The following is a 72,089-nucleotide window of genomic DNA, read 5'->3' as shown; positions in this document are numbered from 1 at the left end:
CGGCGGGTTGCCTTATGGGCCCTAACTACGCTACGTTATGCACCGCTTAGTGCCTAACTAAAACACGCGCCCTAAGCTTTCTTCACACTTCTTTCTTCATCCAAGAAGTCTTCTCATTTCTTTCTTCTTTCTTGACATCCATGATCTTCTTTTCTTGGAGTCACCTGTGGAGAAAAGGGATTAGTTCACATATACATAATACACTCCCCACCAAAACCGCGTAAAAACCCACGGCGGGTTGCCTTATGGGCCCTAACTACGCTACGTTATGCACCGCTTAGTGCCTAACTAAAACACGCGCCCTAAGCTTTCTTCACACTTCTTTCTTCATCCAAGAAGTCTTCTCTTTTCTTTCTTCTTTCTTGACATCCATGATCTTCTTTTCTTGAAGTCACCTGTGGAGAAAAGGGATTAGTACACATATACATAATACACTCCCCACCAAAACCGCGTAAAACCCACGGCGGGTTGCCTTATGGGCCCTAACTACGCTACGTTATGCACCGCTTAGTGCCTAACTAAAACACGCGCCCTAAGCTTTCTTCACACCTCATTCTTCATCCAAGAAGTCTTCTCTTTTCTTTCTTCTTTCTTGACATCCATGATCTTCTTTTCTTGAAGTCACCTGTGGAGAAAAGGGATTAGTTCACATATACATAATACACTCCCCACCAAAACCGCGTAAAAACCCACGGCGGGTTGCCTTATGGGCCCTAACTACGCTACGTTATGCACCGCTTAGTGCCTAACTAAAACACGCGCCCTAAGCTTTCTTCACACCTCATTCTTCATCCAAGAAGTCTTCTCATTTCTTTCTTCTTTCTTGACATCCATGATCTTCTTTTCTTGAAGTCACCTGTGGAGAAAAGGGATTAGTTCACATATACATAATACACTCCCCACCAAAACCGCGTAAAAACCCACGGCGGGTTACCTTATGGGCCCTAACTACGCTACGTTATGCACCGCTTAGTGCCTAACTAAAACACGCGCCCTAAGCTTTCTTCACACTTCTTTCTTCATCCAAGAAGTCTTCTCATTTCTTTCTTCTTTCTTGACATCCATGATCTTCTTTTCTTGAAGTCACCTGTGGTGAAAAGGGATTAGTTCACATATACATAATACACTCCCCACCAAAACCGCGTAAAAACCCACGGCGGGTTGCCTTATGGGCCCTAACTACGCTACGTTATGCACCGCTTAGTGCCTAACTAAAACACGCGCCCTAAGCTTTCTTCACACTTCTTTCTTCATCCAAGAAGTCTTCTCTTTTCTTTCTTCTTTCTTGACATCCATGATCTTCTTTTCTTGAAGTCACCTGTGGAGAAAAGGGATTAGTTCACATATACATAATACACTCCCCACCAAAACCGCGTAAAAACCCACGGCGGGTTGCCTTATGGGCCCTAACTACGCTACGTTATGCACCGCTTAGTGCCTAACTAAAACACGCGCCGTAAGCTTTCTTCACACTTCTTTCTTCATCCAAGAAGTCTTCTCTTTTCTTTCTTCTTTCTTGACATCCATGATCTTCTTTTCTTGAAGTCACCTGTGGAGAAAGGGGATTAGTACACATATACATAATACACTCCCCACCAAAACCGCGTAAAAACCCACGGCGGGTTGCCTTATGGGCCCTAACTACGCAATTATTTCCACCGCTTAGTGCCTAACTAAAACACGCGCCCTAAGCTTTCTTCACACTTCTTTCTTCATCCAAGAAGTCTTCTCTTTTCTTTCTTCTTTCTTGACATCCATGATCTTCTTTTCTTGAAGTCACCTGTGGAGAAAGGGCATTAGTATACATATACATATAACAGTCCCCACCAAAACCGCGTAAAAACCCACGGCGGGTTGCATTATGGGCCCTAACTACGCTACGTTATGCACCGCTTAGTGCCTAACTAAAACACGCGCCCTAAGCTTTCTTCACACTTCTTTCTTCATCCAAGAAGTCTTCTCTTTTCTTTCTTCTGTCTTGACATCCATGATCTTCTTTTCTTGAAGTCACCTGTGGAGAAAGGGCATTAGTACACATATACATATAACAGTCCCCACCAAAACCGCGTAAAAACCCACGGCGGGTTGCCTTATGGGCCCTAACTACGCAATGTTTTCCACCGCTTAGTGCCTAACTAAAACACGCGCCTTAAGTTTCCTTCACACTTCTTTCTTCATCCAAGAAGTCTTCTCTTTTCTTTGTTCTTTCTTGACATCCATGATCTTCTTTTCTTGAAGTCACCTGTGGAGAAAGGGCATTAGTACACATATACATATAACAGTCCCCACCAAAACCGCGTAAAAACCCACGGCGGGTTGCCTTATGGGCCCTAACTACGCTACGTTATGCACCGCTTAGTGCCTAACTAAAACACGCGCCCTAAGCTTTCTTCACACTTCTTTCTTCATCCAAGAAGTCTTCTCTTTTCTTTCTTCTTTCTTGACATCCATGATCTTCTTTTCTTGAAGTCACCTGTGGAGAAAGGGGATTAGTACACATATACATAACACACTCCCCACCAAAACCGCGTAAAAACCCACGGCGGGTTGCCTTATGGGCCCTAACTACGCAATTATTTCCACCGCTTAGTACCTAACTAAAACACGCGCCCTAAGCTTTCTTCACACTTCTTTCTTCATCCAACAAGTCTTCTCTTTTCTTTCTTCTTTCTTGACATCCATGATCTTCTTTTCTTGAAGTCACCTGTGGAGAAAGGGCATTAGTATACATATACATATAACAGTCCCCACCAAAACCGCGTAAAAACCCACGGCGGGTTGCATTATGGGCCCTAACTACGCTACGTTATGCACCGCTTAGTGCCTAACTAAAACACGCGCCCTAAGCTTTCTTCACACTTCTTTCTTCATCCAAGAAGTCTTCTCTTTTCTTTCTTCTGTCTTGACATCCATGATCTTCTTTTCTTGAAGTCACCTGTGGAGAAAGGGCATTAGTACACATATACATATAACAGTCCCCACCAAAACCGCGTAAAAACCCACGGCGGGTTGCCTTATGGGCCCTAACTACGCTACGTTATGCACCGCTTAGTGCCTAACTAAAACACGCGCCCTAAGCTTTCTTCACACTTCTTTCTTCATCCAAGAAGTCTTTTCTTTTCTTTCTTCTGTCTTGACATCCATGATCTTCTTTTCTTGAAGTCACCTGTGGAGAAAGGGCATCAGTACACATATACATATAACAGTCCCAACCAAAACCGCGTAAAAACCCACGGTGGGTTGCCTTATGGGCCCTAACTACGCTACGTTATGCACCGCTTAGTGCCTAACTAAAACACGCGCCCTAAGCTTTCTTCACACTTCTTTCTTCATCCAAGAAGTCTTCTCTTTTCTTTCTTCTTTCTTGAGATCCATGATCTTCTTTTCTTGAAGTCACCTGTGGAGAAAGGGGATTAGTACACATATACATAATACACTCCCCACCAAAACCGCGTAAAAACCCACGGCGGGTTGCCTTATGGGCCCTAACTACGCAATTATTTCCACCGCTTAGTGCCTAACTAAAACACGCGCCCTAAGCTTTCTTCACACTTCTTTCTTCATCCAAGAAGTCTTCTCTTTTCTTTCTTCTTTCTTGACATCCATGATCTTCTTTTCTTGAAGTCACCTGTGGAGAAAGGGCATTAGTATACATAAACATATAACAGTCCCCACCAAAACCGCGTAAAAACCCACGGCGGGTTGCATTATGGGCCCTAACTACGCTACGTTATGCACCGCTTAGTGCCTAACTAAAACACGCGCCCTAAGCTTTCTTCACACTTCTTTCTTCATCCAAGAAGTCTTCTCTTTTCTTTCTTCTGTCTTGACATCCATGATCTTCTTTTCTTGAAGTCACCTGTGGAGAAAAGGGATTAGTTCACATATACATAATACACTCCCCACCAAAACCGCGTAAAAACCCACGGCGGGTTGCCTTATGGGCCCTAACTACGCTACGTTATGCACCGCTTAGTGCCTAACTAAAACACGCGCCCTAAGCTTTCTTCACACCTCATTCTTCATCCAAGAAGTCTTCTCATTTCTTTCTTCTTTCTTGACATCCATGATCTTCTTTTCTTGAAGTCACCTGTGGAGAAAAGGGATTAGTTCACATATACATAATACACTCCCCACCAAAACCGCGTAAAAACCCACGGCGGGTTGCCTTATGGGCCCTAACTACGCTACGTTATGCACCGCTTAGTGCCTAACTAAAACACGCGCCCTAAGCTTTCTTCACACTTCTTTCTTCATCCAAGAAGTCTTCTCATTTCTTTCTTCTTTCTTGACATCCATGATCTTCTTTTCTTGGAGTCACCTGTGGAGAAAAGGGATTAGTTCACATATACATAATACACTCCCCACCAAAACCGCGTAAAAACCCACGGCGGGTTGCCTTATGGGCCCTAACTACGCTACGTTATGCACCGCTTAGTGCCTAACTAAAACACGCGCCCTAAGCTTTCTTCACACTTCTTTCTTCATCCAAGAAGTCTTCTCTTTTCTTTCTTCTTTCTTGACATCCATGATCTTCTTTTCTTGAAGTCACCTGTGGAGAAAAGGGATTAGTACACATATACATAATACACTCCCCACCAAAACCGCGTAAAACCCACGGCGGGTTGCCTTATGGGCCCTAACTACGCTACGTTATGCACCGCTTAGTGCCTAACTAAAACACGCGCCCTAAGCTTTCTTCACACCTCATTCTTCATCCAAGAAGTCTTCTCTTTTCTTTCTTCTTTCTTGACATCCATGATCTTCTTTTCTTGAAGTCACCTGTGGAGAAAAGGGATTAGTTCACATATACATAATACACTCCCCACCAAAACCGCGTAAAAACCCACGGCGGGTTGCCTTATGGGCCCTAACTACGCTACGTTATGCACCGCTTAGTGCCTAACTAAAACACGCGCCCTAAGCTTTCTTCACACCTCATTCTTCATCCAAGAAGTCTTCTCATTTCTTTCTTCTTTCTTGACATCCATGATCTTCTTTTCTTGAAGTCACCTGTGGAGAAAAGGGATTAGTTCACATATACATAATACACTCCCCACCAAAACCGCGTAAAAACCCACGGCGGGTTACCTTATGGGCCCTAACTACGCTACGTTATGCACCGCTTAGTGCCTAACTAAAACACGCGCCCTAAGCTTTCTTCACACTTCTTTCTTCATCCAAGAAGTCTTCTCATTTCTTTCTTCTTTCTTGACATCCATGATCTTCTTTTCTTGAAGTCACCTGTGGTGAAAAGGGATTAGTTCACATATACATAATACACTCCCCACCAAAACCGCGTAAAAACCCACGGCGGGTTGCCTTATGGGCCCTAACTACGCTACGTTATGCACCGCTTAGTGCCTAACTAAAACACGCGCCCTAAGCTTTCTTCACACTTCTTTCTTCATCCAAGAAGTCTTCTCTTTTCTTTCTTCTTTCTTGACATCCATGATCTTCTTTTCTTGAAGTCACCTGTGGAGAAAAGGGATTAGTACACATATACATAATACACTCCCCACCAAAACCGCGTAAAAACCCACGGCGGGTTGCCTTATGGGCCCTAACTACGCTACGGTATGCACCGCTTAGTGCCTAACTAAAACACGCGCCCTAAGCTTTCTTCACACTTCTTTCTTCATCCAAGAAGTCTTTTCTTTTCTTTCTTCTGTCTTGACATCCATGATCTTCTTTTCTTGAAGTCACCTGTGGAGAAAGGGCATCAGTACACATATACATATAACAGTCCCAACCAAAACCGCGTAAAAACCCACGGTGGGTTGCCTTATGGGCCCTAACTACGCTACGTTATGCACCGCTTAGTGCCTAACTAAAACACGCGCCCTAAGCTTTCTTCACACTTCTTTCTTCATCCAAGAAGTCTTCTCTTTTCTTTCTTCTTTCTTGAGATCCATGATCTTCTTTTCTTGAAGTCACCTGTGGAGAAAGGGGATTAGTACACATATACATAATACACTCCCCACCAAAACCGCGTAAAAACCCACGGCGGGTTGCCTTATGGGCCCTAACTACGCAATTATTTCCACCGCTTAGTGCCTAACTAAAACACGCGCCCTAAGCTTTCTTCACACTTCTTTCTTCATCCAAGAAGTCTTCTCTTTTCTTTCTTCTTTCTTGACATCCATGATCTTCTTTTCTTGAAGTCACCTGTGGAGAAAGGGCATTAGTATACATAAACATATAACAGTCCCCACCAAAACCGCGTAAAAACCCACGGCGGGTTGCATTATGGGCCCTAACTACGCTACGTTATGCACCGCTTAGTGCCTAACTAAAACACGCGCCCTAAGCTTTCTTCACACTTCTTTCTTCATCCAAGAAGTCTTCTCTTTTCTTTCTTCTGTCTTGACATCCATGATCTTCTTTTCTTGAAGTCACCTGTGGAGAAAAGGGATTAGTTCACATATACATAATACACTCCCCACCAAAACCGCGTAAAAACCCACGGCGGGTTGCCTTATGGGCCCTAACTACGCTACGTTATGCACCGCTTAGTGCCTAACTAAAACACGCGCCCTAAGCTTTCTTCACACCTCATTCTTCATCCAAGAAGTCTTCTCATTTCTTTCTTCTTTCTTGACATCCATGATCTTCTTTTCTTGAAGTCACCTGTGGAGAAAAGGGATTAGTTCACATATACATAATACACTCCCCACCAAAACCGCGTAAAAACCCACGGCGGGTTGCCTTATGGGCCCTAACTACGCTACGTTATGCACCGCTTAGTGCCTAACTAAAACACGCGCCCTAAGCTTTCTTCACACTTCTTTCTTCATCCAAGAAGTCTTCTCATTTCTTTCTTCTTTCTTGACATCCATGATCTTCTTTTCTTGGAGTCACCTGTGGAGAAAAGGGATTAGTTCACATATACATAATACACTCCCCACCAAAACCGCGTAAAAACCCACGGCGGGTTGCCTTATGGGCCCTAACTACGCTACGTTATGCACCGCTTAGTGCCTAACTAAAACACGCGCCCTAAGCTTTCTTCACACTTCTTTCTTCATCCAAGAAGTCTTCTCTTTTCTTTCTTCTTTCTTGACATCCATGATCTTCTTTTCTTGAAGTCACCTGTGGAGAAAAGGGATTAGTACACATATACATAATACACTCCCCACCAAAACCGCGTAAAACCCACGGCGGGTTGCCTTATGGGCCCTAACTACGCTACGTTATGCACCGCTTAGTGCCTAACTAAAACACGCGCCCTAAGCTTTCTTCACACCTCATTCTTCATCCAAGAAGTCTTCTCTTTTCTTTCTTCTTTCTTGACATCCATGATCTTCTTTTCTTGAAGTCACCTGTGGAGAAAAGGGATTAGTTCACATATACATAATACACTCCCCACCAAAACCGCGTAAAAACCCACGGCGGGTTGCCTTATGGGCCCTAACTACGCTACGTTATGCACCGCTTAGTGCCTAACTAAAACACGCGCCCTAAGCTTTCTTCACACCTCATTCTTCATCCAAGAAGTCTTCTCATTTCTTTCTTCTTTCTTGACATCCATGATCTTCTTTTCTTGAAGTCACCTGTGGAGAAAAGGGATTAGTTCACATATACATAATACACTCCCCACCAAAACCGCGTAAAAACCCACGGCGGGTTACCTTATGGGCCCTAACTACGCTACGTTATGCACCGCTTAGTGCCTAACTAAAACACGCGCCCTAAGCTTTCTTCACACTTCTTTCTTCATCCAAGAAGTCTTCTCATTTCTTTCTTCTTTCTTGACATCCATGATCTTCTTTTCTTGAAGTCACCTGTGGTGAAAAGGGATTAGTTCACATATACATAATACACTCCCCACCAAAACCGCGTAAAAACCCACGGCGGGTTGCCTTATGGGCCCTAACTACGCTACGTTATGCACCGCTTAGTGCCTAACTAAAACACGCGCCCTAAGCTTTCTTCACACTTCTTTCTTCATCCAAGAAGTCTTCTCTTTTCTTTCTTCTTTCTTGACATCCATGATCTTCTTTTCTTGAAGTCACCTGTGGAGAAAAGGGATTAGTTCACATATACATAATACACTCCCCACCAAAACCGCGTAAAAACCCACGGCGGGTTGCCTTATGGGCCCTAACTACGCTACGTTATGCACCGCTTAGTGCCTAACTAAAACACGCGCCGTAAGCTTTCTTCACACTTCTTTCTTCATCCAAGAAGTCTTCTCTTTTCTTTCTTCTTTCTTGACATCCATGATCTTCTTTTCTTGAAGTCACCTGTGGAGAAAGGGGATTAGTACACATATACATAATACACTCCCCACCAAAACCGCGTAAAAACCCACGGCGGGTTGCCTTATGGGCCCTAACTACGCAATTATTTCCACCGCTTAGTGCCTAACTAAAACACGCGCCCTAAGCTTTCTTCACACTTCTTTCTTCATCCAAGAAGTCTTCTCTTTTCTTTCTTCTTTCTTGACATCCATGATCTTCTTTTCTTGAAGTCACCTGTGGAGAAAGGGCATTAGTATACATATACATATAACAGTCCCCACCAAAACCGCGTAAAAACCCACGGCGGGTTGCATTATGGGCCCTAACTACGCTACGTTATGCACCGCTTAGTGCCTAACTAAAACACGCGCCCTAAGCTTTCTTCACACTTCTTTCTTCATCCAAGAAGTCTTCTCTTTTCTTTCTTCTGTCTTGACATCCATGATCTTCTTTTCTTGAAGTCACCTGTGGAGAAAAGGGATTAGTTCACATATACATAATACACTCCCCACCAAAACCGCGTAAAAACCCACGGCGGGTTGCCTTATGGGCCCTAACTACGCAATGTTTTCCACCGCTTAGTGCCTAACTAAAACACGCGCCTTAAGTTTCCTTCACACTTCTTTCTTCATCCAAGAAGTCTTCTCTTTTCTTTGTTCTTTCTTGACATCCATGATCTTCTTTTCTTGAAGTCACCTGTGGAGAAAGGGCATTAGTACACATATACATATAACAGTCCCCACCAAAACCGCGTAAAAACCCACGGCGGGTTGCCTTATGGGCCCTAACTACGCTACGTTATGCACCGCTTAGTGCCTAACTAAAACACGCGCCCTAAGCTTTCTTCACACTTCTTTCTTCATCCAAGAAGTCTTCTCTTTTCTTTCTTCTTTCTTGACATCCATGATCTTCTTTTCTTGAAGTCACCTGTGGAGAAAAGGGATTAGTACACATATACATAATACACTCCCCACCAAAACCGCGTAAAAACCCACGGCGGGTTGCCTTATGGGCCCTAACTACGCTACGGTATGCACCGCTTAGTGCCTAACTAAAACACGCGCCCTAAGCTTTCTTCACACCTCATTCTTCATCCAAGAAGTCTTCTCTTTTCTTTCTTCTTTCTTGACATCCATGATCTTCTTTTCTTGAAGTCACCTGTGGAGAAAAGGGATTAGTTCACATATACATAATACACTCCCCACCAAAACCGCGTAAAAACCCACGGCGGGTTGCCTTATGGGCCCTAACTACGCTACGTTATGCACCGCTTAGTGCCTAACTAAAACACGCGCCCTAAGCTTTCTTCACACTTCTTTCTTCATCCAAGAAGTCTTCTCTTTTCTTTCTTCTTTCTTGACATCCATGATCTTCTTTTCTTGAAGTCACCTGTGGAGAAAGGGGATTAGTACACATATACATAATACACTCCCCACCAAAACCGCGTAAAAACCCACGGCGGGTTGCCTTATGGGCCCTAACTACGCAATTATTTCCACCGCTTAGTGCCTAACTAAAACACGCGCCCTAAGCTTTCTTCACACTTCTTTCTTCATCCAAGAAGTCTTCTCTTTTCTTTCTTCTTTCTTGACATCCATGATCTTCTTTTCTTGAAGTCACCTGTGGAGAAAGGGCATTAGTATACATATACATATAACAGTCCCCACCAAAACCGCGTAAAAACCCACGGCGGGTTGCATTATGGGCCCTAACTACGCTACGTTATGCACCGCTTAGTGCCTAACTAAAACACGCGCCCTAAGCTTTCTTCACACTTCTTTCTTCATCCAAGAAGTCTTCTCTTTTCTTTCTTCTGTCTTGACATCCATGATCTTCTTTTCTTGAAGTCACCTGTGGAGAAAGGGCATTAGTACACATATACATATAACAGTCCCCACCAAAACCGCGTAAAAACCCACGGCGGGTTGCCTTATGGGCCCTAACTACGCAATGTTTTCCACCGCTTAGTGCCTAACTAAAACACGCGCCCTAAGTTTCCTTCACACTTCTTTCTTCATCCAAGAAGTCTTCTCTTTTCTTTGTTCTTTCTTGACATCCATGATCTTCTTTTCTTGAAGTCACCTGTGGAGAAAGGGCATTAGTACACATATACATATAACAGTCCCCACCAAAACCGCGTAAAAACCCATGGCGGGTTGCCTTATGGGCCCAAACTACGCTACGTTATGCACCGCTTAGTGCCTAACTAAAACACGCGCCCTAAGCTTTCTTCACACTTCTTTCTTCATCCAAGAAGTCTTCTCTTTTCTTTCTTCTTTCTTGACATCCATGATCTTCTTTTCTTGAAGTCACCTGTGGAGAAAGGGCATTAGTACACATATACATATAACAGTCCCCACCAAAACCGCGTAAAAACCCACGGCGGGTTGCCTTATGGGCCCTAACTACGCTACGTTATGCACCGCTTAGTGCCTAACTAAAACACGCGCCCTAAGCTTTCTTCACACCTCATTCTTCATCCAAGAAGTCTTCTCTTTTCTTTCTTCTTTCTTGACATCCATGATCTTCTTTTCTTGAAGTCACCTGTGGAGAAAAGGGATTAGTTCACATATACATAATACACTCCCCACCAAAACCGCGTAAAAACCCACGGCGGGTTGCCTTTTGGGCCCTAACTACGCTACGTTATGCACCGCTTAGTGCCTAACTAAAACACGCGCCCTAAGCTTTCTTCACACCTCATTCTTCATCCAAGAAGTCTTCTCTTTTCTTTCTTCTTTCTTGACATCCATGATCTTCTTTTCTTGAAGTCACCTGTGGAGAAAGGGGATTAGTACACATATACATAACACACTCCCCACCAAAACCGCGTAAAAACCCACGGCGGGTTGCCTTATGGGCCCTAACTACGCTACGTTATGCACCGCTTAGTGCCTAACTAAAACACGCGCCCTAAGCTTTCTTCACACTTCTTTCTTCATCCAAGAAGTCTTCTCATTTTTTCTTCTTTCTTGACATCCATGATCTTCTTTTCTTGAAGTCACCTGTGGTGAAAAGGGATTAGTTCACATATACATAATACACTCCCCACCAAAACCGCGTAAAAACCCACGGCGGGTTGCCTTATGGGCCCTAACTACGCTACGTTATGCACCGCTTAGTGCCTAACTAAAACACGCGCCCTAAGCTTTCTTCACACTTCTTTCTTCATCCAAGAAGTCTTCTCTTTTCTTTCTTCTTTCTTGACATCCATGATCTTCTTTTCTTGAAGTCACCTGTGGAGAAAAGGGATTAGTACACATATACATAATACACTCCCCACCAAAACCGCGTAAAAACCCACGGCGGGTTGCCTTATGGGCCCTAACTACGCTACGGTATGCACCGCTTAGTGCCTAACAAAACACGCGCCCTAAGCCTTCTTCACACTTCTTTCTTCATCCAAGAAGTCTTCTCTTTTCTTTCTTCTTTCTTGACATCCATGATCTTCTTTTCTTGAAGTCACCTGTGGAGAAAAGGGATTAGTTCACATATACATAATACACTCCCCACCAAAACCGCGTAAAAACCCACGGCGGGTTGCCTTATGGGCCCTAACTACGCTACGTTATGCACCGCTTAGTGCCTAACTAAAACACGCGCCCTAAGCTTTCTTCACACTTCTTTCTTCATCCAAGAAGTCTTCTCATTTCTTTCTTCTTTCTTGACATCCATGATCTTCTTTTCTTGGAGTCACCTGTGGAGAAAAGGGATTAGTTCACATATACATAATACACTCCCCACCAAAACCGCGTAAAAACCCACGGCGGGTTGCCTTATGGGCCCTAACTACGCTACGTTATGCACCGCTTAGTGCCTAACTAAAACACGCGCCCTAAGCTTTCTTCACACTTCTTTCTTCATCCAAGAAGTCTTCTCTTTTCTTTCTTCTTTCTTGACATCCATGATCTTCTTTTCTTGAAGTCACCTGTGGAGAAAAGGGATTAGTACACATATACATAATACACTCCCCACCAAAACCGCGTAAAAACCCACGGCGGGTTGCCTTATGGGCCCTAACTACGCTACGTTATGCACCGCTTAGTGCCTAACTAAAACACGCGCCCTAAGCTTTCTTCACACCTCATTCTTCATCCAAGAAGTCTTCTCTTTTCTTTCTTCTTTCTTGACATCCATGATCTTCTTTTCTTGAAGTCACCTGTGGAGAAAAGGGATTAGTTCACATATACATAATACACTCCCCACCAAAACCGCGTAAAAACCCACGGCGGGTTGCCTTATGGGCCCTAACTACGCTACGTTATGCACCGCTTAGTGCCTAACTAAAACACGCGCCCTAAGCTTTCTTCACACCTCATTCTTCATCCAAGAAGTCTTCTCATTTCTTTCTTCTTTCTTGACATCCATGATCTTCTTTTCTTGAAGTCACCTGTGGAGAAAAGGGATTAGTTCACATATACATAATACACTCCCCACCAAAACCGCGTAAAAACCCACGGCGGGTTACCTTATGGGCCCTAACTACGCTACGTTATGCACCGCTTAGTGCCTAACTAAAACACGCGCCCTAAGCTTTCTTCACACTTCTTTCTTCATCCAAGAAGTCTTCTCATTTCTTTCTTCTTTCTTGACATCCATGATCTTCTTTTCTTGAAGTCACCTGTGGTGAAAAGGGATTAGTTCACATATACATAATACACTCCCCACCAAAACCGCGTAAAAACCCACGGCGGGTTGCCTTATGGGCCCTAACTACGCTACGTTATGCACCGCTTAGTGCCTAACTAAAACACGCGCCCTAAGCTTTCTTCACACTTCTTTCTTCATCCAAGAAGTCTTCTCTTTTCTTTCTTCTTTCTTGACATCCATGATCTTCTTTTCTTGAAGTCACCTGTGGAGAAAAGGGATTAGTACACATATACATAATACACTCCCCACCAAAACCGCGTAAAAACCCACGGCGGGTTGCCTTATGGGCCCTAACTACGCTACGGTATGCACCGCTTAGTGCCTAACTAAAACACGCGCCCTAAGCTTTCTTCACACCTCATTCTTCATCCAAGAAGTCTTCTCTTTTCTTTCTTCTTTCTTGACATCCATGATCTTCTTTTCTTGAAGTCACCTGTGGAGAAAAGGGATTAGTTCACATATACATAATACACTCCCCACCAAAACCGCGTAAAAACCCACGGCGGGTTGCCTTATGGGCCCTAACTACGCTACGTTATGCACCGCTTAGTGCCTAACTAAAACACGCGCCGTAAGCTTTCTTCACACTTCTTTCTTCATCCAAGAAGTCTTCTCTTTTCTTTCTTCTTTCTTGACATCCATGATCTTCTTTTCTTGAAGTCACCTGTGGAGAAAGGGGATTAGTACACATATACATAATACACTCCCCACCAAAACCGCGTAAAAACCCACGGCGGGTTGCCTTATGGGCCCTAACTACGCAATTATTTCCACCGCTTAGTGCCTAACTAAAACACGCGCCCTAAGCTTTCTTCACACTTCTTTCTTCATCCAAGAAGTCTTCTCTTTTCTTTCTTCTTTCTTGACATCCATGATCTTCTTTTCTTGAAGTCACCTGTGGAGAAAGGGCATTAGTATACATATACATATAACAGTCCCCACCAAAACCGCGTAAAAACCCACGGCGGGTTGCATTATGGGCCCTAACTACGCTACGTTATGCACCGCTTAGTGCCTAACTAAAACACGCGCCCTAAGCTTTCTTCACACTTCTTTCTTCATCCAAGAAGTCTTCTCTTTTCTTTCTTCTGTCTTGACATCCATGATCTTCTTTTCTTGAAGTCACCTGTGGAGAAAGGGCATTAGTACACATATACATATAACAGTCCCCACCAAAACCGCGTAAAAACCCACGGCGGGGTGCCTTATGGGCCCTAACTACGCAATGTTTTCCACCGCTTAGTGCCTAACTAAAACACGCGCCCTAAGTTTCCTTCACACTTCTTTCTTCATCCAAGAAGTCTTCTCTTTTCTTTGTTCTTTCTTGACATCCATGATCTTCTTTTCTTGAAGTCACCTGTGGAGAAAGGGCATTAGTACACATATACATATAACAGTCCCCACCAAAACCGCGTAAAAACCCATGGCGGGTTGCCTTATGGGCCCAAACTACGCTACGTTATGCACCGCTTAGTGCCTAACTAAAACACGCGCCCTAAGCTTTCTTCACACTTCTTTCTTCATCCAAGAAGTCTTCTCTTTTCTTTCTTCTTTCTTGACATCCATGATCTTCTTTTCTTGAAGTCACCTGTGGAGAAAGGGCATTAGTACACATATACATATAACAGTCCCCACCAAAACCGCGTAAAAACCCACGGCGGGTTGCCTTATGGGCCCTAACTACGCTACGTTATGCACCGCTTAGTGCCTAACTAAAACACGCGCCCTAAGCTTTCTTCACACCTCATTCTTCATCCAAGAAGTCTTCTCTTTTCTTTCTTCTTTCTTGACATCCATGATCTTCTTTTCTTGAAGTCACCTGTGGAGAAAAGGGATTAGTTCACATATACATAATACACTCCCCACCAAAACCGCGTAAAAACCCACGGCGGGTTGCCTTATGGGCCCTAACTACGCTACGTTATGCACCGCTTAGTGCCTAACTAAAACACGCGCCCTAAGCTTTCTTCACACCTCATTCTTCATCCAAGAAGTCTTCTCATTTCTTTCTTCTTTCTTGACATCCATGATCTCCTTTTCTTGAAGTCAACTGTGGAGAAAAGGGATTAGTTCACATATACATAATACACTCCCCACCAAAACCGCGTAAAAACCCACGGCGGGTTGCCTTATGGGCCCTAACTACGCTACGTTATGCACCGCTTAGTGCCTAACTAAAACACGCGCCCTAAGCTTTCTTCACACTTCTTTCTTCATCCAAGAAGTCTTCTCATTTCTTTCTTCTTTCTTGACATCCATGATCTTCTTTTCTTGAAGTCACCTGTGGAGAAAGGGCATTAGTACACATATACATATAACAGTCCCCACCAAAACCGCGTAAAAACCCACGGCGGGTTGCCTTATGGGCCCTAACTACGCTATGTTATGCACCGCTTAGTGCCTAACTAAAACACGCGCCCTAAGCTTTCTTCACACTTCTTTCTTCATTCGAGGAATCTTCGCTTTTCTTTCTTCATTCTTGATATCCATAATCTTGTAATCGTTTCATCATGGCGTGAGTGAAAGTGATGAAAATTTCCGTTCTTCAGGTTTATTCCGGTAAGTTCTTCATTATTTCTGCTTTATCCGCAAATTTTCTGTAAAGAAAGTGGAATTCATCTATTTATTATATTTATTATTATTACTTTAATTAAGCAGTATAACATGAGTAACAGAGATAATACTTTTTGAATTACTCTTTTTTCTGATGAATAAACAAACTGCTAAAATGAACGACGGAAAATTTATTTAAAAATGAATCCTACTCTTACAAATTCCTTGCTCGAACTCCCTTCTCCATCGGTGGCAGGTTTCTTTGTTCATTCTTCCCGCTCATAATCTTGTCATATATTCATATTGTAAGAAGTTGAAGTGATGATAAAATCCATCTTTTAGGTTTATCCCTGGTACCGTTATCATTCATTCGGGATCCATTAATTATCTGTGAAAAGAATGGATTTTACAATGACTAACCTATTTTTACTATAAAATTATAGTTATCCTCTTTACTATTTTACACTGGTCACAGCAATTTATGCTCTTTTCATTTTTACTGCTTTTTACCATCATTTAACACATGAAGAACAGATAATATCTTGAATACTGGTTATGGAACTATTTGCTCAAAAAAGTGATTTCAAAAAATAAAACTTGATTGCATATGTGCTCGATGAATCATGGTTATTGTTATCACAAAATTACGTAGCATTCGTCCTTATCAGAAAGTCGTTTTAAGGGTAGAAAAAAAACTTTAAAGCTCTATATAAATAGAATTCGAGTGACAAGGCGACTACCAGAAATTTATCTGCTCAAACTATTATCCCACTGGGTGAATAACTAAAATTTGCGCCCCAATCATTACTTTGATTTCGTTCTCCATCGGACGAAGTCTTTCTCTTCCTTCTTGACGTATGTGATCTTCACATTTTGTCTAGAAGGGAGTGAAACTGATGTTAAATTACATCCTTAATGTTTTCTCCGGCAAGGGCTGTATTATGCTTTCCGTCTCCAGAACGTATCTGCAATGAAAGTAGATTTTACAATTAATTAATTTATTTATTATATTTATGATTATTATTCTGATTATGTAGATTTTTATTGGTAAAAGATGATTACGCTCATTCCTCTATTTTGTCTCATAACTAATAGAAATTACCAGATTGAACAACGGAAAATGTCCTTAAAAGTGAATCATCCACATTTCTATTGAAAAAAATGCCAAATAGCTAAATATGTAAAATATAAAACGTAACTTGGCTGTTACTTTTGTTAAAAGTTATCTTTTCTGATTTACTGTATGCCCATTTTCAAGAGGGGCACACAAAGGTGTTGTAGCCAAACGATCTACTGAGACAGTACATTTAAGCAACGTAGAGAAAAAGGCTAGAAATGCAAACCGAAATCTCTTAACTTGCCTTCTATCGGAGGAAGTGTTTTCCTCTCTCTTCTTTCTTCATTCTTCACATCCATGATCTTCTTTTCTTGAAGTCACCTGTGGAGAAAGGGGATTAGTACACATATACATATAACACTCCCCACCAAAACCGCGTAAAAACCCACGGCGGGTTGCCTTATGGGCCCTAACTACGCAATGTTTTGCACCGCTTAGTGCCTAACTAAAACACGCACCCTAAGCTTTCTTCACACTTCTTTCTTCATTCGAGGAATCTTCGCTTTTCTTTCTTCATTCTTGATATCCATAATCTTGTAATCGTTTCATCATGGCGTGAGTGAAAGTGATGAAAATTTCCGTTCTTCAGGTTTATTCCGGTAAGTTCTTCATTATTTCTGCTTTATCCGCAAATTTTCTGTAAAGAAAGTGGAATTCATCTATTTATTATATTTATTATTATTACTTTAATTAAGCAGTATAACATGAGTAACAGAGATAATACTTTTTGAATTACTCTTTTTTCTGATGAATAAACAAACTGCTAAAATGAACGACGGAAAATTTATTTAAAAATGAATCCTACTCTTACAAATTCCTTGCTCGAACTCCCTTCTCCATCGGTGGCAGGTTTCTTTGTTCATTCTTCCCGCTCATAATCTTGTCATATATTCATATTGTAAGAAGTTGAAGTGATGATAAAATCCATCTTTTAGGTTTATCCCTGGTACCGTTATCATTCATTCGGGATCCATTAATTATCTGTGAAAAGAATGGATTTTACAATGACTAACCTATTTTTACTATAAAATTATAGTTATCCTCTTTACTATTTTACACTGGTCACAGCAATTTATGCTCTTTTCATTTTTACTGCTTTTTACCATCATTTAACACATGAAGAACAGATAATATCTTGAATACTGGTTATGGAACTATTTGCTCAAAAAAGTGATTTCAAAAAATAAAACTTGATTGCATATGTGCTCGATGAATCATGGTTATTGTTATCACAAAATTACGTAGCATTCGTCCTTATCAGAAAGTCGTTTTAAGGGTAGAAAAAAAACTTTAAAGCTCTATATAAATAGAATTCGAGTGACAAGGCGACTACCAGAAATTTATCTGCTCAAACTATTATCCCACTGGGTGAATAACTAAAATTTGCGCCCCAATCATTACTTTGATTTCGTTCTCCATCGGACGAAGTCTTTCTCTTCCTTCTTGACGTATGTGATCTTCACATTTTGTCTAGAAGGGAGTGAAACTGATGTTAAATTACATCCTTAATGTTTTCTCCGGCAAGGGCTGTATTATGCTTTCCGTCTCCAGAACGTATCTGCAATGAAAGTAGATTTTACAATTAATTAATTTATTTATTATATTTATGATTATTATTCTGATTATGTATATTTTTATTGGTAAAAGATGATTACGCTCATTCCTCTATTTTGTCTCATAACTAATAGAAATTACCAGCTTGAACAACGGAAAATGTCCTCAAAAGTGAATCATCCACATTTCTACTGAAAAAAAATGCCAAATAGCTAACTATGTAAAATATAAAACGTAACTTGGCTGTTACTTTTGTTAAAAGTTATCTTTTCTGATTTACTGTATGCCCATTTTCAGTAGGGGCAACAAATGTGTTGTAGCCAAACGATCTACTGAGACAGTACATTTAAGCAACGTAGAGAAAAAGGCTAGAAATGCAAACCGAAATCTCTTAACTTGCCTTCTATCGGAGGAAGTGTTTTCCTCTCTCTTCTTTCTTCATTCTTCACATCCATGATCTTCTTTTCTTGAAGTCACCTGTGGAGAAAGGGGATTAGTACACATATACATATAACACTCCCCACCAAAACCGCGTAAAAACCCACGGCGGGTTGCCTTATGGGCCCTAACTACGCAATGTTTTGCACCGCTTAGTGCCTAACTAAAACACGCACCCTAAGCTTTCTTCACACTTCTTTCTTCATTCGAGGAATCTTCGCTTTTCTTTCTTCATTCTTGATATCCATAATCTTGTAATCGTTTCATCATGGCGTGAGTGAAAGTGATGAAAATTTCCGTTCTTCAGGTTTATTCCGGTAAGTTCTTCATTATTTCTGCTTTATCCGCAAATTTTCTGTAAAGAAAGTGGAATTCATCTATTTATTATATTTATTATTATTACTTTAATTAAGCAGTATAACATGAGTAACAGAGATAATACTTTTTGAATTTCTCTTTTTTCTGATGAATAAACAAACTGCTAAAATGAACGACGGAAAATTTATTTAAAAATGAATCCAACTCTTACAAATTCCTTGCTCGAACTCCCTTCTCCATCGGTGGCAGGTTTCTTTGTTCATTCTTCCCGCTCATAATCTTGTCATATATTCATATTGTAAGAAGTTGAAGTGATGATAAAATCCATCTTTTAGGTTTATCCCTGGTACCGTTATCATTCATTCGGGATCCATTAATTATCGTTGAAAAGAATGGATTTTACAATGACTAACCTATTTTTACTATAAAATTATAGTTATCCTCTTTACTATTTTACACTGGTCACAGCAATTTATGCTCTTTTCATTTTTACTGCTTTTTACCATCATTTAACACATGAAGAACAGATAATATCTTGAATACTGGTTATGGAACTATTTGCTCAAAAAAGTGATTTCAAAAAATAAAACTTGATTGCATATGTGCTCGATGAATCATGGTTATTGTTATCACAAAATTACGTAGCATTCGTCCTTATCAGAAAGTCGTTTTAAGGGTAGAAAAAAAACTTTAAAGCTCTATATAAATAGAATTCGAGTGACAAGGCGACTACCAGAAATTTATCTGCTCAAACTATTATCCCACTGGGGGAATAACTAAAATTTGCGCCCCAATCATTACTTTGATTTCGTTCTCCATCGGAGGAACTCTTTCTCTTCCTTCTTGACGTATGTGATCTTCACATTTTGTCTAGAAGGGAGTGAAACTGATGTTAAATTACATCCTTAATGTTTTCTCCGGCAAGGGCTGTATTATGCTTTCCGTCTCCAGAACGTATCTGCAATGAAAGTAAATTTTACAATTAATTAATTTATTTATTATATTTATGATTATTATTCTGATTATGTAGATTTTTATTGGTAAAAGATGATTACGCTCATTCCTCTATTTTGTCTCATAACTAATAGAAATTACCAGATTGAACAACGGAAAATGTCCTTAAAAGTGAATCATCCACATTTCTATTGAAAAAAATGCCAAATAGCTAAATATGTAAAATATAAAACGTAACTTGGCTGTTACTTTTGTTAAAAGTTATCTTTTCTGATTTACTGTATGCCCATTTTCAAGAGGGGCAACAAATGTTTTGTAGCCAAACGATCTACTGAGACAGTACATTTAAGCAACGTAGAGAAAAAGGTTAGAAATGCAAACCGAAATCTCTTAACTTGCCTTCTATCGGAGGAAGTGTTTTCCTCTCTCTTCTTTCTTCATTCTTCACATCCATGATCTTCTTTTCTTGAATTCACCTGTGGAGAAAGGGGATTAGTACACATACATAATACACTCCCCACCAAAACCGCGTAAAAACCCACGGCGGGTTGCCTTATGGGCCCTAACTACGCTACGTTATGCACCGCTTAGTGCCTAACTAAAACACACGCCCTAAGCTTTCTTCACACTTCTTTTTTCATCCAAGTCTTCTCTTTTCTTTCTTCATTCTTGATATCCATACTCTCGTAATCCTTTCATCAAGGAGTGAGTGAAAGTGATGAGAATTTCTATCCTTCAGGTTTTTTCCCTTACGTTCCGCATTATTATTTCAGTATCCATAAATTATCTGTAATTAAAAATGCATTACAATTATTTAATTTATTTATTCCAATTATTTAACTTACGTTTATAACTATTTTTTTAATTATCTATTTGTGTTTTGGATTTTTCTGTGTTTTTTCTCACGAGTTAACACAAACAACGGAAAATTTCTAAAAAATGAATCATTCACATTTATTAAAAAAATAATGATAAATAGCTTAAGACATAATACATGAAATATTGGCTGTAACTGTTTGTTTAAAGTTATCTTAATGATGACCGATATGATCCCCCTCGTGTGATTCTTTAATAACAAATCCCACTGGTGAATGAAAAATGTCCCTCATGTATAATTCAATCGAAATTCGAATGATAGTCTTGCAGACATGAAAAATAACAAACAGTACGATTTTTACCTCAATTAGGTAATACCTAACAACAACCACTGAAAACTAACGATTATCTGCTTCCTAAAATTAATCGGATTTCGAATGACCAGCTAATAGACGTTCTCCGAATAATTGAACGCGTAATGTCAGTAAGTTATAAAGAAGAAATTCTATGAATGTTTTAGCGCATTCGTCCTGTAATGCAAGAGCAATTGCATATCCATTGCATTTTACCGCGACAACTACATTCCCATGAGGAGAATGGTTTTGGAATGATTTACGAATTAGATGTAAATTTAAAAACTCATGCCTTTTAGAAATGAGCATTAATTAAGATAATTGCTGAGGTCAAGTTACCGAGAGTACTTGCAGCGATTTTGAGGGGAGATAAGAATGTGTCATCAATTAGCACTGAAAACTACGGGGCAGAGATGAGGATGTACGTCTAATATTAAATTTTATTCTAAATTTGAGTAATGGGCATTTAGCGACTTGCAAAATAATTTTAAAATAATTATGGGGTACGGTAGTAACTATTTAAAGAGATTTAAATCAATGTTAAAGAGCTGCACTGCCTGACGATTCTAAATTAAAGGCGAATCACTGTCATTCCTATTTAACAAATACCACCAAACATTTACAAATGTCCACTGCATCAAATTTAATCGGAATTCAAATGACATGTTAGTAGATGCTCATCGAAAAATTTAACGAGTGACGTCAGAACAAAAGTAATTAAAAACGGAGAAAAAATTCAAACGGTGTCAAGGCACTCCCATGTTTTCACTCAAGATGAATTCCATATGATTCCTATTAATCCACAACAACGCTCGTATGCAAAATCATCATGCAATGATGCACTCACGGAGAGTAAGTCGAAAAAGTATACACTTTTGAACAATACGGTTTGACAAAAGAGATATGTTGACGTAATATTGCCTGGGTTACGTAAAATTTTGAGACAGCCTTTGTGGATAAATTATCTCAAATACTAAATGTTATATAAATAAATATCAAAGAGCTAATTCACCATCCGATTCTTACCTAAAATGAATCATTCTTATTTTACGTATACCGCTGGAAACTTGCTCCTATTCAAGCATAAAAACGACGATCTCATGCGGATTATGGTTATGAAATGGTGCACTAAAGAAAAGCAAATCGAAATAACCTATACGTTTGTTTGAAAGGCGTATTAATTAATTTAGATAATTGTTATTATATCAAAGAGCAGTAAAAATTATGAGACGGCAATTTTTGGGGGAGAGAAGAAAGTACCTCTAATGCCAAATGTAATCTAAAATCAAGAAAAGGGCTAGTAGGGACTCGAAGAATAAATTAAAAAGTAATCTGATTGGGTAGGTCAATAGTAATTAAACCAAGGATTTCAATCAATATATAAGAGCTACTTCGATTTAGGATTGTTACTCCTAGGAGAATCAAGTATCATTTTTATTTGACAAATACCTCTAGCCATTAAATATTATCACCTTAAACTAATCTAAATACAAATGACAGCCTAATAGAAGTTCATCGACTAATTTACAAGTAATTTTAATACTTAGTTTCAATGTTATTAGGAAAAATTCACTAAATATTTAAGAGCAATCGCCTAGTCATCCGAGTTCAATCCATCGTATCAACCGGCATAATAATAATAATACTGGATTCATTTTGAAAAATGGTACAACCATATTAAATGTCGTCAATAGAAATATTATTTTACATACAAACGAGTTCTTAAATGCGATGTAGACTGTAAGAAAAGAATTCATCCAATAAGTCAATTGGATGAACAAGTAACCAGGTATATACCCTATTCTTGAGACTCTCGATACCATCAGATTTCAAATGAGTAGGCAGTTAGTAATACCGTCGTATGTTCATATTATGAAATGTGTTAAGTTGATGACAATCTACAATATGTAGTATTTAGATTTGATTTACCTCTTGTGGGTTAGTTATGGATGTTAGATCTTAATTGGTAAGTTTCTAGATTAACTTTTACATGAATCAGAGCCTCAAAGATATCTAAACTAAGTACAATTATGATTCCATACCTAATAAAAAAAAAGGTTTGTGGGCAGCATCAATGATATGAGAGAAAAAATTGTCCGGAACAACTTTAAAGAAAAAATTATTTACAGAATCTGGGATAAAAGGAAGCTTTTTTTCCGTTACCATGACCAACTGCTAGATTGATTACTCCGCCTTTTGTTACTTTTTTGAATTCAAAATGAAATCCTAATAAGCTTTATTTTTTGCACACCTTACTGATTGATCTTATGTATATCAAGTAAGCCTCTTTGTCATGCCGGCTTCTGCTGATTTTGTTAGAGTTATAGTAGCTAAGTAAATCATTTCAAAGAGCTAATAATTCCCCAGTATACCAAAGATTATTTTTATTTTTAGTGGGCATGGAGTATAGTATTTTTTGCGGAAATAATTATTCAAAAATGTCGAGGAAATTACCTAAAAACAAGTTTTTCTCTACGGAGTCTGTGTAAATACCATTCCAATTCATTTAAGATATAAGCAATTGGAAACTCTCTCCACCTTCTACGAGGGTCATCCGGAAAGTAGTACCCGTTCGTGAAATAAAGACACAAAAGTAAATATTAACAAACATAAAAAATTTTATTTGAAAGAGGATACTTTAAACTACTTCTCAACATAATCTCCAAGCAAATTAAGGCATTTGTCATAACGTGTGACAAGTTTCTGTATTCCTGCTGCATAGTCCTTCGCCGCCAGCTCATTGAGATACGCGAGGGACCCATCTTGCACAAATTTTTGCATAATGCAGATGGTGTTTAACAATTTCATGAACAATTGTTCGAGAAACATTGGGAAAATGCTCACAGATGTCATCAATTGTGACGCGCCGATCGTTCCTCACGAATTCGTCAACTGAGCTCACCAGTTGGTCTGTAATGACAGACGGTCTCCCCGAACGCTCATCGTCGTGTGTGTTCCCCCTCCCCATGTTGAAGTTGCGACACCACCGCCGAACAGACGACTCGTCCATTACATTGTCTCCATACACCTCCTTTAATTGGCGATGAATATCACATGGGCGAACGTTTCTTGCATTGAGGAATTTAATCACTGCCCTCACTTCACAACTGGCGGCGTTCTCAATTTTTTTAAACATTGTAAACAATCACAGAAACAACACAGGCAATGCTAGCGTCACGCAACTTGGCTCAGAGAAGGCAGACAAGCCACTGAAGCTATCTGACCTCGTCCAGCGGCTACTCGCGTCGTCAGCACTTCATGCGGCACGAACGGGTACTACTTTCCGGATGACCCTCGTATAATTGCTGTGAAGTAAAGCTTATACCTTGATGGTCAGATGGGAGACAGTCAATAACACTTAAAATAAACAGTTCAGGGCATTAATTGGTAATTACATTATTTAGGCGGGCAGAAAATCCAGTAGGCTGTTTTATTGCCCAGTATAAATTATATGAAAGCAAAAGATTTGCATGACATGGAAGTCTTGCAAGGAACTAAAATTTCGAGAATTACGAAATGTTATTTTAATAAGTAGCTATGAAAATAAGTAGCAGTAGCTATGATAAAATTATTGATTACTTCTTTTCTTTGCAATGAGGTCATATTACTACTGGATATGCATCTACTTGACCCCTGCTGACGCGTTTCGGATGCACATGGAACTGCAAACTTAGCGTTTAGAAAATATCAATCTCTTCTCTTTACCACAATGCATGAACAAGAATTGCCTTTTTGCTTCTTAATTTTTTGTCGCGTGTGTGAGTTTTTAAAAAATATATACACATTTCTTTATAAATCATGCTGTTTATTTTCTAGTGACGTGTTTCGGCTCTTAGCTGGAATGAAATGTAAGGATCAGTTTTTGGGAAATCTTGCTAGTTTTTAGCATTGCCTATTATACGGCATTGTCAATAATCATGACAAATTCTGTTGTGCATTTTATCATTCCGTTATATTAAAATGTCTCTGCGGGTATTCTTATATTTAGCGGTAAAAGAAAGAGTGGGAAAGATTATATTACCGACGTTTTACACAAAAGGTGAGTGAAATAAGATTACCCATCAATTTATTTATGATAAATATCCATTTAGTGATTTACCTCTTGTGGGGTTGTTAGTTCTTAATTGGTAAGATTCTATATTGACTTTCAAATGAATGACAGCGTTAAAGATATATGAACTAAATACAGTCATTATTCCGATTAATCTTGCTTGCAGGAATCATGTGGTGGGGAGCGAATAGCTCTCTTTTGTAGTTGCAAAATTTGTTTAAAATGTGGGGAATGACCCCATAACGCAACACCATAATTAAAATGACATTGAAAGAAGACATGATAAAGTGTTAAACAATACTCATTGGAAATAAGAAAGTTGAGCTTTCTTAACATACATGCACTTCTTCTCAGTTTATTACAGGTCTGACTGATGCGAGTCTCGCAGTTAAGTTTTGTATCAATGTAAATTCCTAATATTTTAACGGTTTCAACATCAGTCACTGCATAGACACATCAACCCGACAAAGTTTCTCCTAAGCAAGGAATGCTTTTCGAATAATTTACTCAGAGAATTTGAATTGATAAAAATAACAAGGTTGTTAGAAATGAGCATTAATTAATTTAGATAAATTTTTACAGTATATTACAAAGCGTAGGTAATATATATATATGAGCCAGCGTTTTCATAGAGAGAGACTAAAGTACTTTTAATGTTAACTGTAATCCGAATTTGGGAAACTGGCTGATAAGGACTAGCAGAATAGTTTAAAATTTAATCTGAAAGAGTATATTTATAATAATTAGAAAGGATTTCAATCAAATCAAAGAGCTACTTCCCCATATATTTCTTTCTTGTGAATTAAATGTCATTCTCATTTAACAACTATTGCTGGTAACTAAATAATATCTACTTGCTAAATTTAATGGCAAATCCAATGACTGGCAATTAAAAGTTCAACGAATAATTTATTGAGTAGTGTAAGTCATTATGTTAATTAGTCATTAGGCACAAAGTACAACTAAATCTCTATGTGCTTCTATCTTGCAACCAGAGATGAATATTATATCCATCCTAGTAACCGCGAAAAGCAACCTATGCGAAAAATTGTAAAAGATGCACTCATGGAAAGATAGTCGAAAATATATTAAGTTTTTAAAAGTTGACGTAATTTTATAAGAGTGATTTTATCAGAGATATGTATCAAGATAATTGCTGAGGTCATGTTACCGAGAGTACATACAGCGATTTTGAGTGGATATAAGAAGTGCCTCATATATTAAATATAATCTTAGCTCGAATAACGGGCTAATAAGACCTCTCATAATCATTTGAAAAGTAATTGGAGGAAGCAGGGGCGTATTGACCCCATCTGCCGCCCTACGCTATATATAGTCAATGTCTGCCGCCCCCTTAAGGAATTAATTTTCACAATTCAGAGTTTGTGTTTATATAATGCGAACCAAATTCAATGTGTCCACAAGGTCCTCGCGCCTAACAACAGGAACTAGCGAAAAAAGCAATAGCGTGATCATTCGCAAGACGATGACTAATGTTAACACAGGATTCTTGCTCCTGGCGGCCTTTGGTGGAACTTTTTTTCTAAAAAGAAAACGCGCGGGATTTTGAATCAATATGTTTGCATTAAAAAAATTGAAACAACTGAAGAAATAAAATTCCCAGACTTATACCGACCCTGGGATCTGACGCCCTACGCTAAGGCGTAGTTGGCGTGCTGGTAAATACGCCCCTGGGAGGAAGTTAGTAAGTAATCATTGAATAGAATTTCAATCAATATGAAAGAGCTACTTCACCTTTGGATTCCTTCCTTCAAGGCGTATTAAGTATCATTTTTATTTAACCAATACCACTTGACGCTGACAAAATTTTGTTACAGAATAGGCGTTTACCGAAATTTAAACTAGCAATGTCCGTAAGTAAATTAGAAGGTAATAAGGAACAAATTCACTCAATGCCTAAGATCTTAGGTTGTAGAAGTTTTTACAAATATTTAATTAATAAAAACCACCGGAAATCGACAAATGTCCCTTATGTAAACTTGATTCGAAATTCGAATGACTGGCTAATAGAGTTTAACGAAACAATGTAACGTCATTAATAGGTTAGTGGTAATTAAAGATATTCACCAAATGTGCAAGTGCTTCAGCCATTTAACCCAGGATGAAATACATCGCAGTCAAGGCGAATGATTTGTAAACTCTGAAATTGTTGCCATGGAATGCACATTAGCGGATGACTCTGTTAAAAGTTACTGTTGCGGCATCTCCCGCAGTTTCTTTGGAACATATCATTCCTATTCAGCTGCGACAGCAACGCCCCTATACAAAAAATAGTTGTGGAATAATGCACTCATGGGAAGTATATGCCAATAGTAATATATTAGTAAAAATCAAATCGTATGTTGGAAATGCTAGTTAATTAATTAAGATAATTGTTGTAATAAGTATTTGTCGACTAAGAATGCGTTACAATATGAGATGATGTCAGAAATTAGTTACAACATTCGGGCGTCTGAAAAGTTTCCGACCTAACAAAGATGCAACATATTTTTTTCTGAAATGTTTGAGGTTGGAAACTTTTCAAACTTGTCGACTCTTAATTAGGAAAAACCCTAACCTCAATGCCTAAAAGCTTCCACCTTGTAACCCGAGATGAATTTCCTATTTAGCCACGACAAAGACGTTCTTATGCAAAGAATGTTTATGGACTTCAAATGCATTCATGGAAACAAAATCGAAATAAATGACAAAATAAATGACAATAAATGACAATAAAAGGCACTTAATGCGCATTGCTTTACAAAGATGATTGATGACGTAAAATCATCTGGATTACCGAAAATTATGAGGAAGTGATTTTAGCGGGGAGAGAACAAAGTGTCTCTTATACTAAATTGAATCTGAATTCGATGAACAGGCTAACAGCGACTCAAAGAATAATTAATTAAGTATTCTTAGGATGTACGATAGTAATTATTAGATAAATAGGATTTTAATCGATATCAACGGTTAACTTTGCCTTACGATTCTTACTCAAGGTGAATTCGAGGTATCATTCTTACTTAAAATATATTGCTGTTATCTAACTAATATCTCCTTGGTAAATTTGATTGAAATTCGAAAGACCGGCTAAGACGTTCACCTAATACTTAAACGAATTATGCCAGTAAATTTTTTTTAAGTAGATGGTGTGAAAAGAATGTCAGTAATATTTTAATATACGAATGAAAAGTAAGTTATTAGGAAGAAATTAACTAAATCTCTATTTGCTTCCATCTTGCCCCCAAAGATGTCTTGAGCAATAAACATAATTTTATATGAGTTATAAATTGATGCACTCTTGGAAAGTAAATTGAATTAAATAATAAATATTTTAGAAAAACGCATTGTTAACGATATTGTTGTTACATGTATTACACAAATTTATGAGACATTTTATGGGGAGATAATAATCTCGTGCCTCTTATGCTAAATGTAATGTGAATCCGGCTCATAGCGACTCGCAGAATAATTAAAAAGTAATCATAAGGTGTACCTTCATAATTATTAAAAAGGTTTAAACGTGAATTAATAACATTCTTATCTATCAAATACAACTTAACAGTTACAATTGTCCACCATGTGAAATTTAATCGAAATTCTAACGACAGGCTAAGAGACGTTCATCAAGAAATTACAGAAGTGATGTCAGCAAAAATGCTGTAGTTATTAGGAAGATATTCATAAAATCTCTATGTGATTCTGTCTTGTAGATCATCGCTAGATTATCCATCCTATTTATCCTCGACAACCGCATTCCAATGCGAATGTCGCGGATAGTCGTTTGGAATAATGCACTCATGAAAAGTCGAAAAAATATTTTTTCAATATGCGAATTGACCGCATGCTCCAGATTGTGGACATTCTGACGTAATATTTCCTTAAGTACGTAAATTTATGAGAGTGATTTTATCAGAGAGAAGAAATAATATCTACTAATCTAATACTATATGCAATCTAAACTCGATTAACGTGCTTACTACTAGTAGAATAGCATAGAAGTAATCCGAGGGAGTACGTAACTAAGTCGTCTTTATTAATTATGTTCCGAATGAAAACCGAAGAGCTAAGTCACCTTCCGATTCTTACCTAAAGTGAATCATTCTTATTTTACTTATGCCACTGGAAACTGTTGTAGTAATATGCATAGTAATACGTAATACGAAAATAAGTTTGCAAAAATTGAGAAGATTTCACCTAATGTCTAAGGGCTTCCGTCTCGTAACCCAATAGGGTTTACGTGCCAAAACACTTAAACCACGACGACGCCGCTCCTATGCGAAGAATGGTTATGGAAATGGGCCACTCATGGAATGTACATCTGTGCCTTTTGAACTCGGAACATTGATAAAATCCTTAGTTATCTACATATCACCCTGAATATGAAACGTTACCTACTTACCATGATTTCCACCAGCTCTCGATTTTGAACTCCTTGGCTGGGTTATTCCGTGGTCTTCATACTATCACGACTTCTTCCCATGGAGTCAGAAGATTGAGTTCTTTCCGATCCATCCCGTTTGGAATTTCTCACCAATTCCTCATTCACCCCTTGATATCCCTGGAAAAAATTTAAAAAGGATCATCATCAGAGAAAACGAAAATCAATTTTCGAGTGGATTAGGGAAATAAATACCAGAACAGCTAAAACAAAGAAAAGGATTTTTAGGTCTCAGGTCACGACTTCTTAGTTCGGCATTGAAAGCACGACGCATCCTAAAACACAAGGGATAGTTTTAAATAAAATAACGATATTACATTTCTAAGAATTTGGGAAAATGATTACGCACTAATTAGAACACTCAACAGTAAACCTCTAACAGGTAAGAATATCGAGCCCTCACGCGCGTGGTAAGAAAAAAATATGTTTAACACTCCCTATGCAGATGCACATAATCGAAGTTAACTGTTTCGAAAGAACTGCGTGCCATCAACGCGAAATTCGAGCCAAAATTGTTAATTTGATCAAAAATCGTACGTTGAGAACTATTGTATGCCTATTACTTGATTGCTTTAATGAGCAATGTTCTAAGTTTTGGCTTCATGCAGCTTCTTACCTCCGATCGCTGCGAAGAGTCGGCGCCGAGTGAGGGCGAGCTATGAAGAAGGAGTGTCCTCACAAATGAACAAATGACGTATTACGATGACGAAGAAACGTATTACAAGGGGGTGGGGGATGAACAAGTATTGCTCAAGACAAACTTTCTGAAGCCGTTAGCAGTAAATTGAAAAGAGGTCACGGCTGCTAATCCTGTATACCACACCACACAAGATCTAATGCAGAGGTCTCCTCATTTAACTCGCGGGGTCGATGTCAAATGGGTCAGCTGGAGTGTTACCTAAAGCCAGAGGGAGCCGTTGACCGCGAATACCAGTTTAATTCCATGACTCATGAGATTGGCCGGTGGGCCTCACACAGCGTGTGCTAGGAATCGAATGGGGGAGTTGGGATGGGAGGTGTTCAGGCTTTCGTTCCCTGCAAAGACCGGGGTGGGGGGATTATGCAGCGAGGCCATTGGGCAAGCGTAGTAGGCCAATTACTCCAGGAAAATATTAAAGTTGTTTATCTGCTGCAAAATGAGATACGGCCAGGAATCAGTACCAGATGAACTACTAATTTTAACCAAGATATGACCACTTAAAGGAATCAATTGATAAGACAGGTATAAATAACAACCAAAACTTTGTTTGATACTACAAATGGCATAGGTTTACATGGGAGGCTACTCATAAATGGATTGGTTAGATTGTCAATTTGTTATTGAGAAACAGAAAAATACATTTACATTTGTTCCTAGGAGTGGATATGATCACCATTTTGTAATTAGCAATTTAGTAACAGAGTAGTATTTTGCATCTGATTGAATCAGTGCAATGAGGGAGGATATTCAGACAGCAGAAAAAATTGTAACTGAAGGAAAGAAGGTGGGAACTATCGAGAAGAATTGGGGATATATCAAAAGGGGAATATATCTTCTGCGTCCTGAATGGGAATGGACATGGGTATGGGAAAAGGACGAGAAAGACAAAGGATTATGGACTGAATGATTAGGAAGATAGAAATGTGGAAAAATGTTAGGAAGTAAGAAAGGAAAATTGTAGCAAACAATCAAAGCTAAGTCAACAATATATGAGTTGAGCCATAAAATATCAGATAGTTGAAAGGAATAGAGAACTTTTAAAAGGAAATTAAACAAGCGACATCATGATAAAAAATGGTGTACATAGAATAATTTATTTCAAGGCTTAACTGATTAAATGGACAATAGAACATGGAGGAAATTTTAACAAAAAAAAGGCCTAGGGGGTTGAAAACATTCCTGTGTTGCTTTTAAAAATTTAAATAGTGCAGGAAGAAGATTTTTTTAAAACTATTTATTGGCATTTACGAAGGATGAATGTGGCCAGAAGAATTTGTTAAATCATTGTTAGTCCCTATTCCAAAAAGGGAAAAGGCTATAAATATATGTTTTGTATTCATTGCAATAAGTCTGATTTTGCATGCAGCTTAAAATAGTTTTTATGGTCTCAGTAATAGCATTTAGGAGGCAGGTTTGGCTGGTAGACAAATTGATTTGGATAATATTCCAAAAAAGTAGCAGACGTACAAAAAGACCATTGAACAATGAAGTTCGATTTCACACACCAAAGCATTCACTCATTTCAAAACTATCTATTAACATATTACTTTAGGTGAGAGATCAGCTGGGGTCATCAACCATTGACTAAAGAAGAGAGCAAATGAGTATAAAGGCTATGAACAGTTTGAATCAGGAACTTGGAAGAGTATGTGTGACACCATGTCAGTAATGAGGTACCAAGTAAACACGAGCATATGATCAGGAGTGAGGATGTATTTTAATGCACCTTGTACTTTTATAAAGCATTTAATCAAGTAAACTGGGTACACATATAAATGAAGGTAGGAGTACACTAGAGGGATTCACATCTTATCTGCAAGCCATAAATTTCCTGAAATGCAAAGAAGAATAAAGTAAACAAAGTCATATGGAGGGAAAAGGTGGAAGGGATGAAGCCAGCGATGGCCAATATAGCCCAATCTTTTCAATATTTAGGTATAGTAAGTTGTGCACACATCATGGGAGGCCTGATGAAGTAAGTGGGGAACCCATCAATCATGTGTGTGGATATTCAAATATTAGTTAGCCATCCTACCAACAGGAAACAATTATTTATTATCTTCTGTCTAACTTTCTTGGTCTAAGTTCTCAATTATACTTATTTCTATATATATTATAGACCAACAAACTTAGACATAGAAAAGTAACATGATGTAGAGGAAGATATCTTAAGTCCAGGAATACTCAACAATGAGATAGAAAGGGCATACAGGGAGATGAAACTAAATAAGGCTGTGGGGGTGGATGACATTCCTGCTGAAGTACTGAAATGTTTAGCAAAATGAGGGAGGAAGACGCTATATGGGCTTATTTGTAGGATCTATGAGGAAGGACTCTGGCCAGAAGACTTTGTGAGATCAATTTTAGTTCTTATTCCGAAAAAGATAAAGGTTATATCTTGTGAGGACTACAGGAAAATAAGTTTGATATCCCACGCAGCTAAAGTTGTTCTCAGGATCATAACCAAAAGGATCGAGTAGGGCAAAGAGGCTTTCATGAGGAGGAGGGAGTTGATGACAGGGACGTTGAGCAAGGATATTAAGAAAAGACTCGTAAAAACTTTGATGTGGAGCGTGTGTGTGCCGAGGAGGAGACATGTGCGGCACGAAAACTTGATCATTGAAGCAGGAGGATAGAATATACAATAGATAGGAGGCTTTTGAAATATGGTGTGGAGAAGAATGGAAAAGGTGAAATAGACAGACAAGAAAACAAATTAAGAAGTACTTGGTATGTTGGGCAAAGATCTTGTTGGGAGAGATCCTATAAAGGCAGGAAAGTGGATGAAGGGGGTATTGACCGGCAGTGAGATGTTGAAGACTGGGGGAGAATGTTAAGCAAACAAGGAAAGGGAAGCAGGATATTGGACAGGATGAAGGGAGGAAGGAAGTACTCAGAGATGAAGAGGGACCTGATGTAGAGTAGGATACTGGATTTTGTATTTTGTTAGGAATCACAAAATATTTATTTAGTAGCTGTGGCCATCCAAAAACCAACCTTAACCGGTATATTACCTAATAATAATAATAATACATGCTATTTTAGTCATTTTTTAACACCAAATTTGCATAATATCTCACGTCTGGAGACTTGGTTCTCTTTCCTCAGCAATGTTTGCATACCGTGTGCCTATCTAAAAGAGTAAATATATTTTTCCAAATTATTCACTAATGTAATCGCCATTGCTTCTTAATTTTCAATTACTTGTATAGTCTTCTTCATGCTTGCTCATTGGATATTTTCTTTCAAATTCAAATAAAATTTTTTGAGCACCAGCTCTTTGTGGGAAACCAAAAGCAGCTTAGGATACCTAATTATATAACTTGTTTATCTCAACAGATTCAGCTTAATTGAACTAGTCGACCTCAAAGTACATGCCTTGGCTGACGACACACCTTTGACAACGTTTCTTCCAGCTCTCGCACCCTACCTGGGAAACTGCCGCAAGGATCCTCTTCAGGTCTGCCATGCAATTAGTTTTATATCCTCAATAGAGTCGAATCGGCACCCTTTGATGGTTGATTTTAACTTTGGAACCAAAAAAAATGTCTGAAGGAGCCACGTCTGGAGAGTAGGGTGGCTGTGGGATCGTGGAAGTCAGGTTCTGGTGAAACACACTGTCATGATCAGTGCCATGTTAGCTGGCGCATTATTGTGGTGGAAATGCCATGCATTTTTTCTCGGCATGTCTGGGATCTTTCGGCAAACTGCAACCCTCAGCCCCTTCATTACATTCAAGCAGAAATCTTTGTTGATGGCTTGACCTTGAGGGTCATATTCATAATGAATGAACCCTTGCCAATCAAAGAAACACACCAACATGACCTCCACATCAGATGGGGACATACGAGCTTTCTTTGGTCGTGGAGATTCAAGACCTTTTCACTGAGAAGACAGGGCCTTTGTCATCATAACCGTAAACCAAAGTTTTTTCAGCGGTTAAGATGGCTTTAAGAAACTTTGGGTCAGCATTGGCTCCATCCAAGAGTTCCCAATTAATACCCACACGTTTTTGTCTCTATTCATCAGTCTGAACCAGCGGTACGAATTTTGATGCGATGCACGTCACGCCCAAAATGTCTGTCAAAATTGTCATGCGGGCATTTTTCCGCACCAAATTGTTCAAAATTTGACATGGTTTGGGTCTGTTGAAGTTGAAGGTGTTCGCGAATCTTCATCTGTTGAGGTTCTGCCTAAATAAAAATGACTGTACCACTCAAAACACTGGCTTCGACCCATAGCTTCATTAACAAAGGCCTGCTGAATCATTCCCAATGTCTCTGTAGCACTTTTGCCAAGTTTGAAACAAAATTTCACGCACACACGCTGTTCCTCTAGCTCCTCAATTGCTGCCATTGTACGTGGCGATGAACAGATTAAGACACCACTGCTGCTGTGTAACAATTCCATGTAAACAAATGCACCACCTCTCGTTTTAGCCGTCAGCTGTGTTGCTAGATGGCGCAATGTCTCATTTCGATCCATTGAATGGTTTGCGCAGAATAAAATCAGTTCAGTCTTCTTTTGATCACACCTTGTAGAATGCCATTAGAGTGGCATGCTTCCAGACTGATTAATTTTTGAGAGACTCTTCTTAAAATTATTGTGGACATGGGTATGTAAATATTTGGATTTATTCAATTTTTATTACATAACCCGCATCCTCATTGTTTCACCAATCTGAATATTTTTGTATAAGATAAATGCACGCTTTATTGATGAGCAATTACAGTATTTACCCTTCAACGTTGCATGAATAGATACACACAGATGAATAAATAAATTCAATACAAACTACCAGGTGGTTTTGTGGAGATATTGCTCATGTAATCCATCAGTATACGCCAAAAAAGCATAAAAGCATTGGTCTGTTAACAAGTACATTATTTAACCAATAATTTCAATACAGAAAATATCTTTATAAGCTGATGGAACCCATTACGTTAGGTTTTAAACAGAATTAAACCCTTTGGCAAATGCACAATCTATTTCCTATTGTGTGTAGGCCAATTGAATACCCTGTAAAATTATTCTTCCATTCACTATTGAAATTTGAGTCTGTGAATACATTAAACCTTCCGAACAAGTCATAAATAACAATCCATTCTACCAATCCAATCCACTCAATTCTACCAAAAAACTATGAAGCTGCCCCAAGAAAAAGTCAGGAGAGACTGCTGATACATGGAAATCAGTTATCATAGGTGATCAGATTTACAATTTTTCACACCTCTAAATAAAGGTTGCAGCAACAAAACTTCTTTCTTTTTTAAACACTTAGCATTTGAAAACATGATTTATGTTGCCGCGCACTGCATTATACCACGATTGCATTTAGAATGATGTCCAAGTTGTAATTTATTTATGGTGCATAACTTCCATTACACTCTTTCTCTAATTCTGGCTACAATGTTCTTTTTTGAATCTCAGATTCAACCATACTCTTATGGATGATCGCATATAAATATCAAATTATGAATTTAAGAAAAGTGGTGAATATTTTACGGCAATTCTTTATGCAGTTGTTATTTAAAGCAACCTTAACCACTTTGCAACAAATTTATTAGATTAAACAAACCTAGTAAGAAAGCAATGACTCTTAAATGAGCAAATAGTCAGGAATGAACTCTCATAAAACACTTGGATAAAATGGCATAGCTTGGACTGGTGAAGCCATGCTCGGCTCTTTCGACTAAAACCTATGAAAATGAAGAATAAATATAATTATTATTCGTCATCATATAAGAATTGAGGTCCCTTACACATTTCTGAAATGATTTGCTCCATAACTATAATTTCAACATCTCTAACTGTGAAAGCTACTAAATCATCATTCTCGCATTCAAATGAGACACTTCAATCAAAGTTACAGCATTCAATTGCAAAATGACTAACTCTGTGACTCTGAAGGAAATACTTATCAATACAGCAACCCTTGCTTTCCTAACAGCACCACCACTGTAAGATGCAACTGGGCTACATTGTGTGCATGTACGATTCATTTGGGAATTTTTCCATGAAGAGCTGTCAATGAAGCATTAAAACTATATTGCTTCCCAACGGCTGAAAACATAAATTATTTATAGAAGTTCGTAATAATGGCAACCATTTCCTATGGCTTCCTTTAGTTGCTTCATTTTGAATATACTACACTAGATTGTAAAACATTACGATAAACTTAGTAGAATATCCAACATATATATAAATCAAACCTCTCGCATCAATTGGAAAAATGTCTCTTGAGGAGTGATATTGAAACTATCATTGCCTCCATCGTACTACAGTATTAGAGATTATGTCAATAAAACTTGTGAGATTAAGTGTAGAGGAGATAGATTTAAGATGTCATTTTTTTCAACAAATAATAAGGGATTAGAATACCAAGGCAAAAAGCAGAGGGTGGTGAAAGGGAGGGAGGTTGATGCACTCCCTTGTTTGATGGTCAGGAGAGGGTAAGTTACCACATAATTCCCATTCTTAATTTCTTCACATCTTTAATTTTGTCAAGTAATAATTTATATTATATTTAAAATACCTCACAAATTTTTACTGAGCTCACATAAATAACTCATGTATACTTCAAAATAATATATCATTAAACTCTTGCTTAGCCATAAGACTTACCCTGACAGTGTTAATTCACATGTATACATTTGTATTGATACATCTCGCATATAAAATTATTAAAATGTGATGTAATGAACAGAGAATAAACAGGTCTAGTAAACTCAAGAGATATGAAGGAAAATATAAATAATAAAGATTTTAATTATTATTATTATTCCTCATGTTTTGCGGATAAATACAATATTAATATTCCCTTTACCTACTTTCAAAAATTTAAACATATATCATTCATTAAATTAAAGGAAAACTAGTTCAACTGAGTACAACTTTGATACTTCAAAAAAAGAATTCCTTGCAAGGTTGTACATTGACAGGTGATCCAGTAACTAAAACAATTTTCCAAATTTCGTTATTAAAATAGGCAAAATATCATTCTCTACATTGGTGATGCACAGAAATGGTGCTTCAAGTGGTGCACAGTTCAACTGGCATCATTATTAGTGATGATGCAATTTCACTGGCATAGACTACACAGATAGACTACACTTCTACAAATCATATATATCAATAAAATACCATCAGTCAAAGAAGGCTGAAGTGAAGCTATATTCTGATTAAAATACTGGTGATATTGTTGATAGTGAATATTTATTATGAAAGCACACCAACGATGCAAGGTTTGAATGAAAAGTTTTGGAAAATGAGATTTATTTGAAATATTGCCGCGATGCCTCGATTCAATGAAGTAAATCGCTTGAGCATTGACACATTTAGCCAGCAGCTTTTCCATGACTCAAAAGCTCCCTGGTCAGCAGATTCCGGAAGGTCCTTCAGGGTACAGGCATGCAAGCCTCTTTTGATGGTACTCAGGGTCCCAACATTAAGTCCTTTGAGGGAGGATTTCCGTTTTGGGAATATGAAATGAACTCCCCAGTAAATTGCTGCATTTCCATAATACTCTGCCATTGTGCATCACAGGTATTTCCCGCAATGGCCACCTAAAGTGTCCCGAGCCCTAATCCCTTTTTTGCCTGATGTAAGGGGTTCTTGGTTGAGAACATTTTCTTAACCCCCCAACACTTTTCTCAGTACATGGTACGTCGCAGTCGGCAGGCCTCATTTGCAGATTGACATAAGCTGTACGTCCTGCTCCACTCTCTTGGTTTCTAATGTTTTTCTGCAGCGCCATTGAATTTATTTAATACTACCCTTGCCCTTGGCCTCAAAATGAGATGAGTGAATTATTTGCTTTGCGGCCTTGTCCTCAGGTTCTGTTTATCTTTATTACTTGAAATATTCTCACTATCAATTTTCTCCGGAACCATTCATGCATCATTCTTTCTTTTCCTTTTGTCATAACAGTTGGGAGGGCAAAAGGCCTCACCACCATCTAGTCTCAGTTGTTTCATATCTTTCTTGAGAGAGAGAAGAAAAAAAACCTCAAGTATGACACTCAATGGATTCCAAAAGGGATAAGCGTTTTTTGAGTGAAGATAATCTAGAGATTTTATAAGAAGATTTGGACGTAAAAAGTGAAGTGAGCAGTGTATCTGATAATTCAAGTTCAAGCGAGGAAGTTTGGTTGAGAGGCACTTGGTTGAAGAGATATGGCCCACCAGGAAGAAGCCCAGGCCACAAAGAAATTGTCAGGTGCACTCCTCGTGAGGTAAAAGGCAAGATACAGCATATTGACTCGACCCGACGGAAATGCAGGTCTAAGTTTAGAGAGTCGTTTAAGATAATATCATACAAAACTGAAATTTTAGAATGGAGGCTTGAAACTTAAAGGCAAGTGAAGAAGTGAAAATATGAAATATTATGCAAGTAAAATTTTTACTTAATAGAATAAGCAATTTAACATAGGGTTAATTTTTTTAATTTTAGAGTATATATTTAAAAAGATACAAATTATTTTCTGCCATGCTGCAGATGGAGAGATGCCAAAAAATTGAATACTGCAGGTAAGGCACAAGTATTTAAATTCCTATAGCAGCTTAAAGGGTTAAAATGGAATTGAGGGGGCCAAAACTCCTTAACCTCGTAAATCCTTTAGAATGATGTAGGAATTCGAGTGCCACTGAATGCATATTTGTTTCTTTCATTAACTTGCACATTACTCTGTCCCTTCCTGTGAAATACCAATCTCCAATCAGCTTGCAAATCCTTGTTTTGATCACACCATCTTGATCACCCTTTCTTTTATAACCTACACCATTAACACCACTGTGCACCAATTCTTGTGGGGATCGAGGTCCTGTGCTGGCTATCGTACCAGCTTCCCACCCTTCAGGGCCTGGGTTCAAATCCCAGGGGCATCCAATATTCTTCAGAGGTAACTCAATCGCTACTTGAGGTGCTTTGTGGTTGAGGCACTTTGAGTGAGCATGCCATCAGTCTGATGAGATGTTAAGCACTGGACCCCTGACGCCTTTTGATAAGAGTAAGCTAATGTCGATGCCGAGTTTCCACCCTTCATCCTTACCTGTGCCTATCTCATGGCACAAATAACCTTAGCTGTCGATTGCCTCTCCTGAACACCACTACTATTATCAGTTCTTATTATAGATATTATGCCCTGATATTTGACAAATATCCTTTAATATAACACTAAGATAAATGGAACGCCAGCAGTGCAAAGGCACTTCAAAACAATAAGTTTAACTTACCTAACACCAAATGGTGCTTCAGGAGAAGGTTTATGGGGGATGATCAGGACACTGTCTCACGCTTAACTATGTGGAGTTGATCCATATTCAAAGGAATGACAGCAAAAACTCTGCAATTCCACAATTCCCTTTTCCTCAAGTTTCTTATAGATAGCATCCTTTTCTCAAAAGCAATCTCACTGGCTCTCTGGCTGACCATATTATCCGAGGTTATTCATACCACTCCATATAGCAAGCTTGTCAGTTCCTTGAACTTACCTTGACTGCATTTCTCACAAACTTGATGAAGGACACTGTCTCAGGCTGCAGAATTCCTCCATATTCCAAGTGAATGTAGAAAAAACTCTGCAACTTCCAAAACTTCCACCATTCCTTGGAGAGGGACGACCAGTTTCATTTCAGGAAGGGGAGGGGCACACCCGATGCAATACCAGTGGTGAACTTGCATGCAGAAAGGGTCATTTATTAAAAGTAGGATTCAGAGCTTTTAGTGTAGGAGATAAGGGTATAAAATTATTTTTGTTATCAAAAGGAAAACATGCCCCCCTCACCTTATAGTTTTATGGATTACTTATTACTCTCTGCCATACAATTCAGTTTCTCAAGATTCTGTCAATTGGAGAAATATAACACTCGGGTATTTAGCAATAATATTTGGAATGATTCACCATGAATTTCAACTTAGGAATCTCCAACCAGTGGCTGCAAGCCCAGCCCACTCAGCTACCATGGCACCCAGAGATGCAGTGGAATGAAGCCATCATTTCTCAATGGATCTCACTGATTTCAATTACAGTAATTCCCATAACATTCATGGATAGATAGAACGATCGATAGAGGTCTTTATCTGGGAAAAATTGACACCAAATGGTCCCTTCTTCCATTTACTCATCACCAGTTACATATTGTAATGGCCAGAGAATTTATAATTACATGCACATTCAATACCTATACATGTGCTCAAACTTTGATAAACATAGAGAAAGAGAGAGACAAATTACACTCAGATTTGCAAATCTTAATAACTATAATTGTTATGCACCTACATATACACACATACACAAAGTAAATTACAGTGGAGAAAGAAAACGCGAGGCATGGCTTACCTGGTTAAAACCCACGCAGGAAAAACACTCACATAGAAAAAGTGAGTCCAAAAGATGGGTGCAAAAAACCTATGAATTAGAGGAATGACCACAATAGAAGCCTTTCCCTGGGCTGGTTATGGTTTCTCAGAGAGGAGATGCAGGATCCCAGAGAGGCTTGCCCAGGAATCAATTGCGGGCCCTCTGGTCAGCAATCCAATGCTCTACCCCTATGCAGGATATGGTGCTTAAATCTGGGCAAATTAAACTTTTGTTTAAAAGCAAATTCATTTTACAAAATACAAATGCAAATGAAAAACATACAAGTAGTTTCTGTCAAGAGTAACATTACTCAATGTAACTTCCTTTAGCCGCAATGACTGCCTCCAAACTTGTCCTGAATCGATTGTGCACACACTTTAAAACAATTCTGTCCATATTCGCAAATGCTGCTATGATAGCGGTGCATAGGGATACACCTCATCTTATTGATAACTCCTTCGACTACGCTGCAAACATACATAACATAATAGTCAAAGGGGTTCAAGTCCGGGCTACTCTGGGGCCGGAACTCTTTCGACCAGAACATGTCAATGTTAACTGAGAGCCAGTTTGGACTGAATGACTGGCATGAGCTCGCGCAACGTCCTGTTGAAAGACATATTGTCTTCCCGAGGCCACAGTTACCATCCATGGTTTTACGACACTCTTCAAAATTTGCAGATAGACTTCTTTTGCGATAGTTTATCCCTTTTCAAATAAATGTGGCAGCATGATATCATCCTCATTGACACAATATCTGGGACGTGAACACTAGCTGGAAATTTTGTTGGAGCAACAATCGGGGTATCATCGGGGTCCTGGGGAAGCCAGCAATCATTTCTAAAGTTGATCTTTGTGTCAATGCTGAAAATGTTTTCATCAAAAAAGAAGCAGCTTTCTTTTCTAGAGAATACAACGGCAGGGTGCAGTGAGCGATCCACTTTGTTCTGCCAGCATCAGACAGCATGAGCCGCACCATTTTGTGCATGACTTGTATCGCAGGTCCTCCTCTGCCATCCAATGCATTGTTTGCTGACTAACATTTAATTCTGATGCCAATTTCCGCAGTGCCCACCCTGGGATCTCTGAAAACTGCACCTGAGCCTTCTTGACGACTGCCGCAGTTCGTGACATGTTTCCTTGAATGAAGTTTCCTTGATGGATTAGCAAAACCTTCCCAAGGCTTCTCTGTAGCATTATGCTTTGCCACAAAATCATAAACAGTTGATATGGGATACCCGAAGAATCGGGCAATTTCACTGGGCCAATGCCCAGCACAAACACTTTCCATAATAGCGGCTCTTCGATTGTACTCTGTACAAGGTTACATTACATCTCAGCCATTTTCAGGTTATGACTGTTCACTAGATGCCTATAGATTTCAAGAATGCCAACCGCAACCTCAAGTGGAACTATGACATGCTGAGAAATGCAAATTGAATTTGTCGGGAGGTAACCACTGCACCCTGTATGTCCCCTACCTCTCAATAGATATATACATATGTGAATGAACCCCCATGAACTAGAACCTTGATGTGGTGGAACGGCTTGAGCTCTCCGATGACCCCTAGAACTGTTATGGCGGGAGTAATGATTATTGTTCTCTGCAGGAACACCCATTCCAGATAGGTTTAGGCTTAGTAGCCAGGCAAAGGGTAATCCACGCAGCATCTGTTGCTCAGTAGAGGGGGCTGCAAAGGCATATGACCCCAGTGGGGCATCCATTGAGTGATGGTGTCACATTGAAAACATTGAACATTGTTGAGGAAGGCATTGGTAAACCACCTCAATCATAATTCCTAAGAATATAATGGACGGAATAGAGAATATGAATCCTGGACACTACTGGACTCAGCCCAATTGGCTGTGTGTCATGCCTGGCAGTGGTAGATGCAACACTTCATTGGTCATTATCTCACCAAACCCTTACAAAAGAAAACCAAGCATCAGGACAGAAGACACAGAAGAAGAAGGCCAATTCAGTTAGAACAGGAATTTGTAATGTCAGGACAATATTGAGGCCAGGAAAATTAGAGAATATTAAGCGAGTGATGGAAAGAGGATACATAGATATTTTAGGTTTGTGCGAAGTGAGACGGAAGGAGAGCTGGGATAACTGGAGTGATACTTACTGAGAAATATACAGCCAAGGGGAAGAGAGCCAACGAGGGGTTACCATATTAATGAATAAAGAGGTAGGAAGAAAGCGGAACTGACGAACTTGGTCATTGTTCAGGTATACATACCACCGAGCAATCATAAGGAGGAAGAAGACAATAGGATCTATGATCAGTTAGAGGACATAATCGCAAATGTTCCAGCATGAAAATATTTGAGCGTGATAGGGGATTGGAATTCGACAATAGGCTATACATGGAAAATGCCAGGCCACTTAGAAAGGTATCAGTTTGATTATGCTATGGTTAGACACAGATACAGAAAAAGTGCAATCAATTTGCACAGCTTCACGGGAGCGGATGCGGCCTATGACCAAAATTAAGTTGCTATGAAATGCTTCAATTTCAAAAGATAAAGCAGGGGCGGCGAGTTAGGAAGTGGAATGTAGAAGCATTAAATGGATTGACAACAAAGGACTACCAGCAGGCTGCAGAGAAATTAATGGAGAATGATGAAGAGCTGAGTATTATCGAAGAAACATGGAAATTTATCAAGAAAGGGTTGTCGAGAGCAACAAAGGAAAATATAGGATCCATTAACATGAAAAGGACTATGAAACCATGTAAATACAGAGTTAGGCAAAATGAAGGGCAAAGAGTTAAACAATAAATTGAGGTGGGCAACAAATAAAGCAAAAGAAGCATGGTAGAAGATGCAGTGCGAGGATGTGAAAAGTTTGCAGAGGAAGGGAGAAATTGGTGCGTTATATAATAAGATCAAAACACCAATGGGAAGTAAGAAGATCCGGGTTAACAGTTGTGGATAGGTCTGGTAAGGTAATAGTTGACACAGAAAAGATCCAAGAGATATGGAAAGGATAAGGGGAAACACTGTATTAAAAAAGAAATTAGGCCAACAAAGTTAGACATTGAAAATGACCATGATGTAAATGAAGATAGCTTAGGTCCAGCCATGTTCAATGATAAGTTAGAAAAGGGCATAAGGGAGATGAAACCAAATAAGGCCAAGGAGGTAGACAACATTCCTGCAGAACGACTAAAACGCTTAGAAAAATATGGGAGGAAAGGCTTATATGTACTGTTTTCTAGTATCTATTAGGAAGGAATCTGGCCAGAGGATATTTTGAGATGAGCATTAGTTCCTATTCATAAAAAGGTAAGGGATACATCATGTGATGACTGCAGAACAATAAGTTTGATATCCCACGTAGCTAAAGTTGTTATTAGGTTCATCAACAAAAGGATAGAGAGTAGGGCAAATGATCACTTAGGGGATGATAAGTTTGTGTTTAGGAAGGGGAGAGGTATGAGTTATGCCATTACAGTAATGAGATCAGTCAGCCAAGGGGTTGCAAGCATTCCTGAGTGAATTGGAAATTCAGTGCGACAGGTATAGGATGAAAATCAATATTAATAAACCAAAGATTATTCAGTTTTCTAGAAAGAAGATGGCTAAGCTAAACATTAAAATACAAGGGCAAAAACTAGACCTGGTAGAACAGTTTACGCATCTCGGATGTGTTTTGGACCAACACGGTCAAAGTAGTAGAGCCTGAGGAGAAGAATTGCACTAGGCAAAGAGGCTTTCAAAAGGAGAAGGGAGTTAATGACAGGGACGTTGAGTAAGGACATTAAGAAAAGACTCGTAAGAACTTTAATATGGAGCTTAGCTATGTACGGCACAGAAACGTGGTCATTGAAGCAGGAGGATAGACTTAGACTGGAGGCTTTTGAAATGCGGGTGAGAAGAAGAATGGATATGGTGAAATGGACAGAGAAGAAAACATAAGAGGAAGTACTTGGTATGGTGGGCGAAGAGAGGGGTTTGTTGGGAGCAATCCTATGGAGGCAGGAAAAGTGGATCAAGGGGGTATTGACTGGCAGTGAGATGTTGAAGACTGTAATAGAGGGGAGAATGTTAGGCAAATGAGGAAAGGGAAGGAACAGGATAGGGATGTTGGACGGGATGAGAAAGACTCAGGGAGTAAGGGAGGAAGAAAGTACTCAGAGATGAAGAGGGACCTGGTGTAGAGTGTGTTGCTGGATTTTGTGTTTTGTTAGGAGAGGCATTTGAATTATTTGGTAGTTTGCCCATCCAAAAACCTACCTTAACTGGTATATTACCTAATAATAACATATTTATAAATGTATATATACATAAACATACATATATACATACATATATATACATACATATACATATATATATACACAATCAAACACGAAATCCTGCCAAACAGCGAATAAATACTCATATATACAGAAACAGAAATAAGGAAAAGGGATAGGAACACACATAAAGGACGAACACAATAGAGGTGGGGAAGGCAGAATCGAACGGACCACAAGAGTAAAAATATTTCCTTGACCGGGACTCGAACACCGGATCTTTCCACTTGCTGGGTGAATGCTCTTAACCACTTGAGCTATCAAGGAAACGTAATTTTCCCTGAGATCCGTGGGTCTAATATGTCGCAAAGCGCCCCGATTCTTTAGCCAAGAGATGGCGTCAGGGGACTCTTTCACCCACCAAAGGAGAGGAAATATTTTTACTCTTGTTATCCGTTTGATTCAGCCTTTCCCACCTCTATTGTGTTCGTCCTTTATGTGTGTTCCTATCCCTTTTCCTTATATCTGTTTCTTTATATTTGAGTACATACATATACATATACATATATATATATATATATATATATATATATATATATATATATATATATATATATATATATATATATATACACATATATTTACATACATATACAATTAATTATATATATATATATATATAATAGACTACCAATGCAGACAATAAATCTTAAATACTTAGACTTACCAATGCAGACAATAAATCTAGAGAGATTTGGAAAACTATTAACGAATCCAAGGGTCGACATCATGTACAAGATCTTGAACTGCAGGACTCTGCTGGTAATGCTATATCAGATTACTCTAAAATGGCCTCCATCCTGAATGATTTCTATCTATCCCATCAAAATCCCACAGTTTCAGTCAATCCAGCTAATTATTCTCAAATTCCTAACTCATGCAATTCATTATATATATTCCCATGTTCAGCCATGGAACTGACCAACATAATCAATAAATTCCCTAACAAATTTAGTCCTGGATTAGATGACATCCCAGGGATAGTCATGGAAAGGTCGATTAAGGATCAGCTGCTGCTCTTAATTAATGAATCCCTAAAAACTGGAATTTTCCCAAGCCCTCTTAAATCAGCAAAAATTGTGCCAATATACAAAGGGAAAGGTTGCAAAATGGCAATGAATTCTTATACACCAATATCCCTGTTGAACCAGCTGGGGAAAATATTTGAAATAGTTTTTTATCAACGTCTTGTATCATATCTTGAGACATATAAGCTATTATCCACATCTCAACATGGATTTAGGAAAACAAGGTCTACTATAACAGCCACATATCACATGGTGAATCAAATACTTTCAGGATTGGATAATAGAACTGAAACTTTAGGACTATTTTTTGATTTCAGTAAAGCTTTTGACTTCGTCAATCATCAGTTACTCCTATATAAACTGAAATGCTATGGTATAAGAGGCACGCCCTACAAATGGATTGAATCTTATCTAAGAGAACGGCATCAGTATGTTGAGCTCTCAAGAAATGGCTCCAAATTTGTTTCCCCTGGTAGAGAAGTAACACTGGGTGTTCCCCAGGGTTCCGTACTTGGTCCGATTTAATTTTTAATCTATATCAATGCTCTCCCAGACAATCTTAAGTTCAGTAAGGGGATAGACCCAATACTGTATGCTGATGATACAAATATAATTGTATCAGCCTCTTCAGTAGACAGCTTGACAGAAAGAGCAGCCGAAGTAGCTCAGATTTCCAATGAATGGTGTCTTCATACCTTTCTAAAACCCAATATAAATAAGTCCAGCCTGATTTATTTTACTAATAAAAAGAAAGTTTCATCTGCAATCTCAGTGGATGTAGAAGGTGTGAGCATTCCCCAAAATTCCAGTACCCAATTCCTGGGAGAAATCCTGCAGAAAAACATGTCTTGGTAGGAACATATTTTTAAATTACGCAGCAAGTTAAGCTCCCTATGCTTCCTTATTAGAAATATTAGGTATTCTGTAAATTTAGAGGTCCTTCTATCGATTTACTATGGTGAATTTTATTCTCGTGTTACTTTCAGTATCCTCTTCTGGGGTTCCTCTCCCCATGTGGGCATAATCTTCAAAATCCAATAGAGGTTTATACATATTATGAGCAACGCCCCTTGCGATGCACCATGTAAACCTCTCTTCGAAAAACTTGGTCGATTACCAGTACCTTGCATATATATATTTAATGTCAACTTACATGCAAAGGGTAATATTTCCCAGTACAAGTCCAACCACAATTACCATGGTCACTATACAAGGACCTGCAATGACCTGAACCAACCATTTGTCAGGACACACAATACTGCCCATGGGCCCAAAGCAATGGGCTTAAGGTTATTCAATAAACTTCCCCATGAAATCAAATATGAAACAAAAGTACCTGTTTTCAAGAAAAAGCTGTTTAACCTTTTAAAAAATAATGTTCTATTCTGCAAATGAATACCTTGAATTGTCGCTATGCGTCAATTCCGGCTTAAACAATTGATATGTAATTATACTAGTGTATTGGTATGTATAAATATATACGTATATGTGTGTATGTATGTGTGTATATATATATAAATATATATATATATATATATATATATATATATATATATATATATATATATATATATATATATATATATATATATATTATATATATATAACTGTGTATATATATATATATCCCCGGACTACAACCATGACGTGGTGGAAGGGCTTGTGCGTTCTGATGACCCCTAGAGCTGTGCTGGCGGGAGTAATAATTATTGCTCCTTGTAGGGTCACCCATGCCAGATAGGTCGAAAGTTAGGAGCCAGACGAAAGGTAGTCCACGCAGCGTCTGTTCCTCAGTGAAGCGGCTGCAATGGCGTCTGACCCCAGTGGGGCGGCCAGTAAGTGATGGTGTCACGTTAAAAACACTATTGAGGAAGGCAACGGGAAACCACCTCAATTATCATTCCCAAAAACAATGTGATTACAATAAAGATATTTTGAGTCCTGGCAACCATGGGGCTCGGCCTAATCGGCCGTGTGTCGTGCCCGGCAGCGGGGGAGGCAAGGCTTCCGCGGTCGTCATCCCACGAAACCCTTGCAAGGGAAAACCAGCACAAGCAGGACAGAAGACGCAGGAGAAGAAGACCAAATTAGTTAGAATAGGAACGTGGAATGTTAGGACAATGATGAGGACAGGGAAATTGGAGAATGTTAAGCGAGAGATTGAAAGGGGAAATATCGATATTTTAGGTCTATGCGAGGTGAGATGGAAGGATAGTGGGGATTACTGGAGTGATAAGTATAGAATAATATACAGCGGTGGGGACGAGAGCCAACGAGGGGTTGCCATAGTATTAATTGAAGAGGTAGGAAGAAGCGTAGTCAACATAGAGCAGGTAACGGATAGAATACTACTAGTGGAGATAAAAGCAGAACCGACGAACTTAGTTATTATTCAGGTATACATGCCACCGAGCAACCATATGGAAGAAGAGGTCGATAGGATATACGATCAGTTAGAGGACATGATCGCGTGGGTTCCTGAAGGGAAACATTTGATGGTGATGGGGGATTGGAATACAACAGTAGGTGAAGGAAGAGATGGTGATGAGGTGGGGGACTACGGTTTAGGCACGAGGAATGACCGCGGGGAGAAAGCAGATGAGTTCTGCAGGAGACAGGGGTTAGTCATCACCAACACTTGGTTCAGACACCACAAAAGACGCAGGTATACATGGAAAATGCCAGGTGACTCAGGAAGATATCAACTAGATTATATCCTGGTTAGACACAGGTTTAGGAACAGTGTGATAAATTCGCACAGCTTCCCGGGAGCGGATGCGGACTCAGACCACAATTTAGTTGTTATGAAATGTAGCATACGTTTCAATGAAAAGGCAGGGGCGGCGAGTCAGAAAATGGAATGTAGAAGCATTAAATGGTTTGAAAAGGAAGAAATACAAACAGGCGGTAGAGGAAATCATGAAGGATAGTAAAGAGCTATGTACTATCGAAGAAAAATGGGAATGCATCAAGAAAGGGTTGTCTAAAGCCGCAAAAGACACTATTGGAACCGTTAACGCTAAAAGGACTAGGAAACCATGGATCACTTATGAGATGATTACAAAGATGGATGAGCGGCGAAAATGGACGAATATAAATACAGAATTAGGCAAAATGAAGTACAAAGAATTGAACAATAAATTGAGGCGGGCAACAAATAAAGCAAAAGAAGCATGGTGGAAGACGCAGTGCGAGGATATGGAAAGTCTGCAGAGGAAGGGTGAAATCGGTGCGCTGTACAGCAAAGTTAAATCATTATTGGGACGTAAGAAAGGAAGAGATATGCTAACAGTTAGAGATAAGGCGGGTAAGGTAATAGTTGACGAAGGAAAGATCCAAGAGAGATGGAAGGAGTATATAGAAGAACTGTATAGTAAAGAACTCAGACGAACAAAGTTAGACATTGAAAAAGAAAATGACGCAGAGGAAGACAGCTTAGGTCCAGGCTTACTAGACAATGAGATAGAAAGGGCATTAAGGGAGATGAAACTAAATAAGACCGTGGGGGTAGATAACATTCCCGTGGAACTTTTAAAGTGCTTAGGAAAATGTGGGAGGAAGAGGCTATATGGGCTGATCCGTAGTATTTATGAGGAGGGAATCTGGCCGGAAGACTTTGTGAGATCAGTTTTAGTCCCTATTCCGAAAAAGGTAAAGGCCACGTCATGTGAGGACTATAGGACAATTAGTTTGATATCTCACGCAGCTAAAGTTGTTCTCAGGATCATAAACAAAAGGATAGAGAGTAGGGCAAATGATTACTTAGGGGATGATCAGTTTGGGTTTAGGAAGGGGAGAGGTACGCGTGATGCCATTGCAGTAAGGAGATTATTAATCAAGAGGAATATAGGACACAACCAGGAGGTATTTGCCTGTTTCGTAGATTTCGAAAAAGCGTTTGATAGAGTGAATTGGGAAAAACTAATGAGTATATTGCAGAAAATAGGAATAGATTGGAGGGAAAGGAGGCTAATCCACAACCTGTACATGTCTCAGACTGCTCAGGTGCGGGTGGGAAACGGGGAGTCAGGATGGGCAGTGTTAGGAAGGTGTGTAAGGCAGGGTTGCCCATTATCACCGTTGCTGTTCAACCTGTATGCAGAGGAAATGATTAAAGAGGCATGGGAAGAACTCGAGGTAGGAATGAAAGTGGGCGGGGAATTCGTAAAATCAGTTAGGTTTGCTGATGACCAAGCTTTAGTTTGCTAGTCAGCCAAGGGTTTGCAAGCATTGCTGAGTGAATTGGAAATTCAGTCCGACAGGTATGGGATGAAAATCAATATTAATAAAACAAAGATTATTCAGTTTTCTAGAAAGAAGATGGCTAAGCTAAACATTAAAATACAAGGGCAAAAACTAGACCTGGTAGAACAGTTTACGCATCTCGGATGTGTTTTGGACCAACACGGTCAAAGTAGTAGAGCCTGAAGAGAAGAATTGCACTAGGCAAAGAGGCTTTCAAAAGAAGGAGGGAGTTTATGACAGGGACGTTGAGTAAGGATATTAAGAAAAGACTCGTAAAAACTTTAATATGGAGCTTAGCTATATACGGCGCAGAAACGTGGTCATTGAAGCAGGAGGATACACGTAGACTGGAGGCTTTTGAAATGTGGGTGTGGAGAAGAATGGAGAAAGTGAAATGGACAGAGAAGAAAACAAATGAGGAAGTACTTGGTATGGTGGGCGAAGAGAGGGGTTTGTTGGGAGCAATCCTATGGAGGCAGGAAAAGTGGATGAAGGGGGTGTTGACTGGCAGTGGGATGTTGAAGACTGTGATAGAGGGTAGAATGTTGGGCAAAAGAGGAAAGGGAAGGAACAGGATAGGGATGCTGGACGGGATGAAGGGAGGAAGAAAGTACTCAGAGATGAAGAGAGACCTGATATAGAGTAGGATGATGGATTTTGTGTTTTGTTAGGAGTAATAAAATATTTGTTTGGTAGTTGTGTCCATCGAAAAACCTACCTTAACCGGTAGATTACCAAAAAAAAATATATATATATATATATATATGTATATATATATATATATATATATATATATATATATATATATATATATATATATTGTATCTCTTCTATTGTGAAATTGTGAAAATTATATTTGACGTGTCCTATATTTGTGTATGCATGAATATGCAACAAATCTCCGGACAAATAATTGTATGATTATAATTATTATTATTATTAACCTGATGTACTGAGTTAGTGTATAATCCTCAGCACAGTGTAAACACACGAGAGACAATACTACAAGAAGTATATTACTCATATAATAAAATACATCTGAACGCAACCATTTCAGAGTGTAAAAATCATTTGCCTTGACGGGGATTCAAACCCAGATCCCTCAATGTCCATGCGAGTGTTATAGCCAGTTATGCTATCGAGGGTCTCTTAAGCTCTGAAATTTCGGAAATGATTTTTACTCTCTGAAATTGTTGTATTGAAATGCACATTAGCCGATGACTACTTTAAAAGTTACTGTTGCGGCATCTTCCGCAGTTTCTTGGAATTTGCCAAAAGACATCTGAATGCCATCACATTAATATATGCTGAAGGTTAGGAAAACATGACCCTACCAACATGGAAATTAAAGAAATAGCAGGAAGGATAAATTATTTATTTTCTTTCTCGTTAGTAAATTTTACCTCAACATTGGATATGTATTTACTGATTCTGTTAAGAAAATGAATGTCTTATTGATTGACTTGGAGATTTAATGAGGATTTCCACAAGGATAGGAATATGCATTGATACAACCATTCACCTTAGCCTACCTAAATTATTCCTTTGAAATGCCTTCTCAAATAACTTTCAGGGCTACAAGAAAAAATCCGAAGTAATGTTGTGTGTTTATTTAATATTCAAAATGTTCATTTAAGTACAGAATCACTTACAATGGACTAAATAATAGTAAATAAATGTTAGATATTATAAAAATATATCTAAAGTGATAGCATTAGATATATAATGACTTACAATGTTTAGCGATGGCGGCAGTGAGTGACAATGAAATTGCTACAATGGTGCTTTGATGGCTGAGCACCGTATGACCCTGCAACCTTGAGCATTTTAGATGAAACACTTTCTATACATGTAAACTATTCAACCTATTCTAGTTTATGAATGCTTTTTTAAATATTTAACTTGGCTTCCCTCTTTCTCAATAACCGAGTTATTTTACATTTATTTTCATCCCATACCTATCACACCTGACTGTCCAATGCACTCAGCAGAGATTGCAATCCCTTGGCTGACCGGCAAACAAAAGCTTGGTCATCAGCAAACCTAACTGATTACATTGAATTCCATACTGACCTTGATTCCAATCTCCACTTCTTCCCATAATGCCTCTTTTAACATTTCCGCCACACACACATTGAACAGCACACGGGTGATACAACCCTGCCTCACTCCTCTTCCTAACACTGCACATCCGGGCCTTCCGTCCACCCCTCACACCTGAGCAGTCTGAGATACGTACACTTTCAAGGATAACTCTCCTATTTCAACCATCTATTCACATTTTCACCAATATTGGTTTTTCCCCATACACTGTATTGAATGTTTTCTTGGAGTCTAGGCATGCTACGTACACGAGAAATTAGAGGGAATATATGTAGAATCGCTGGCCTCGAAACATCATGCAGGTTATTATTTAGATAGATAGAACATACAAACAGACAAATACATCCTGACTGTAATCTATGTCCGTTTCTATTAGTTACCCCATTACTGCTATGCCATAGCACATGTCTCTCCTCTTCCTGAGCATAAAAATCATCTGCCCCACTCTCTATCCTTTTGTTGATGACCCTGAGAACCACTTCAGCTGTTTTTGAAATTAAATTTGTTGTTCTTTAGTCATCACATATTCCATCCCTTCCAATTTTCAGACTAGGGACACTAACCGCTCGGACAACATCTTCCAGTAAAATTCCTTGATCATGAACACCATTGCAGAACTCCATAAAAACCTTTCCTGCCAAGCTATTGAGTAGTTCTATGAGAATGTTGTCTAACCCCAATCCTCAATTAATTCAATGCCCTTTCTGGAGCCATTAAACCTATCCTAATTTATCTTCTATTTTCTTTCTGTGTCTAAGCTTTGGGCCTACTGTCTTTTCATACAGTTCTTCTGTGAATTATTTCCATTTCTTCATTCATTCAGTAATTGAGTATTTTGAGTTCATTCAATAATTTTTCTTGAATTATCTTTGATGATTTGTATGGATATTACGTTCTTACTTCCTGGCAGTCCTTTCACATTCCTGCACAGTGCACCCATTTCCCCCTTACTTTATCAACTTTCACATCCCTACACAATCTTTGTCCATGCTTCATCAGCTCTGTTGGTTTCCCACTTAAATCTGCCATTGAATTCTTTGTTCTTTCTTCTACCCATCTCTGCATTTACATTCTTCTCTCCTCTTGTTCTTAATCATATCACCTGCAATCCTTTGTCTTCTTGTCCTCTTCCCGCTCCTCAAGATTGGTTTATGGCTTTCAAATTCCTTTCCTTATTTTATGATAAGTTACACCCATGAGAATGACTGACATTAGGCTAAGACTAGGTGTGGACCTCTTTATGGGAATTCAATGCTCTGGAAGACAATGGCACTCCGTACCAGCCTGTATCTAACATGGTGAAATGAGCACTTTAAAATCAGTGTTTCCTCATCACAGCCACTATTTGCTCTGCGTATACTGCAAATGCTTCCTTTGTTCTGCCAGGTCACCAGAAGAGAAAGTGCAATTCTCTCATTATGAAGAATAGAATCCTGTGGAGAGAAAACCAAAAATAAGATGCAAAATTTCAATGAATATTACAAAAATGCTTAAATATCTCCCAAAACACTTGGGAAAGAGCTCATTTAGCTCATGAGATAATTAATAGATAAAACAAAAAGCCAAAAAGGTTCCAGAATAGTGGTATGTCATGAATGAATTCTACATTAGGATTTGATATTTTACCTACAGATGTCTTATGCAGTCATCTCTGAATCCATTCCTTTGAACAAGCCATCACTTGACAGGTTGTCTCTGGCTATTTTGAGTGAAAACTGTGAAAGAGTACAGAGAGAAAAGATTAGATAGAGTAAGAATTGATCTGCCCTGCATTTTGCTACGCCGTTTCCCCCAGAAGCAGACACTTAGAAAATTATTAGGATTAAAGATAATAAATGATGAATTGTTTAATTTTTGCTGGTATGCAATTGAATGCCCTTCATCTTCATCCCTAAATCATAAGATTGATAAATGTGTCAGTGCCTCAATCACATCAACGAGTGTCCACAAATGATCACCCGCCTGACATCCAGACATCTCCTATCCTGCGTACCAAAATCGTCAGCAATCCAACGTAATGGCGACATTCTACTGTCACAAAACTTGTGAGTGGGATCTTCAGGCTGCATCTTCCTCATCCTAATTTCCAGTTACCATCTTCTAAAACTGAATCTGGGTCTGGGCATTTTTGGGACAGACCCGTTATTGTTCAGTAATGTGGTATAACTTAAGACTTGTCAAGAAGAATGAAAAAATCAAATTGATCGTGAAGAAATGGTTAAAGCACATCTAGACTGACTAAATCATGTAAAAATGCATCCATTTATCACACTTACAAGACCCCTTCGCGAAAGAAACTGAGGATATTTATCAATATTTATCCAAGTCCACTGTACATATATTTTGCTGACAACTTTGAAAAAAAAAACATAATTTTTCAATATTCAATTGTTCCCGGCTAAACTTAGTGGACATTCATTTTAATTAAATGAAAAATACAATGTATCTTTCCACTGTCCTTAAGGACAGAGGAAAGACACATTGTATTCTTCATTTAATTGAATTTTTTTTTAAAGACTCACTTGAGCAACATTAAATTGCATCAGCCTGACTTCCTGCACTCAGCTTCAGATGCTCTGCACTGCACATATGTTCTATGGTATCTCTGGGTTGAGAAAGGGTGCAATGAGGGAAGAACAATCACCTGAAGGGAAAGTGAACCCTGAATATAACTCCGGGCCCTCCAAGTCAGGGGTCAGGCATAGGGCTAGCAACCCTACCCTTCAAATATTCACTGGCTATGAATCCTATAAACATGCCTCGGATACATAAGCATGGATTTTCAAGGTATCGACCTGGCAAACAGACAAGGACAACGAATTCGTGGAAAGTTGCAACATGGAATGTTAGAACATTGTTGAAACCGGGTAGAATGATTGAAGTTGCCAATGAAATGCTGAAATGTGGTTTGGATATTACAGCCCTACAGGAGGTCAGATGGGTAGGAAATGGTAGAATTGGTGAGAAGAATTTTACAGTAGTATACAGTGGACCCAGCCATTCAATTGGGTTATATGGAACGGCTTTCATGATTAATGCAAGGATAAGAAACAGTTTGATGAATTTTGAGCCATTAGGGGACAGACTATGCAAAATAACCTTAAAAGGAACATTCCGTAACATCAGTCTCATATCAGCCCTTTCCCCTACCAAAGGAAAAACAAAGGAAGAAAAGCAAGAATTTTATGATAAACTGGAAAGATAATGCCAAAAAATACCAAAATATCAAACAATTATCATTCTTGACTTTTTAATGCAAAACTGTTAAGGAAGACTCCTTGCATTCTGTAGCAGGAAAGTACTCTTTGAATTATCTGACAAGTGAAGATGGAAGGTCTTTCTGCCAGCTTGCTCTGTCACTCAACATGCTCATAAAGACAACATGATTTGAGCATAACAATATTCACAAAGGTACCAGGAAAATACCTGGGACAGGAATTGTGAATCAAATAAGGTCTGCACAAGGACCGATTTGTGATTCCGATGATCACTATCTAGTGAGAGTAAATCTTAGTGAACGACTGGCACTCTTGGGTACGCTCAATAGACCAGGAGGGGTTAAATGGAATGGTAAAATATTAAGAGAACCTGGGCAAGCTTTGAGGTACAAATTAAATAGGTAGAAAGTTAACAAGGAATGAGGAAGAAGAGACAGAGCAATAGTCTGTGGAATATCAATGGCAAGAATTAAACAATCTGTTTTGTCCACCGCAAAGGACATAATAGGTAACACAAAAGTAAAAGGCATGCAGATTGGTTTGATAATGAGTGTAAACTTGCAATAGAGGAAAATAATAAGAATAGATACAATATGTTACAAAAGGAGACTAGATTTACAAGAGAGAAGTATAGGAAGAGGAGGAAAGAAGCTGATAAATTACTATAAAAGAAAAAAAAGAGTGCTTAAAAATCAGATGAAGGCTGTAGAAGAGCTCAATTACGATAAAGAAAGCAAAAAGTTCAACCAACCAGTAAAATGCACGACTAAAAACTAACAACCATAGTGCACTCCTATGGAAATAAAAATGGTCAAGCCATTGGGGACGAAAATGAGATGATAGAAAAATGCGCTGAATATTTTAATGGCCTGTATGTTAAGGAATAAACTCCAGGGGTAGAAGAGTAAGTCACATAGAAAATCCGGAAGTGCTCACTCCGACAATAGAAGAAGTAATTGAAAGTATTGGAAAACAAAGGAATGACACAGCACCTGGAGAATATGGAATAACAGCAAAATTAACTAAAAATGGAGGTCAAGATTTAAATAGAACAATACGTCATCTAATTTGTAGTATTTGTAAGTTGGGTGAGTTCCCAGAAGACTGCAAGACAGGATTGATTTGTGCAAAGTATAAAAAAAGGTGACAAATGTGATTGCAAAATCCATAGGTGCATTACATTACTGAATGTACCACATAAAATTTTCACCAGTCTCCTCCTAACATCCATAAGCACCTATACTCAAGACATACTGGAAGAATATCAGTGTGGCTTTAGAGCTGGTAGAAGTACCATTGACCAGATATTATCGGTAAGGCAAACAATGGAAAAATGCTATGAATATAACGTTGACTTGAATACACTCTTCATTGACTTCAAAAAAGCCATCGACAGAAAATCTCTTGTCTCCGGGGTAACTCATAAAAGAACCAAAATCAACCGTAGGGTTGACCTACTATCGAAAAATAAGGAGTCCAGTTCAAAATCAACAAGTTCTCAGGGTGACCGTAAGTTTGGGTCTCAAATTGTTAATCTTTCCGGACATTCCTTTTCTAATAGTGAGATATCTTTGCTAGAAAAGGGCTTTAGTACGCCACATTAGTAATCACACTTATAATTGACGGAAGTTGATCAATAACCATCACAAATACTATTAGTTCGAATCACTTACTTGAATTCTCTACTTGCACGAAACGTGACCTTCGATATCTTGATCTTCAACCGACGACTCGTCAAACGGTCGCGGCCAGAATCAGCTGACATCAACGATCGTTTGAAGACCGTCAACTGTTTTATTTCCGAGAACCTTTTAATTTTTTAAATATCTATGTGTAAACAAATCTTTACTTAGGGAATGCCAATTTTTGATAAGCAGCTCTTCCAAAGATGCATCGTTATTTTCTTGTACCTGGCGCTGCAATAAACAAAGAACTAATTTGGAATTGTGGCATTTTGCAAAGAATTGTGCCCTTATGAGAAATCTACATCAATAAATCTAAAATTGGCATTCCCTAGGATTTTTGATTAATTGATTTGAATTTTAATGTTAGGTCCAATTTTTTAATTCATAAATTCTGGTTTTAGAATAAAATTGGCATGAGTTTCTCCGAAATATATAATTGTCAATGCGCAAAGCGGGGGCCGGAAAGAAAACAGTTGACGGTCTTCAAGCGATCATTGATGTCAGCTGATTCTGGCCGCGACCGTTTGACGAGTCGTCGATTGAAGATCAAGATATCGAAGGTCACGTTTCGTGCAAGTAGAGAATTCAAGTAAGTGATTCGAACTAATAGTATTTGTGATGGTTATTGATCAACTTACGTCAATTATAAGTGTGATTACTAATGTGGCGTATTCGTTTTCAGACCATGTAATGACGAGGAGGAGCCAGTTACTCAATGAAGTTGATTTCGGCAAATCAAATGGATGCCCTCGGGAGTTTATTATTCCAATCAATGCTTTTTTAAATATTCTGTGTGTTGATGGATAAGTGAATTATATGAAATCATTTTATGAAAGACGTGTGCCTATGGGAACAACATCGAGTGAAGGCTCTGGTGGAAAGTACCCATGATCTCATCAGGTAATCGTTTTGTGGTAGGAGTGATTTCACTAGGCATTAATTTGTTTTTGGGAGGATATACTTAATCACTGATTGTTGTCATTGAGCGTTTTCCGTTTCCAGTGAAAGTAGTTGAAAATCGTTTTGTTTGCAGGGTGTTGGCGCTGTTTTGAGTCGATCAGAATTATGGGTGTAGTGTCTTTTATTAATTTATCATTAAACCGGTTGTCATCGATCACTTCGTTTTTCTAACGAAAACACATAAGTTTTATTCATGTGAAGAAAATATAAATGCACTTGTGGACTTTCTCAAAGAATGAAAATCGCACTTCTGAAGAGTAAGTGTGGGGCACAACCTATTTTTACCTGGCATGCAACTCAAGTGGATCAAAATGAAAAGAATTTTTACTGAGATACTTATCAGAGTATTTCCTCGGTTAATTTGATCACCTGCCTGCCCATTAGCTTAACTAAGCAGCAGTTAGCATATAAGAAACATAGTAATTACTCCCACCTTATGGTGAGAGCAATTATGGAGTCCGTTAATACTTACAATAGGTGCAAGTTAAATGCCATTCAATATAAGAAATTAATTTAATTGTAGTAAATAACAAATTTTCTGAAGACTCATTGAAAGGATATCACAAGACTGAAAGACATATTCTTTAATATTATAATGCAAAAATTTGTTTGTAAATATCATTTGCCTTTGCCGGGATTCAAATCCGGATCCCTCGACTTCCAGCCAAGTGTTTTAGCCAGTGAAGCTATCGAGGTGTCCCCTTACCCTCTGAAATTTGAGTGGCTTTAAAGGTACGAGACGCTGTGATGATATACCTTGCATACAATGTCACAGGCATTCGTAGTTGTGCGCATTGAGCCGCAGTCCATGGGGTTTAAGCCAACTTTAAATACTAGGGGTGGTTTACCTTTGGCATATTCCGAGAAACTGTGGGACATGCTGCTACAGTAATTTTTTGATGGAGTCATTCACTTAATATGCATTTGAATGCATATCACTTGGGGATAAATTAAATTAGTTTTGCTCTCGGGAACACTAAAGCAGTATTAATTTAGAGTGTCACTCAGTTGCTCATGGAGGACAAAGTGGTCACTATGCTTGTGGAGGTTTCTCAGTGAAATCTTTCATTAAAGCTGTGATTCAGGTTTGATGGCTCAGAAACTTGTGTGTACATTCAAGATTTCTCTTGCAATTTTTCTTGTCAAATATAGCGCAGAATGTTTCAGGATTTAGTAAATGTGTGAATGCATTGGATGCTTGCATGTATTTGTGACCACTTGAAATTCAAAGATGAAAATGATATGCAATATATTTCTTGATGCATGGTTTTTCATTTGTGCTCTATTTGCACTATTATCTCCCATTTGCTATTTCTATTGCTAGAGATCCCGCTGCTTAAATATGTTCACTAAATACTCAATGCATATTATCCTTTCTCCGTATATTCGTGCACCACCAAATACTTCTTCCTTAATTTTGTCTATTGCCTTCTCAATATTAGCATTAAACATCACGGACAACATAGAACAACCCTGCCCTAATCCTGTCTTTATTTTGGGTTCTCCCATGTTTTAACCACGTGGTATTGGTACCACCTTCTGCCTACAAGCTTGTTCAACTAAGGGAATGCCCAATTTTTCCTCAAATTTCACTGTGTTGCTGTGTAATCGTAGTGTTTAATGCATGTTCGGAACAAGTTTCATAAATTTGATTAGAATATTGCATCATGGGTCTCAGTTGAAATTTGAAACTTGTTCAGTTCATCTGTGGAAACAATGGAGGTATCCTTACATTTTACCCCAGATTACACTACTTTGGATTTTTTCTTGTAGCCTACCAATTCTTTTGAAAAGGAATCAACATGTTTCCACTGCTTCAAATACTATTTCATCTCTGGGGTATAGTGGTGGACCTATATTTTATCTGTGGACCAAAACCAACGAAGAAAATCTTGTTGGTTGCTCATGAAACGGGTCAAACATTGTTCAGAAATTTCCATTCTGATGGTTTTGTGAAGAGTCATGGCACTCATCTGGGAGATAATTTTCTCATATCCAATTGTTACTCGTACTGGATTAAACCAGATATTTTATTCTCTTGGTTTCATTGTTCTACCTCATTTGTTCTTCAATGATAATTTACTAAACGATTACATCAGGTAGTCTCAATCCTTGGGTTATTGAGAGTAGAATGGCCCTTGTGATAATTGAAAAATTTAGAGCATGTTTGTACGTGTTGTGGAGGGAACACTAGCGGTTTTTTTATTTATTCCAGGACATGTGGTTAACATGTAAAGAATGTTTTTGATATTTTGTTTATTGTCAAATTTTAATTGTTTAACATGTGTGCATCAGGAAATACATTCATGGGGAGATACATTTTTCATATATGATGAAAGGGTGGGTCATGGAAATTGATCCAAATGCCCTTGAGTAGATTGATCGCTTTGTAAGCTATTTTTCTCTAATGCCAAATATATATATCAGGATGAGTTGATGTTGCTGTGACATTATTTGAGTGAAGGTAGACACAAAAGCCCATCCCTGCATCCACCATCTTCTATGAAGAGTATGAGTCTGTGCATGCCTTGGCCTTGCTTCTTCAGAACCAAGCATATAATAGTAGTCCCTCTCTTAGACTTGGCTGATTGCCACTCATGTCAGATAAGTTTGCATATGGCAGTGAGTCACATTTGGAAGCATTGAGTAGCAATCCTTCTGTCGTTTTGGTTGCCACGTGATCACTGCTGTGGCAAATAGGAGAAAATGCATTTCAACACAATAGTAAGTACCTGTTTACCATCGCATCACAGTTTGTGTCTGTGGGAGGTATTTAGGTAGTCTAATCTTGGTGATCTGATATATATTTTTGATTAAGCACGGCATGAGTGTCCACTGTGGTGTTCTGGTGCGTAATGGCCATTAGTTTGGATGTAATCAATGCCTCTTTTTCAGTGTATCTTGGATGTTCTCTCTTTGCCGTCCCTGAGAATTCATTGTAATAAGGCACTCTCATTGTTCACATTAGGAGTTCTATAATTATATTTAAATGCCATATTTGCATAAACAGAATTTACATATGCCTGTATTTCTGGCGATTGTATCAGGTCCCATATAATTGCATGTCATTCCAACATATGTAGAAGCCCATATTTACGCAATTTCAATTTCTCCAATATCTGTCTCTCTATGTGCCGAGTAAGAAAATTTCCATTGGAAAACATGTGTTGATGAATATCAATCTTGATTTCAAAGACTATTTTGGCTCTGCTTTGTACATATATGATTAAGAGAGATGGGTAGTTCATTATGACATACTTAGTCAAAAGTTATTCTGTTCACTCCTATTTTTGCTTATTTTACCTAGATACCACCAATTGTTTGGGTACACACCTCTTATATGTGTGTGTAGAATCTTATTTTGGTACATTGCGGAGAATAATCTTAGGAATAATTTTGTGCTAGGAGAGTGTAAGTACTTAGCAATGCCCTTAATAAAAATATAGCTGTCTGCATGAATGCAACTGTGTTATCATAGGTCGTTCACCAAACCTTGGCAAAGGGATTCACAGTTTCACTATGTAGGCTGACAAAGTAACAAAACTAGCAAAAATGAAAAAGGGCCAACCAAGACTAATTGTAGGATAAATATCGCATTGATGCTAAGCTTAACTGACAAAGATCAAACATTTCAAGAAAAGTACTTATAGATATTAATAGACTACACACGACACATAGCATATCTTAAAACAATTATTGAAAAGGATTAATGATGAAAAAATACCCTGGATTAAATTGCCGTATAATAAACATAACAGTTTCAGGTTTAACTTTGTGGAATTCCTTCATTATGAGGGTAAAAAGAAACTTCACATGTCCACAATGAAGATTTCATATTTCACGACTATGGTTCGACCATGACCAATGGAGGACATTGGATATTAGGATCAAAGAACACCGTTAATACTTCAGAAAGAAAGACAAAAAATCCCAATTTGCCAAATACCTCTTGGATAGAAATCACACCAGTAACTTCATGGCAGACATTCTTCACGCTGACATGAAGGGATGCAGGTTGAATGCTTTGGGGGAGTTGGAAATTTGGCAATCCCTTCAGTCTGACAGGTTTGAGGTGGTCAATGAAACATTATACCTCTCGCTGCTGTTCCCCCCTCCTAAAATTCTTAAAAGACTCCAATATCTTTCCGCCCCAACCCTACCCCCACCACGGCAGGGATGATCATCGAACATCCCTCAATATAGATCAAACCATTGCAGACAAAGACCCCCCTGATTAAATGAAGGACAAAATGTGTTTGATTTTTTCCGCTGCTATTTCCAAGAATGGTGGAGTGTTACATTGTATTTTTCATTTAATGGTCATCTAATTAATTTAAACTCACAAATTTGAGCCAGTAACCTTCCAATTCATTCCTTCCCCTTCTCCTAGCCCACTAATAGGTTGCTGCACCTAACCTCAAATTACCCCCTCTCCCTTACTCCCCCTACCTCAACCCCTCTCCTCTCCCTCTTGGAGCCAGACTATATAAGTTGAAATAAATGCTGACGTATGTTACCTGATGTTGATGCGCAGAATCGAAAACATGGTCGTGAAATATTATATCTTTATTGTGGAAGTGTCAAGTTTCATTTTACCCTCATACCATATAATAAGATAAAAAGTTTTTTACTTATTGATAGATAATACCATCAGACCTAATAATTAAAGCAAAATAAAAAAAACGGATTATCTATGGACAAAATATGGTCTGAGTAGAGAAAATGGATGGGAAACTAGTACCAAAAATCGCCCAGGTAACAAAATTAAAAAAAGAAATGGAAGACTTGATTCAGAGAGTGCTGGATGACTTGTGAAGTGAAATCAGAACTACGCAAAAACCATTATCTGCTCTCACAACTGCCCAAATATGTTCGCACAAGCTATCTAAATTATCAAAATATATGTATTTACATTCAGACATCATCTTTTCATTCCATATTCTTAGCTATATGGATGGCAGTACTACTGCATAGGGTGTCCAAACTGAAGCTGCCTCTTCACGAGGCACCTTACGTCCACCACTGAAGAGTATCCAGCCCCGAACCGGCTCAGATTTTTTCCTGAGGTCAATGCTGTTGAAGAGTCATGGTGCTGTGGTTTTGACGCCAAAATCAAATAACAGTCAGGTCAGTGGAAAACTTCATTGTCACCTCAGGCAAGAAAAGTTCTTTAAGTGAAATCAAACCTCAAGACAATGCTCATTTGTGTTTTGATGTGAGGGGAAGAGTGCATTTCAAATTCATCCCTCGAGGTCAGAGTGTTAATCATTTTATGAGGTCTCATTGTTAACTTTTCAACATTTTTGTCAATTGTAGAAGTTTGAATTTAGAACATAAACCATCTATCTCAATTCACTTACTAAAATGTTCAGGCAAAATTTATAGGCTTTGGGTTTTTAGAACGGTATTAAAATGCCAGTACACCTGACAATGGCCCAACCTGAAGAAGTTTAAAGGAAAATATCTTTTAAAATGGACAATGAGACCAATATATTGTCTCAGGTGACCTGCGGTGTTAGTTTAACCTTGTGCTTGCACCCCCTGCTTACATGTTGTTAGTTGGATCGGAGGGTAATTACTGTAGAGATGTAGATGGAATGCGGTCATTGGGAAATACTTCATTTCTACCGGTGGTCTTCTAGTTCCATCAAGTGCTGAGGCAATTGTGGTGACATTCCTTGAACTTTCTTCCCCTTCTAATCCGTACTGCAGTCTGGTAATTAATGGATATTTGGGAAAACCAAATCTAGTTTGGAGAGATGGAAAGGATAATCAAGTATAATAAAGGCCGGGATGCTGGGGTAAGGTTCACAAAAATATAACTGGCTGCATCAATTTCCCCACAAACATTACTGACACGGAAGTGTAGTCTTTTCTGTGATAAAATGTTGGGATGATGGGGAAACTGGTGCTGCAAATTGAGGCAAGTTGATGATGCAGAAGTGAAATAATTATTTCGATGAGCATTATCTTTGTAGACAAATGGAGTGGGAATCACTTTTTAAATTCTCTTTGTAAACAAAGGTAATGTGAAAGGTGACGTCTGCTCCTGTGGCATTCATGTCTGCAGTTTTATGGTGTCCTTATGAACATGACAACCAAGGGCAGTGAAGTGAGTGTTTCACAATAATAATCAGACGTGCTCCTAGTCATTTAATCTCGCTCTGGAGGGGTCTTTTAAAGAATTGTTAAGCTCATGTCAAGCACTCACCCTTTGCCACCCTCGACTAACTTGGCTTGGGGAATAGGTATCGTGTAGGTCACTTTGTTTTTTGGGAACATTGGCTGCTCATTGAAAGCTCACTTCAACCACCTCATCATCATTCGCAGCTCTACAGCCTGGTGTGGGCCTTGGCTTCCTCTAAGATATGCCCCCATGCAAGAGTTCTTGTTCTTGCTTGCTTACCCTTCCATCTTACCCGTAACTTCCATTGCCTTCAAATTATTCTCCACACCCTGTAGCCATCTCTTCCTTGGTCTACCTCTTCTTCTGACCCCTTCCATCTTGCTATTAAGTATCAGTTTGGGCATTCTGTCATTTTCCATGCTTTCTACATGGCCCAACCATGCCAGCCACGGTGACTTGGCAAATTTAACTATGTCCTTCCCTTCTAGTAGTTCATTTATCTCCATGTTTATTTTAATTCTCCATCTCTCTCCTTCTCTAATTGAGCCATAGATTCTCCCAGTGATTTTTCTTTCCAATTTTCTTGGGGTTTCTTCATCCTGCCATGTCCATGTCTCAGCTCCGTAAGTTACAACGGGTCTAGTATGCAATCAATAGATCTTCAGTTTTGTATTCCTTGATAGTAACATTGACATGAGGAGTTTGACGTTTGCAAAATATGCCTTGTTACCTTCCATTACCCTTGCATTGATCTCCGTGGATATCTTATTTTTATTGTCAAGTCGGACTGCTAGATAGGTTAGCTCCTTGAAACCCTCTAACTCATAATTCCCAATTATTATATTTTGCAGGTCCCGCTTGTTCTGAGAAGCTGACATTTTCAAGTATTTGGTCTTCTCCTCACTAACCTTCAGCCCCACTTCTTCACCAGTGTTTTCTAAAATGTTAAACATTTCTTTCGGGCCATTCACATTTCGTGTAATTAGTGCTATATTGTCTGCATATGTGAATCCTTGCTGGGATTTATGTACAATGGTCCCTCTTGAATTCAATTCTTTCATTGTATTATGTAGGGCCAGGCTCAATGACATGGCTGAGAGAGCATCTCCTTGTCTTACCCCTGAGGTCATATTAAATACTCAACTTGCTCTACTCCCAATGAAGGTTTTACATTGTGATTCTGCAATGTCAATTGAACCAGTCTAATCAGGAATATCATAACCTCTCAACACAGGTAACATCTCTTTTTTTCCACGCTGTCGAAAGCTTATTGAGATGAAATGAAATAATTGACTTTGTAATTCGATGCACTTTATTTTAAAAACACAACCCAGGTTTCAAGGTTGAATGTCATCATCAGGTGGTCCTCATAGAAGCAAACTTGGTAGATATACCATCTGATCAAGGGAAGGGAGGGTTGGTCAGAGAGGGAAGGTGGAGGGGTAAAAAGGTTACAATGTAGCCGGGAAGAAAAGAGAATTAAATCTTTCGGTGTCCATCGTTGACTTGGAAGGGTGGTAGGTAGGTCTAGGAGTGGGGAGGGAGTGGGAGGGATACAAAGTTCCATTGAAAGGTTCATCTTTGCAACGGACACATTTCAAACTTTCCAACTGCTCCGAAGCATCATGCCTCTGACCTTTATTTTCAAAATAAATAATTTTAGTCGCAAAGTCACTTTAATGGTCACTTTCGATGAGGTGCTTTGCAAAGAGGGATGTTATGTTCTTACTTTTGAAACATGATAGGTGTTCTTGAATTCTCTCTTTAAATTTCAGTCCTATTTGCCCAATATACTTTGTGTTACACTCTGAGCACTTTAACCACACACTCCACTCCTCTCGTTTTTGGGGACCTTGTCTTTAGTTTGAGAGGTGAGGTTCTTAAGGCATGAACCACAGTAAAAGGCACATTTAATTTTTTCTCTAGGAAAACATTTAATAATGGGATCTTTTAAATGTTCGGGGTTGTAAATGTGGCATAGGACCTTTTTTGTAAGTTCATTCCGGTAAAGTTTTTTAAATAGATCTTATGAATACCCATAGTTTACTGCTAATGTTTTAAATACATTAGGTTCCTGATTTATATTTAACATAGATATAGGGATAACGGTTAAACAGTGGATCATTGCATGAAATGCCGAAAGCTTTTGGGCAAAGCAATGCCTTGAAGAGAAATGAATAGATTGGTCCGTATACATTTCGGTCTTAAAAATAGAATACTGTAACCCGTCTTTGTCTTTAGAAATGGATGAGTCGAGGAAATTCAGGGAACCTTTTTCCTCTTTTTCACACGTGAATTGTACATTAGAATTGACCGAATTTAAATGTGCTAGAAACTGATCTAGTTGCATTGCGGAATCTGTCCACACACAGAAGACATCGTCTACATATCTAAACCAACGAAATACATTATTACTGAGAGGGTGAGCTGAGGAGAACAAATATTTTCAACATTGTCCCTATAAATGCCAGCCAGGAGTGGGGACTAGGGCAAGCCCATGGCTAAACCATTGGGTTGTTGGAAATAGGTCCCATTAAAAATGAAATAATTTTGGGAAACACACGTCTTAAGTAATACACAAAGTTCACTTATAACTGGCACTGGGATGGATTTCCGGATGAGAAAGTCTTCGGCAAGGTTCACCACTTCCATGGGTGGCACGTTGGTGAAAAGGTTGCGTACATCGAAGGAAACAAGCATGCACTTTTTCTGGATGACCTTTTTCATAAGTTTGTTGACAAGGTCCAAGGAATGCACTACACCATATTCCGTGGAAAATTTGGAAACCTCCCTGAAGAGTACATTAAGCCTTTTCGCTAGTATGTGGTTGGGAGCGGACATATTTGATACTACAGGCCTGATCGGAATCCCATTTTTGTGAACATTAGGTAGCCCGAAAAACCGTGGTGCTGAGGGATTCTGTTAGAAATTTAAAAATGAGAAATTTTGAAATGTGTCCGTTGAAAACATGATCTTGCCAACGAAATTTTGTATCCCTCCGACTCCCCACTCCTAGACCTACCACTCTTCTAAATCAAAAATGTAATTCTCTTTTCTTCCCAGGTACATTGTAACCTTTTTACCCCTCCAAACTCCCTCTCTGACCAACCCCCCCTCCTATGATCAGAAGGTATATATAGCCAGCCTGCTTCTACGAGGACCACCTGATGATGACGTTCAACGTCGAAACCTGGGTTGTGTTTTTAAATAAAGTGAGTGGAATTACAAAGTCAATTATTTCATCACATTTCAATATCATATGCAAATTCCACGAAGTTACGCCTGAGACAACACATTTTTTTAACGTATATAATATTGCTAGTAGAGATAAAATCAGAACCGATTTCAGGTCATTGTTCAGGTATACATGCCACCGAGCATGTATATAGAAGTTGATAGGATATACGATCAGTTAGATGACACAATGGCGTATATACCTGCAGGGAAACATTTGATATTGATGGAGGATTGGAATGCATTGGACGGTAGGCGAAGGAAAGATGGGAGATTAAGGATTACGGGTTTGAAATGACCATGGGTCATTTCATGGCCCCCAAAGGGGTCACCAGGAATCGAAACCGTCAACCAGCTCCTAGCTACACTCACACAAGGAGGTGATTTCCCTTCCTGATAAACCAAACGGCTGCTTACTGAAAGAATTGCACCCTGAACCCCTTTGCACCCTAACCCTACCCCCCTTACATGGTGTGTGTGAATTTCAGTGGTCGCAGAGGGCGTGGGTGTACGTACAATTGAGGCGCCCTAGCCTCCACCTCCGTCAAGCCAACCTCCAGGCAGATTACTGCGGCGGGCATTGAGAGAGGGAGTTGGGCTACCCAAAGCGTGAAACCATCACTTACTGGCCGCCCCACTGGGGTCAGACGCCATTGCAGCCGCTTCACTGAGGAACAGACGCTGCGTGGACTACCTTTCGTCTGGCTCCTAACTTTCGACCTATCTGGCATGGGTGACCCTACAAGGAGCAATAATTATTACTCCCGCCAGCACAGCTCTAGGGGTCATCAGAACGCACAAGCCCTTCCACCACGTCAAGGTTGTAGTCCGGGGATATATATATATATATATATACACATTTATATATATATATATATATATATATATATATATATATATATATATATATATATATATATATATGTATATACACATACATACACACATATACGTATATATTTATACATACCAATACACTAGTATAATTACATATCAATTGTTTAAGCCGGAATTGACGCATAGCGACAATTCAAGGTATTCATTTGCAGAATAGAACATTATTTTTTAAAAGGTTAAACAGCTTTTTCTTGAAAACAGGTACTTTTGTTTCATATTTGATTTCATGGGGAAGTTTATTGAATAACCTTAAGCCCATTGCTTTGGGCCCATGGGCAGTATTGTGTGTCCTGACAAATGGTTGGTTCAGGTCATTGCAGGTCCTTGTATAGTGACCATGGTAATTGTGGTTGGACTTGTACTGGGAAATATTACCCTTTGCATGTAAGTTGACATTAAATATATATATGCAAGGTACTGGTAATCGACCAAGTTTTTCGAAGAGAGGTTTACATGGTGCATCGCAAGGAGCATTGCTCATAATGCGTATAATCCTCTTTTGGATTTTGAAGATTATGCCCACATGGGGAGAGGAACCCCAGAAGAGGATACTGAAAGTAACACGGAATTTGAGAATAATTAGCTGAATTGACTGAAACTGTGGGATTTTGATGGGATAGAGAGAAATCATTCAGGATGGAGGCCATTTTAGAGTAATCTGATATAGCATTACCAGCGGAGTCCTGCAGTTGAAGATCTTGTACATGATGTCGACCCTTGGATTCGTTAATAATTTTCCAAATCTCTCTAGATTTATTGTCTGCATTGGTAAGTCTAAGGTTGTTGAAAGATTTTTTAGCACATTGTAAGGTTTGGCGATAACTTTTCTTAAGTACTGCGTATTCTTGGCGATCTGCTGGATTTGATTTACTTTTGTAATACACTGCGGCATCTTTCATTTTCTTTGAAAGCCAGCGAATTTCATCAGAGACCCACTGACTTTTGTAGTTAACAGAAGAGCTTTTATTTTTTGTATGCTTCAGGACACGGGGAAAGCAGATTTCAAAGTAATGTAGATAGGTGGAATGGAAATATTCAAAGCTAAGGTCAAAGGACTTCAAGGAAAACAAATCCGACCACTCATGGGAATTTAATAAGTCACAAAAGGCGATCATATTCTGATCAGAGAAATACCTTTTGTAGTATTTTTTTACTTTATTTGGATGTAGACACAGCAATTGTAGAAAGAAGTGGGTAGTGATCTGATAGGTGGGCATTAATGGTATTTGTTTGTACTAGTTCAAGGTCGATATTAGTTAGTACATTATCTAAAACTGTTTGCGAACTAGCTCTCACTCTAGCAGGTTCACTGTTGGTAGCATTGATGTTGAATGACGTCAGTAAATCCATGAATTCCTTTTTAGCTTTAGAATCGGCCATTAAAACACAAAAGTCACTCTCAGGCTAATGATAAATAGACAGCACATAAAAACCTGTAGTATCCATTTTGAAGCAGGCAACACAGCATTCAAATGATTGTCCTTCATTGAGAAATTCGTATGGGAAACCAATGGGAATATGGGGAAAACATTCAGACAGTAGAATTAAAACAGCACCATTTTTTTGAACTGTTTGGCAAAAGGCACTAGCGATGACATACCCAGGCACATGAAGAGAGTCAAGTTCACTGGCATTTAACCAATGTTCGTTGGCACAGATAACATGGGGTTGGTGCTTGTTTACTAGAACCTCAAGGTCCAGATTATTACGTATGCAAGGATTTATTATGTATGCACTGAATGTTTATGTGCAAGAACTTCGAATAACAGGTAATCCTTCCGGTACTGGTTGCAGGCGTGGCTCCAAAAAAGAAAAATTACCCACGAACATTTTTTTAGGCCAAAAGGCGGCATTACTGAGGGTTTCGCGAAAATCTAATGGCGTATGGATACCCGAAACGATGTATAATTTCCGCGCGTTACCTTAAGTTGTTCGATCACCAGGTCCGTTGAGGTATCAATCTCCGGGATTTCATCTTTTACATAGTTTCTCAACTGGGTAACTGTTGTATCGGAGGTGAAGTTCCACACATGGAGATGGGAAAGACGAGGGATCCCCGAAAGAGAGCATTCTTTCATAGATGTTCCGATGATCGGCGATGTACGGCGCCTACGTTTGTGGCTCACAGCAACAAATCCATCGTCTCCTTCTGCAGAAAGTTCTTCTACACCACTTTTCTCACATTTCTCGTCAGCAATATGAGGTGGCACGGTAGTGATTGAGGGAGTAACACAAACATTTTTTGAGATCGGCACCTGTTGCCCTATCAAGTCACTGCTAAATTTAGTCCGATTGGAGGTTGATTTATCTGAAGCAAAGTCTTTCTCTGGGTTGACTTTTACGGTTTTCGTAAATGATACACCCTTACATACGTTAGTAGCCTTTTTCGTTGCGAGAGAATCTTTTAAAATGCTCATTTCCTGTTTCAGCATGTCGATATCGGACGCCATGTTAGATAGTGGAAGCTTATTGGCACGACAGGAAAAACATTTCCAAAAAATATCTCTGCATTCAAATACGGCTTTCAAAAAGAGATCATTCAGATTAGTGCATTTGGAATAAAAAAGCATGAACATAAATCGCAATTAATTACTTTATCTGTAGAATTAAGGGAAATATTGCAGGAGCTACACTGGCTTGCAAAGTAAGCGGCCGCCATCTTGATGCCAACCCTCCTGACAACATTATGCCAACTCATGCCAACCCTGATCTGAACATTAAAGCTGAAAAATAAATTTTGCTACATTAACTGATTCATTTTGTACCCACAACAAAAAAAAACTAAATTCAGTTGCCGAAGGTGTTCCTGAAAATTTCTAAATCAATGATAGTAGTGTGATCCTTTTTGAATGGTATATCTTCTTTTACAAATAATAAAAAGAAAGCTCATGTTGGCTTGGGGGAGGTCATTGATTAGGGGTGGATTTAATGGGAATGTGGAAAAAGCTAGGAGGTTAGTGAAGAGAAGGCACCAGATTGCTGTGAGGAATCACTGGTGGGAGAATGTTTCTGAAAGGCTGTCCCTGGACCTTAAATGGCACCATTTACTGCTGGCTTGTTATTCACAAGGTTTTTGGTTTTCTTCTCTCTCCCTTAACATTAAGAACCAAAGTTGTTTTTACCTGTGGTGAGCCTTGCTCCCTGGATTGTGGGCAACTTGCTACAGAGTTCACATTAAACCCATTCCAATGATGTATAATAAACTTGTCTCATGACCTTTGATATCATCATCTATCTATTCACTAGGCCCTTTGCCTGAATGGAAAGATTACTTACCAATTACAGTTCTGCCCAATCAGCTGAATCAAATCAGCCCCTTGCTGGAATAAAGGCCTCCCTGAAGGACACTGCATGCTGCCTAAAAACCATATTTACATTTATGTAAAATACCTTCAGTTATGTGGTTTTCCCCATGGAAAATTTGCTGAAAATTTTCAATGTTAAATGGGAATGGTATGCATCCTCAATCAAGCCATGTGCCATATAACACCAGAGAAACATTGATTGTGACAACATATCTAATAGGTCATAAATTGGAATAAACAAAAGAAAATTATGTATTCTACTGTTTCAGGCTTCACTTCGTGGAAGTATTTAATCGCCATATTAACAAGTAAAGTACTAAAAGGAAAAGTACAGTCTTATTTGTATGAAAACAAATAAGATTTGTATGGCCTAAAGAAATTGAATGACTTACTGTTAGAATATTTGGCCAATGGGGCAGATTAATGGGATGT

At 38.7% G+C, this 72,089-nt stretch overlaps 2 long non-coding RNA genes across 2 annotated transcripts; one reads left to right on the top strand and one right to left on the bottom strand.

The window, feature by feature from the left end:
- Positions 1-53,520: 53,520 nt before the first annotated feature.
- Positions 53,521-57,208, bottom strand: LOC139698459 (uncharacterized). The gene is made up of 3 exons (XR_011702944.1): positions 57,123-57,208; positions 53,862-53,946; positions 53,521-53,664 (listed from the first exon to the last, which is right to left on the bottom strand). It is a non-coding gene; the product is annotated as an uncharacterized lncRNA (long non-coding RNA).
- Positions 57,209-57,634: 426 nt separating this feature from the next.
- On the top strand, positions 57,635-60,812 carry LOC139698466 (uncharacterized). Its single transcript, XR_011702945.1, has 4 exons — positions 57,635-57,723; positions 57,817-58,034; positions 58,168-58,351; positions 60,522-60,812. It is a non-coding gene; the product is annotated as an uncharacterized lncRNA (long non-coding RNA).
- The last annotated feature ends 11,277 nt before the right edge of the window (positions 60,813-72,089 follow it).

The sequence above is a fragment of the Hetaerina americana genome, unplaced genomic scaffold (genome assembly GCF_022747635.1).
Source record: "Hetaerina americana unplaced genomic scaffold, ioHetAmer1.1.p SCAF_86, whole genome shotgun sequence".
NCBI classification, from domain to species: domain Eukaryota; kingdom Metazoa; phylum Arthropoda; class Insecta; order Odonata; family Calopterygidae; genus Hetaerina; species Hetaerina americana.
Note: the sequence above shows the minus strand (reverse complement) of the source record. Positions and strands in the feature narration are given on the sequence as shown.